This window comes from Antennarius striatus, chromosome 16, assembly GCF_040054535.1.
Source record: "Antennarius striatus isolate MH-2024 chromosome 16, ASM4005453v1, whole genome shotgun sequence".
NCBI lineage: Eukaryota > Metazoa > Chordata > Actinopteri > Lophiiformes > Antennariidae > Antennarius > Antennarius striatus.
Window position 1 is genome coordinate 8689924 of NC_090791.1, and position 72089 is coordinate 8762012.

Sequence of the window (72089 nt, forward strand, 5' to 3'; positions counted from 1 at the left end):
ACTTCCGAAAGAAATAGACAGTTCTGAGAGGTGCCTTTTTGGGACAGAGAGGACTGAGGTCTGGAGCGCTCTGTTTGAATGCTCTTGTGAGAAAGCAGAAAATGCTGTGCAAGAAATTGACTGCCCCAGCTGATGGGTCTTGACGGGAAGACAGGGTAGAACAGAGAAGCAGGGGAATGAAAGGAAAAGCTTCTGTTGATATATTGATGAAGGGTTGTGTCCAAGGGTGCGACTTAAGACTGCTGGGGCAAAGACACACATTACTCAAATATCTATTTTATTGAATGATAAATCTTGTAAATGATGTGTGCTATAAAATGTACAATGTGAACAATTCTAGCTTAGCGTACTTCCTACTACAGTGCTGTTACTGCTTATTCTTACACAATATTGACAACCACTCATATTTTATGCTCCATTTGACCAAAATCAGTAATCTTTGTTGTGTTTTGGTGGTGGTTTTCCAGTCTAATCTGCCAAAATCGCCATGGGATCAGGCAAATCACAATTCACCTAAAAACAAAGACCACACAGCCCTATGACATTTATGCTTATTACTGCTGCATTAAATTGTGCGTGCATATGGAACTAAAAAAAAATTCTTGTTCACACACCTCAAGTGTAGAATTGCTGTGATCTTATTCTGTGGTGTTGATTTTGAAACACTGCTAACTATTGCACTGGCATGCATACTGCATCATTTCCATTGTTTTTTCTGGATCTGTGTGTAGAGCAATTACTTTGAAAATACTGAAAGACAAATGGAGATCCTTGTATGAAAAGGGCTTCATGATTCCTAAAGGGCACATGGGCCAGTAAAATGAGTTTAGTAACAACCTTGAATGTATTCTAAATTTACATCAGCAGCTGAAAAGAATGTTTTATTGTAAACTATAAACTATGATGGAGAGAGACAAACAAGTTGTGCCATTTATAGAGATCCCGGCTTTATCGGCAGTAAATCCTCATCGACCTCAGAGCATTGCTCATCCTGTTTTATGAGGTGGAGAGAAGAAACACTGACAGTGAGAGAGGAGGTAGACAAACTCTGCAGAAGCTGGACAAGTAATACTCTTCATTCAGGATTCTCTCCACTCTCCTTGCCTTCCTTCCTCTTGACTTTTCATGTTTATCTTTTCAATTTCCCTTTTCCTCTCTGTCTTGAGCTCTGCATTCCTCCCTACTTTTCTAATCTGACAGGAGAGTTCTCTACTCGCTCCTTAAGTTTCCTTGGTGACGATTTTTTTTTTCTCCTCAACTTTGTCACCAGTCCTCTCCTATCATTGCCACGCACAAGTGCGTGCGCACACCCACGCACACCTCCTAGTTTATTAAATGGTAACCACACCCAGCTCCAACTCTCGGGCACCTCCTTTGCGCGCTCCCGACAGACGGGCCAGAGAACGTGCGTCTTCCCCTCTTTTTTTGTAGGGACAAACACCAAGACCCGCGGCTGCCGTCTGCTCACGTCTGGAAGTTGTTTTACTGCAATAAATTTTAAGTTTACTAAGTTTTTCTAAACAGTAAAAACGTGCTGTCTTCGTGTCCTTGTAATCCAAAATCGGTGAGTAAAATACGCATTTTTAAAAATTTGCATATTGTTTGAATGCTGCTCGGAGTTTTCTATGAATGATTCACCATTAAAGCCATAAATAATAGAGTACGTTTTTATTCCAATTTGAGTTACTCACTGTCTGCTTTCTACGAAAGCCCGTCGATGGGTATCACATTCTTTAGGTATTTCTTTAGAAATGTCTCTTGTATTATAGTTCATCACAGAGCAGTTTATTCAACCCTTGCCTTTTCCTCCCCGTGGGTATTTTTACACGGATCATAACTGAAGTTTCTCCGGGTTTCAAGTCTGGAATGAAATGGGCGTTGTCAACGGCCTGTAAGCGAGTTAAATATATCCGAGTGCAGTCAATGAAAGTTTAGTCTGTTAATATGAAAGAGAATTATTCTTTTACCACTGAGGAAGAATGTGTAGTGTACAGTATGTGCGTGTTTTCTTGTGCGAGTGGTGTCTGAGTTGCCCAAAAGTAATTGATCCATGAGCACCACCGTATGTCAAATACAGATTCTAATAATATTCTTTTTTTTCTTAAGTATTCTGCACTCCATTAAAAATAGATCATTAACCGGTGTCGCTTATTTGCTTGAAATTTGTTGGTTCTTGTTCAGGACTTAAGACATGAATGTGAGTGTGCTGTTTGAACTGAACACAAATGAGGTTTTTTTAATATTAAAATCCGGTCAGGTGTCATTCCAGCTCCTGGCCCTGGAACACGGAACAACGTTTTGCTCTCATTTGGTTCGTTTATTTGTTTCGCGCTTGATTACGTCATGTGGAGCGCCGTCTTGTGGTGGAAAATAACAAATACAACATTTTGTTCCAAGTTTTCCATAGTTGGATTTTTTTTTAAACGTCATTTGATGTTTAATGAAATAGGCCGATTACAAATTAACAGCATTGTATTAGAAACGAATGTGCTTGTCCCTGTTTACAGTCATAAATCGTTCCACAGAACGCAAATAATGTATACGGTGAGCTGCGTGAAGAATGGACAGGAGGAATTCCTGAGTAATGACATTGTGATCCAACACTGATTTCACTCATGTGCTCCTTGTGTCTGCTGGTGTTGTATATCTACTGGAGAAAATGATTTAAAATAAGAAAGAGAAAACATTGAACTCTAAGAGTGAAAAATATTGGACATTTCATTTCATAAATACTGACTTAATTCTTAATTCTTGTCTGATAACTTCTTTGCACTCATCAGACAAATCATCAGACAAGCAAATGTGTGAAGTAATGTTGTGAGTAACCACAAAGGCAGGCTAAATGAATGCTTAAATGTGCAGAATGTAACATGGTCTCTTCTACCCTCTGGATTTGAGTTGGGAGGAAGCACGGTGGTTGTTAATGGCCTGTAACTGGAGCTCAATCCATTCAGGTAGTCAAATTCCTCTCCAGCAGAAGTCATTTCTGTACCCAGAACATTCTACTAGAAGTTTTTGGACAGTGCAGCACCTTTCGTTCTTTGCCTCCTTGCTCTCCTTGTCTCAGATGTGATGTGAAATAAAGCTTGCAGGTTTTTTTTAAATTTGAAAGCATTTTCAGCCACACTGTGTGCTGCCAAAGGAAAGAGGTGCATGTTATTTGATAGTAGGAGAATTAGTTGTATTTGGTGTGTCTTTTTAAAAGGTGTTGATGGATGAAAACTATCAGGGAACAGGTGTGAAGCAATGAAGCGTAAAACAGAGAAGAATGGCGAGATTAAAGAAGTTGTTTCTCTCCCCTCTCTTGGTGATCTCTAACGTATCTCTGCTATGTGGGTGTCATTACTTAGTGCTATCAGTTAGGGAGGGTGTGCGTTCACCCTCATACAGACACAAAGTGGTTTTCATCGTTGTGCACAACAATGTCATGTGAACATGCCAGACTATCTAATAAGGCTCAGCATAGCTAAAATATTTAATGTCATGAAATTAGGGTTGTGTTGTTAGTAATGAAACAATCTTGTGATTCTTTGAAAATATCAGAATTTTTGTAAAAACAATCTTGTTGCCTATTTGCACTCTGAATGTATCGTTTGTGTGTACTCATAATTCAAAAATTAATCTATAATTGAATACACTACTCTTTTTTTATTATATTTTTGAAGGCTGGCCCAAGCTCCTGTGTGAATGAAGACAAAAATATCATTCCAGTAGATTCAAGGGCTTTTCAAATCCATCCAAATGTTACATGTTAATTGTTAGCATGTAACTGTAAGCACGACAGTGATATACTGTAGAGCCAAATTTGGACAGTTTTCCGTATGATTTACAACTGAAGCTGACAAGACTAATATGATTTTAAAACTGAAGTTTTTGGAAGACAAATCAAAATTTTTGTCCAGATTCAGTTCTTGAACGGTTGCATTATTTGTATTTAAATGAGACAAATGTAAAAGGGCTATACAAGCTTAGACAGTACCTGGTCTGGATCCATAAACTTAATTGGAACATAGTCAATATGGCTTTATTTCACGTGACATCCTCAGGTCAAACTGTCTGATAATTTGCTTGGCTAATGCTAAAAATTTGCAAATATGAAAGCTTGCTCATCATGTGTCTTTCATCTTTGCTTTCTGCTTCTCACTGCTGCCAGCTTTGTTACAGAGTGTGTGCAAAAATAAGTTCTCATTGCATAATGCAAATCTTGGAATTTGGTGGCTTCATGCGGTCATTTGTCCAAATAGCGTGTGTGTGTGTGTGTGTGTTTGTGTGTGTGTGTGTACATTTCAGCTTATGAATGTGTGCATGTGTATCTTTTTCCATGCTCTTCATAAACAAACTTTTGGTCACTGGCGTTGCTCCAGGCAAAACATCAATTTTTTTGTTATGCTGTTTCCTTTGTATGTTCGACCAAAAGGGGATGAGACAGAAAGGTGATGCAGTTAGAACTTTCAGCTACACTTCACGATCATCATAAGTGAGCAATGGTTGGAGGCTTGTCCCGCGATAGACATAGAATCCACAGTTCGTAAATATGTTGAAATGAAATTACTGTAAATCACTAATATAGTATAAATTATGTTGAAAAGCCACAATTGGGACAGTTGAATTAGTGGATGCTGCAAGTATCATCTTTTAATGTTGTTTCCTGTACATGTTATGAACATACTAAGAACTCTAGACTGTAACAGTCTTGATTTTTCTGAATTCAGTTTATGTCATGAGTTAGTAACAATAATCAGATAACATTTTTCCTTTAGAATTTGTTTAACAAATTCTTATTTTGTCATTCTTTTGTTTGTAGGATTGTAAATGTGAGCTACTAATGATATTAAAAAATGAAAACAAAACGAGAAAAGTACATTATTTATTATCTATGTCACATCCTGCCAATCATTGCATTTCATATCAAAAGAAGCTCTATTATCTCAAATTGTCTTATGTATTTGACTTTTGAAAGTGTCTTTTTGTGCTGGCACCTTGGCTAGGCTTTTTTACATTCTTCACATTCTGGTTTGTTCAGAGATTGTGAAGCAAGTCTGGGCTTGCGCTAGCCATTCGCCACTTCGCCGTAGGCAAAGTAAATTCCATATTGGCTACAAGGTTTTTAGACCGTGTAGCCACAGTGGCGTTCTTATTTTTACGGGAAAAAGGCTAAAACTTACAACTTCTTCGCTCACTATTTCCGCTAGGCTATTTCCGCTAGTGAGCGGCGCCAGCGCCGCTACTTCCTCTGGCGAGATCAGCTAGCGCTGCTACTTCCGCTAGCGAATGGCGCTAGCGCCGCTACTTCCGCTAGCGAGCGGCGCTAGCAAAAATAGCGCCGTTATTTCCACATGCCGACGGAAATAGCCGAAGTGACCCTAACGCTCCCGATCATTAAATATGCACTCAGGTCATGACCTCCTTTTGTCCAATGAAAAACAAAAATATTGTTTTTTTACAAGCTGAACCCGCGAATTGGTGTACGACAAGGTGAGGACGCTCGATCAAAAGAATCCAGTGTAATATAGTAGAGTTTGTGTCAAAGTCCTCATTAATAAACAAATGGTGAATGCTGAGAGGGGGAAGGGGTGGTGACAGACCGATCAGAAGGTAAATGAAAGATATTATCAATGTTTTTTTGTAGTCTTAGACTTTTGATCCCCGTGATCAACAGGAATTACCAGCGATGCATGTAAATGTGTATTCACCTCGCTTGCTATTTTTTATGCTTTTTTAAATTGAAATGAAAAATCATGTTATTGAATTTAAAAAATAAAATAAACTAAACTATGGCATACCAATGGTGTTGGTGGTGGTCAAAGTTGAAATGTCTTCTAGTCTAAGTAAAACGTACAAGTAAACATTGAGTAATATTTTGTATGACTGTATCTTCACATAGTGAATGGAAGTTTTCAATTGTTGAATCTCACATTCATACCTGCATAAAGTAGGACAGAAACAAAGATAGTTCAGCTTGAACTGTTGACTTTAGTGTATTTTTGTAGGTAAACTGAACAGAAGATTTGGAAAACAACCCCATTTTCTAAGAAATATCCCAGGGGAGGCCCCCCCAACCCCCACGCCCCCCTGCGACGTGCGTCGGTCATCCACGCGCTATGGAGTGTGGCTTTTTGTGGCTTACTCAGTTATTTTACACTGAGCCACAGTGGCTTAGTCATACTAACTAAGTGCAAGCCCATCAAGTTGATGTGTTGTTAAGGGAGACCAATCTTACGAGCAACATCCACCATCTCCAACTTCAGCCACTTTACAAGTGTGGATGATCTATATCTTGCAACCAAGTTTGACGACATGGAGATATCTGTGCCGAGCGTGTTTCTTCATTTATCTTTTAGTCATGCTAACTTTGGGCTGTAACCCAACTATCTGAATAATAATAATGATATTAATAAAAAGAAAATTCAGGCATACACAGCATCTTTCCACATTCCTCCATATACTTCAAGTGGGACATAAGTGAGGATGAAGAGTTGATGTTGTTACTTCAGTTTCACACTTACACATCTATTGGTTGTACTCACACATTTGCATCTCCATTCAGGACTATTGACCTCTGGGATAAATAAGATGTCTTTTTTATTCGAATATCTAAATTCCTGTATTCAACTGTGTTGACCTAATGAACATATATAAAGCAGGAAGCCACTTTAAGACACATTAGCGGAGCCTTAAGGCAATTAAATGGACTCATGGAAGATAAAGGGATGCACTCCGGTCATAAAGTATGACTCTGGTTTTGGAGGAGCTCAGCTGATGATTCAGACTCGGCTGTGCAGCCTCAGAAGGGCCCACTGGAAGCCTTCTTGCCTTTTTCTCTTCCTCAATCATTTTTTCCACGACCAAAGACGACGAGAGAGACAGAGAGATGCAGAGAACGAGTAAAAGGGAGAAAGAGAGAGCGAGGGAGAAAGAGAGTGAGAGAGAGAGAGAGAGAGAGAGAGAGAGCGAGAGCGAGAGAGAGAGAGAGAGAGAGAGAGAGAGAGAGAGAGAGAGATGGGGGTGTGAGATTCGGAGGCCCTGTTAAGTCTGTGGCTTTGTGTTTTATGAAAGAGTAAAAAAAAGGACATTTGAAGTCAGCATTTTCCACCAGGCTAGGGAATCGGTCAGCATATGCACATACACTGTTTGTACTGTGCCCCCAGCCTCCTATTATAACGCTGAGTGGATAAGAGGAATGGCAGCATTTGTCTGTGAGTGTGTGGGTTGGGTGACGTGGCTACAGTTGGACCTAAAATTACAACCCGTTTGTTAAAACTGCACTTTGTTTTTTAATTTCCACTTATACGCACATCAAATGGTAATCAAACAAAACATGGAATACACACATAAAATAACATGTTTTGTGATGTAAAGGTATTGTTGACCATCATTTGCTTGTGTCAAGTTTATTTCATACCGGATATAAACTTTTTTCTTTCATAGAAGATTCACAGTGATAAAAAAAAAAGCACTTAGAATTTCTGTGTTTACACCAACCGACTGAAACACCACAGCTGAGGGTAATGTCTCTCAGTGTGTGTTTGTGTGTTTGTTTGCTGTGTTGGAAAAAGCACCAGGAAGTGTTATCCATTCTTGACCTGTGCAGCTTATGCACACGTACATAAATGTGGATATATGCGTTCTACGCAAGTATATACAGTATGTGTTTCATGAGTAATGACAACAATAAATCATTATATTTATAGTATTGGAATAATTACTTTAAATTGCCACTACTGTTGGGATTGTTATAATTCAGAAATCACATACACACACAAACAGACACGCTACGTCAGACCACAGTCTACACAGTTTGAATGAACTTCAATGCTTCACGATGTCCTGTGAGTCCCATTTTTGTGATATTTTTGGCACATTATGTCTTTGGGAGTTCGTAAGTCTGTGTACATCTGAGTGGACATATTCACTCCTCCCACCTTCCCACTATTTCTCTCCAATGGAATTTCTTTTCCCTCCTCCCTTTTTCTCCTTCCTGAGAGGACAAGGCAGCTGCAGACTGTGTGTGTGTGTGTGTGTGTGCGTGCGTGCGTGCGTGTGTGCGTGTGTGAGGTTATTTGCTGTTTCAGAGAATGCACAAGGCGGGTTAGGTTAGATTCACATCCCTGTTGTCAGACAAGAAGTTTAATGTTTAATATAATAAACTTTATAAGTGCAAGCTCATTCTGAATTCTACTACTTCAGAACTCAAAGGTAGATGTAGGAGTCTTGGGTGCGAGCATCATCAAGTAAGAGCGTTAAACTTTAGCTGAGACCACAAATTTACCACAAAGAGCAGAGTTTCCAATTCAACCCTACTATTAAAACATACATAAACCACCGACAGTGTAAGGAGTGAATTTGCAGGTTAAAGCTCCAAGGGCAAATCCAACCGCGATACAACTTCCCAATTTCCTTATCTACCTCAAGCAATTTCAGTTTGGGTCAAACATAATGTCTGTTGGAGCACTTACAGCTTTTTGTTAGTATGTGTTGAGAAACGGCTCCAACAGGACAATGTCTAAAATACAACATTGAAACAACATTGTAAAATAATACATACATTGAAATGTACAATACATGCATATTATTGGTGTTTCAGTGTCTAATTTGAGGCGACAGTAAAGATAGGAACAGGGATACTGTTAATAACCCAAACTAAAAGAGAGACAGGGAAGGGGGGGTTTGGCAATTACCCTTTGACCCCACCATGATAGTGTCCTGATTGCGTGTGAAAGAGGCATTCACATTCTTAGGATGGGACAAAGTTTGCTACTTTGAACATCATGATTATGTCATTGATTATTCTAAATTGGCTTGGAAATAATTTGTAAATTATTATTGTGATATTATTAGAGTTTATTTGTGTTCACTGCCTTTTCCCTCATCTGTCACTCCTTTCCTGTCAAAGCATATTTAAAATTAGTGAGTGAAATTCTATAGACCTTATATATTATACCTTTGAGGTTTAGTTTGCCTCACTTTTGAATATCACTGCTCAAACTGTAAGTACTTATTTTTTTGTGAGTGTTGGGGGGGTTGGCTTTGAAGCATTGTTTTCTTGTTATGTTAGGGTTCCTTCAGGGTTTGTGTATGATGGAAATCCATAAACCATAATGACCGCTAAACTCGTGACCAATCCAGCATGATGATGTCTTTATAGGCTGCACATTGTTTAAAGAAAATATTTTTGCAATATCAAAAGCCAAGTCACACAAAACCAGTTGCAGCTACACTAGTGCAATATTTGTACTTTACCATAGATGTTTCATGGGCAGATTAAGTGACTGTTGACAGTGTTTTGTCCTTTGTAGTGTCTTGAAACACTGTGATCAGAGACTTTTGAAACAGGAGAATTGTTACTGCGTACATTCCTGCCCAGACCTCAAACCCTGTCTCAAAATTCAAAGACTTGCTCACGCTTGATGTCAGCCAGTGTCTGTTTTCCTATTTATCCCTTGCTCTCCCTCCCCCTCTGACAGAGGGTCAATCCTCTGGCACACCTCACGGCCACATGCTCACATACTAAATCTGTGGGCTGCTGCATGTTGGTGGGTAGAGGTTGTTTTTACTGTGACTCCATTTTGGTGGTGAAAGCTAATTCCTTGACTGTCTGACTCTTGTGTGTTTGTCTGTGTGTGTGTTTGTGTGTGTGTGTGCTTGCGGTCGTACATGCCTGTATTCACGTGTGATCTTCAGGCAGTTTCTAAAGCAAACGTGTTTGTTGTATGTACTGTATGTGCACATGAAATTTGGAGCGCAGTATCTCCACAGGCCATTTAGGCTGAGTTTGATGTGCACAGTGTACACAGAGATCAGAAAGTAGACACAGTGGTGAGAGATAGCATCTAAAATGCATTTAAATTAAGTTGTATAAGAGTTCAAAGTGATGTAGTCGGGTTGATTGTAAAGAAATATTGTGGATTTGAAACTCATGTCATTATCTTGGGCTTTATCAATGCAAAGCAGAACAGAAGGATTTTACATACTAGAGAAAACATTTGCAGTGTAGGCAAAGAAAACCCTGATGTATTGACTGTTGCCGTTGAGCAAGGGACTTTCACCTTACAAGTCATTGGGTGCACCCAATAGAGCTGCCTGATGCTCCACAGGGTGCTTTATTTGCATGCTTACAGGGCGCCATTAGCATATGTTAATGCTGGACTGGGTGGGGGGTTGCTACCTGTAGCTTATTGTCTGTTAATTCATATACAGGATACTGACCAGAGCACTGATTGTCCATCTGATGATGCAAATAGTAGACTCTTCGTCACGACTGTCTGAACAAGTCAGGCTTCAAGTCTTCAATAATTGCTGAATAACCAGCAGTCAACCACATACTGGCCATGCTCTCAATCACACATGGTTTGATGCGAAAACAAAAATGTTTCAGCTGATGCCAGAGTAGCATTTTGTGTAAATTCATTGCAGGTGTTTTTCATTGAGCTTGAATTTTTCACAGTGGTTTGCAAATGTTGCTTTTTGGTAATGGTTTGTAAAAGTCTGAATTACGCATATCTAAAATATTCAGCATGGTCGGGATTGTACAATAAAAAGACTTATCCTTTGGTAGTTGTGTATTATGTGTAACTTCTTATGACTTGTAGCGTGTTACACAACAGGAAAAAGATGTCTGTGTTACTGTTATATCCTGATACACAGGTGATTTCATTTTTTATGTGTTCTTATTTGGATGTACACACTGTGTTGCTACCACCAGATTCCTTGTGAAGGACCTTCATCCACCCCTGTGTGACAGCCTCCAGACCCACCTGTGTGACACCCAACATAAATACACATCAGCAAACATCCAGCTGGACTGACAGGCATTTGATAAACCCAGTAAGAGGCCCAAACAGCTACTTTAACTGGCCTGACCAAGGAGCAGTAAAAGTGCTAACCGGACATCAGAGCAGCCATGTTGATCATCCTTATCCTCATCATCCTTTTCCATGTGGCTGCAACCATTCTTCTCCTTGTTGCAACTATTCACAATGTGAGTAGAAACCAAAAGAGAACATACAGTACAGAACTGACTCCTTTTAACTCGCTTGTTGTCCGTCCCTGATGTAGGCGTGGTGGGTGGTATCGCCAGCTGGACGTGATGTGATCTACACTGACCTGTGGTACTCCTGTAATGCCACCTGCTATTCTATAGAGAACAGCCACACAACTGATGCATGTAAGGCATTGTGTGACTCTTTAAACTATGCAGAAGTAATATTACTTTATTTGTATGATGAGTTAAGTTGTAATGTTTTATAACAATGTCTATTTCAATCTCTTCTCAGCCTATCTGCAGGCCGTCCAGGCCACCATGATCCTTGCCACCATTTTCTGTTGCATTAGCTTCTTTGTATTCATCCTTCAACTCTTTAGGATACAACAGGGAGACAGATTTGTTTTCACTGCCATCATCCAGCTATTGTCCTGTAAGTAAAATCTGCAGCTTTTCAGTGGAGCCTTTTGTGTTTGTAGTTTTCACACATTGGCAACTTGTTTTCCTGTGTTGTGTGTATAATAGTGAGTGAGTAAATGACAACCTGATTCAATGGCCTGGCAGTGTTTATACCTTATAACCCCTGAAGCTGGGTACAAATTAATGCACTTATTTTAACAACATTTTCAATGTGATCAGAGCAGTTGCAGTTGTTTTGTTTATCAGTTCCTAAATAATTGTCACATTATGTAGTAACTACTATTGTTCATTGTATAGCATTTTGTATTGAGTTAGTTAAAGATTGTCTCTCCACCTACTTAATTAATACTTTTCCAATAAAGAGACCAAACAAAATAAAGCCACGTGATCAACATACAAAATGACCTTAGTTGCTTTTTACCTGGGAGAAAAAGTGTATTTCCTAAAATATGAAACCATTACTTTAAGTGACACCATCTGGCTGCAGAAAACAACAAGCTGACTTATACGACTTGTAAGTTTGAACAATTCCTGCAGCTATTGACTATTGAATGTAATTTCTATCCCTTTTCCCCTCCCCCCAGCTCTATGTGTGATGATTGCAGCATCCATCTACACGGCTCAGAAAAACAGCTTTCATGTTGCCAGTCTTCAGAAAGGCTCCTATGGCTCCTCTTACATTCTTGCCTGGATCAGCTTCCCCATGACACTCATCAGCGGCGTCATGTACTTGGTGCTCAGGAAACGCAAATAGGTTTGATAGGCTTCATCATAGGCAAGATAATAATCAAAAATAAATACAAATACATGGACACCAATGCATAGAGACCAACGCATATGCACACACTCTCCCTCATACTCTTAGATTTTACAACAAAATTCATAGAAAGGAAATGTAGACACCTTAAATCAACAGTATTTCAGATCATAAGTTGAGAACCCAATGGTACATCCTTATTGCTCAGTATGGCAAAGATGTAAAACTCTGCTATTCCAAATTGTCCCTTTTATCCTTATAGAGGACGTGAGTGCCTTCCTACTCCATCTCTTCATATTATTTCATTCTCTCTTGCTTACCACCATTTCTAGGAACCTGTCTAAAACACCACAAAGGAAAAAAGTCGAACACCATCAGGGACATTTGTCTCACTGGGACACAGAACCCTGGACTTTCCAAAAGGTCCATAGCTTTTTCCTGTCAATCATTAGTCAGGAGAATGTATTTTGCATATATTTGTTGTGTATATATAGTTAAGGTAATTGCCAAACGCTTATTTCAAAGACTGAAATACTAAAATCATATAAAAAGAAAACAGAAAAGCAGACTCTAATGTTAACCCTGACTTACAGGAAATGTAGTGAAGTTATAGTTGAGGTATAATATGTAGGAATTTAACCCCATTGTTTAATATCTTGTCTTACTGACTAGGTGAAGCAAGAATGATGTGTTGTGGTGTGTTGGATGACAACACAGAAACATCCAAACTTGAAAGAAGTAAAAAAAAATGTCTTGGTAATTGTTGTACTTTTGTGTTCACAGCTTCAGTTTGTAAAAGACAACAGCTATTTTTTGTTCTTTACAACCACTTTTTGTATATTTTTCCATCATGTTACTGCAGATGTATGAAGTAATGAATTCATGCCATGTCTTTCTCTCTCTGAATGGGCTGCTGTTTATTTGGTAACACCCTAATGCACAATAAATTTGTTACAGTACTCAGATTTGCTTCCATCTACAAAGGTGAAGTTTGATCCTACAGCACTGAGAATTTATTTTTCTTCTTTTTTGGAACAGATAAGGGAGACAAGCTGATGTTAAATTCATAGTTGCTAGAACTTCAAACATTCAAACGTGTATCGTAAAGGAATAGATTTTGTGGTTCAGCTTGGGCTTGTTTGCTCCATCAGAGGTGCATCAGGTAATTAAATGCCATGAAGATTGAGGAAAAAGGCATGGAAGTGAAGATGTTGCTCTGTCATCTCAAGATGATACTTGAAAATGATCAAAACATACAGAAGACTAAGATTGTGGTGTGTTTTTGTGAAGTCATCATCTTAAGAGTGTGTCACTCAGTAGTAAGCCTTATATGTGAATGCACATTTTAGTCTAGCATAAAAGCCTCTATCTTATTTTGTGATGAAGTTATTGCACAATGAAAAGCTGAAAATCTTGATTTTGTAAAACATTGATTTGGAAAATTTGGAATAAACCAATTAGAAGTTAACTCTTGAAGAGAACAGAAACTGCAGTAATTACTTCTAAGACTTTGTGAGTCTAGATTTGAATTGTTGCTGGTTTTTGGTTGTGCTAATCTTCTAGTGTGTTTTATGTTGATATAGATGTCCTGAATCTTAGACAAAGTAGAGCTGTTCAAATAGTTGCAGTCATTGAAGCCAAAACTGTATTTATGGGATTTTTGTTGTTTTGTTTTCATTATTGGCAGTTGAAAGTATTAATTTTACATTGACTGAGTCTCATGTTTCTTGGTGAAGACATGTTGAAATTGTCAATGTGTAAGAACTTATATTTTACAGCAGTTCATTTTTGTGATATTGGATTGATTCAAAATTCACATTTTTCATTTTAGATTGGTTAGTGTGTGTTTCATTATCATATTATTCTATTATTTGTTTCAACCTCTTGCAACATCAGTGGCAGTTTCTGTCATTTTTTAAGATGTCGACAGGTTTCACTGTGTTAGGCTGTGTTCAAATTCAAATTTTTGTCTGTGATTTCACACCACAGAATAGCTAGGGAATACTTTTTAATTCTCCTTAAAAATGAATGGTTTCTGGTTATTTTTCAGACAATTTGCCCAGTGTGTTATTCTCTGAATGAAAATTCAATCTGACGCAGTAACAAAGACTTATGCCCTTATAATTTTATAAGGTGCTTATTTTTTCTATTTCTCCCACAAATATGCAGGTCTCATTAAATCTATTTTATGTATTTCACAATAAATAAAGTTTCCTTGTGTGTACCAAACTTGTCATTGAGTCAAATGTCAATTTGCAGTTTTTCCTCTAACTCCACTTTTCTGTAGAAAAGATTGTAACTTTACCCTCTTCCATGCAATAGTGCAATATTATTTCTTTTCGCAGTTTCAGTTTTCAAAAGCTAAATTAATTTGGTAAATGTAAAAGATTATGGCTGGCATCCATAGAATGAATACTGCAAGTCAAGGATAATTTTATGTTACCTTCTTAGATATATCCAGACGTCTTTCCTGGGGCGCCTTTAAAAAAGCAATATTGCAGTTTTGACCTTCTAAAAATAAGAAACTACTTTGTACCCCCCCCCCCCCCAAAAAAAAAACGACAACAACAACAAAACCCCCACCTTCTCCAGTGAAAAATATGGCTGATTTTTATGGTGTCTCTTTCTTATCTTCTATTTTACACAACTACAAATTTGTATTATTAATTAGATCGTCTTCGTTTTAGCGAACACTCGACGTGTTTTACATGCTTTTAACTTTAATGTTTTACATCATGCTTTTATTTTGAGAGGAAACTTCCGGAAGTGTTCGATATCGCTGACGTGAATCACAGTAAATCTCACTGACAGAAACAACGGAACCCGAGAACGCTCACCTGCATCAAATAAAGTAAATTCTGATTAGCTTTTAGGTACGTGGGCAATTTGTCAACGCTATAAGTCTTATGTGCCAACGTTATCTAATTTAGCTGCTGGTAATGTCGATAGGCAGAAAAATATTTGACTTTGGCTAAAGTTAGCTAGCATGTAGTTGCTTTGCAGATTAACTTGGTCCGCTATCAGATGACATGAATTCAAGACACTAGCCATTAGCATGTAACTGAATTAGATCACGTTTAAGTAACTATCTTGAAATCAACAGCAACAACAGCAATGTTTAGTAACGATAGGTGTGCCTTCATTTGAATAACAGGCATTGATGTTTTTGGAATTATTTTGTAAACGGGTACAGTAGGCCAAAAGTTTACCCAATGAAGGGACTCCTTGTGTTTCCATGTAATCATTCAACTGATGGTCGTCATCCCGTTTTCCAAAGTTTGTGTGTGATGCAGCCTCAGTTGTTTGTTATACAGTACTGTACTATAATGATGTAGGTGTGCATTTCCGGTTCTGGTTGAGATTAGCTGAATTTTACGTTTATTTTTTGTGTCTGCTTCGTGGCAAGATTACTGACGCGTGAAGGATTTCATTACTGCAAATAGCTGTTTTATAAAATGCATTTGTCATTGGCTCCTTTTGTCTGACATTTCCTCTTTTTGGTAACTGTTGAAGAAGAACCTGAAGCAGGTTATCATACAGTTTGATACACAGACTGTCTGATTTACATGTGCCTGGTACAATAGGGAAATCTGTAATGCCATGTAACTTGATGATCACTTTATGAATGGCTATGACTACAGTATACAATTGAGTCTTGATTTTGTGTCTGTCTGTGTGAAGAATGAACAGGTCACTCCCCAGTCCAGGTGACCCTGAAGGCAGCAATAAAAGGAAGTTTTCCCAATATGAAGTAAGACATAGGAAATTGATTGTTAATTGTAGAATTAATTAATTCTTGGCTACATTTGCAAACACTGACATGGTCATGCCTGTATGCATGTTTTATGTTTATTTATGTGTCTGCAGGTGCAGGCTCTGATTGAGCAGGAGGTTTGTGGTGCGGTGAAAAAAAGTGAAGCCATGCTGCAGGGCTTAATGGAAACTATTCAACAGCTGGATCGTGCTATTGACTATGAAAACACCATCCGAAAACTAGAAGTCAGTGGGAGTAGTGATTAAATGTGACTGATGCATCTTTGTCATCATCGCCGTATGAACTATAAACACCTTACAAAATACCCCTTTAAACACAATAAGGCAACACATTTCTTAATGTGATCAATAGTGTCACATATAGCATGTAAAAAATTGATCAGATGAAGCCCAGTTAGATGAAGCCCTAGTGAGCCATTGGCACCCATCAGATTAATTCTGTTGTGTGGTGGCAGTAAGGATGGAAGGTTTGATGGCTTAAGGATGAGAAAATAAGTAATTGGACATTCAGGATTTGCTTGCAAGTTTCATTGCAGTATTTGAAGCAAATTTCTTGTTTTCTTCAATGTTCATGTCTAGTAGTGGTGCACACCTTTGACTTACTGACTTCTGACACACACAAGGCCCCCTTGTGTGTGTTTGTGTCTGATTCAGGGGCCTGTGCACACATATGTATACAGTGCGAATGTATACACTCTTATTGACTGTTTAAAGCACTTTCGTGTCTCACAGAAGTCCTAGACTCATGGCACATAGCGCATGTCCAGATGCCATCCGCCAGTATTCATGAGTCACAAGTGTTGATGCGCGAATGCGCTAGGACGCACTGTAAATGCTTGTTATTAATCAGTAAATTAGTGGAAAAAATAATTTCTCCAAGTGAGATTAATAAAGTACATTTCTTCTTCTTTTAATTTGAATTATTTTGTGTTGTTTCCATAAAAATGCATTGTTTACTTTTGTAACTCTGCAAACGACATTTAAGTATACTGCATATTTTCAAATGACCCTTGTTTCTTTCTTTTTCAGATAAGGATTTTTTATTTTTATTGATACTCAACATTCGCCATACCTCTGCCATTTGTTCATTTTTATTTTCTAAATTAGTCTCTTGGTCCTTTTCTGAGTTTTGACAAAAAACAATTATTCTTTTGCTTCAGCGTTTGTTCTTTATTGTAATCTAATGGAATCTGTCTGTCTTTCCTTAAGGCTCAAATTAACACAGTGACCCAAAGAGCAGAAGCAGCTATGACCGAAATGGCAAGGAAAAAGAAAAAGGTTTGATGCAGACAACACACTCACATGAATACATGTGATATTATTTTGACTTAATGTAATATTCATGTCAAATTTGGTGAAAAAAAAGTGTCTGACTTTCAGAGTCCACATCCATCTCTCACTGATATGGATACCCTCCGGTTAGTACAACCACATTCAATCGTATTGCTCCTCAGTAAAAGTTAAGAAGATCTTGATATGAATTAATTGGCATCGAATTAATGCTTGAATCATGTGATTTGATGTGCAGGTTAGATTCTGATGATGAAGATACAGAAGTCATTTCACAGAGTAAGAGCTCAGTTGGCATATTCTCACAGATTGGTATTTGTATTTGTGGTTCGTATGAATAATTAATTCCATGTCATTTTATTTGTCTCTAGAAAAAAACATCCCAGAAGGCACGGCGAAGAGTGGAAACCTCTTTGAAATCATGGTAAACATCAAGTTTCACTCACCATGAAAAATATGAGCAGAGGTTTACAGAAATAAGTTGTGTCCTGTCAGTAACATCTTTGTCAAGCACAATTCCAAAAGCTGATATTCTTTGATAAAACTTTCTACAGAAAGCAACAAAATAGTGAATGGTGCCTTTTGCTATTTTTGGATCGTGTTTGAGTTCACTTTTTTCTTTTTTGTGTCATCTGAAATAATAAGCATGAAAAAGTCACTTCTTCACATAGATCCTGCAGTTAATGTTTTAAAAATTTATTTAAAAAAATCTTTGAAGTTCTGTGAAGAAATGAAATGTGAAGAAATTGGTTATTTGGAGGTTTAAACTGCTCTGTCTTTTCTGTTCAGGATCTGACAAGGAAGGCATTCGATCAAATGCATCAGGACAACAAAGGTGAGATTTCTAGTAAGAAGGCAGGCTAGAGACCACGAATTACGCCCTATGAAGAGTAGGTTGATGTGAGAAAATTTTACAAAAGGAGATTTTGAGAATAAATGCTTAGAATGGTATTTCTGTTGCACTTTGTCATTTTTTTTCATTATTATCTAAAACAATTGTGAAAAAAATCTGCTTATGATGTTTAGTTAACAGGATCAAGAACATAGTAACATTGATTAGTTGATGTTCATGACAATTGTGTTCATTAGTAAATTGCATGCTTAACTAGTTAAGCTTGCAATTCTCTGGGACTGAAGGTAAATGTTCAAATGTAACAATTAAAAAAAAAAGTCTCAAGAAAGCAACAGTGAGTGTAATCATTGCACTGGTTCTGCTTAGGTGATCAAGGGGATCATAACTGTTGAGTACGAGGGACTGTTGGGCAGCCATGATGTCTCCAGAGCGCTGGTTCTGATATCACGCTGTTAATTACTTACTGTGCACCCATATGTGCAGATACACAGCTAACTCTGTCACTCGTTGTCTGTTGACTAGTCCCTCTACCTTGTAGATCGTATGCCACGATGAGTGAAATGCATTTGATTATCTGATATTTCAGTAGCTGTGGATTTTGGAGGACAGGGTGGAATTGGGGTGACTGTATTTCTGTCACGTTATTAAAATTACATTTTTCATTCATACCACTGCTTTACAAAATTATTTGCATCATATCAAATAAAAGTAGAGCAAATATTGTTTTATAAAATCAATTTGCTGGTCACCGGCGCCATTTCAAATTGCTGCATTGATTCAAACCTGAAGTCTTATTAATGAACCAACTTGCATTATTAATGTTAGTCAGACCACCAATAACTATCATCCTTGTATCTCTCTTCCTTGTCTCTTTTCCTCATCTTTGACCGTTACCTGTGTTAAGCTTTGATGGCTGCCATAGAGGGTCTGACAGAGGAGGGGCTTCCTGCAGTTGGTACTTCTCACAGCTCTCCTCAAGATAATGTAGGTTCACTTGCCTACACGGAAACTCAAAAAACATAATGACTCATTACTCTTTCTTTTGTTATTTGTTATTTATTTCCTTAATCTGCTGTCATTGACTTTTTTATTCTTGTTTATATTGTGCTGTGCTTTTGTTCACTCTTCTATCTTTTACACACTTTATCTTGATGCTTTTTGCAGAAAAAGACAAATCCAGAAAAGAAGAACGGCAGTGCGGCATCACCGCTTAAGGCTGTGAGAGTGAATGAATGTGCCTCTCCTGGCGATAGATCCCATCAGCAACACAACTCGGGTCAGGTAACACACTGTCTCACTAACCCACAGTGGTAATTCACTGGACTGTTTGATACAAACAGTAATCCCCACTGCCTCCTCCTTTTCTTACACCAAGACGAAGGCCTTGTATCCTCCTCTTCCACCTATCACCGTCCCCTTCATTGCCGACACGGAAGCAGCCTCATTCAACATCCCCCAGAAACCAGTAGTGCGTCTGGCTCTCATCAGGAACCCCGCCAACCTCTCTGTGCTCTGGGACGTGGTGGAATCCGATCTCGCTGCACCCCCCATGGAAAGTTACAGGTAAGAAACAGAATGCTGAGATGGGTTGTAGGGTTGCTAGAAATAGAAAGCCTTTATTGTCGCTATACATAGTACAATGAGATTTTATTCACCCAGTGCTATGAGATGAATTCACCTAATGCTACACACTGGGTGAATTCATTTATGTTCAGTGAAAGGCACTTTTCTTTCAATGTATTTGCAGTGCTAGTTAATTTATTTGTCCCTGTCCCAACACAGCTGACAAATGAATGATTCTTGTGTTTTTGAGACAGCCAGTACGCAGCTTGTGGTGACTCAAATCAGTCTTTCTGAATAAATTAACAACAACTGGACTGATTAGACAACAAGTCAACACGTTTTTCTTCAGCTTCTTGCTAATCAATTTATATATTAAATATGAAGACTGAGTATTGCTCAAACGCAAATGTTGGGTCTGTTCTCTGAAACATTGAAAAGACAGAAAAAGGAACAAATCCAATTAGTGTCATATGGGCTATCAGCCTGTTTGTCCTCAAAACCTCAGAAAATGGCAGACTTAAGGTTATTAACTGTTTTGCTTGGGTCCAATAAGTACCCAGTTATGATCTCAAATATGAGAATGAAGCATGTGATTGTGTTCAACACAGAAACATTAGACAAGACAAGCCAATAAAAAAGGTTAAAGCTGAGCATGTGATGAGAAATTTGCTTTTAAATAAGTAGAAGAGTAAATCAAATGTTTTTCATGATCAGCTAATTGATTTACCTTCTACATTTTAGATGGCAGTGCAGTCCAGAATACAAACTCATTATACAAGCCATCTGACATATATGAGTTAGATGTGTAATGCATCATCGTTATCTTCTCGTTTCCATTTCAGAATCTTAATGACCATGGAAAAACCCAGGGGTAGTGGCGTCTTCTCAAAGTGGATCACCGTTGGTGAGGTGGCTGCAATCCCTCTGCCTATTTGTGTGATGGTCACCAAGTACAAGCCTGGGCACAAGGTGTGTGTCGCTGTGGTTGGTAAAGACAAGTTTGGACGATATGGACCCTACAGTGAAGTTGTAACAGCATCCATACCTGACTAGTTTGGCTGAGGATGCTGGAATTGTTGTTGTTGTTGTTTTTTTCAAAGTTTTTAAAAAAAAAATTATTTAATCTGTTCTCTGTATATTTGTTTTAAGAATATAAATAAAGTCTCATCTTAAAATCCAGGTCTCACAGAGTAATTTTCCGTCTTTTTTCTGTTCGATTGACTAAATCTAATTTTTTTCTTGATGGTCAGACAATGTCTATTCACACAATTGACATGTAAGGTCCCATGGGGTTTGCTCTAACGCTGTCTTTTGATTTAGATTCTTTTTTGCAGCATTTTTAGTGATCTGGCTTCAAACAGCTGGGACTTGAAGTAGAGTTTTTGTAATTTCCTTTCTGGTGTTGGATTATCTAGAATGACACATTAGTTTTAATGTAGTTTTTTTTAACCGCCATACATTTAAAATCCTGTCTTTTATGCTCTTTCATGAGGGTCAAGCCATGAGACCATTAATTGCAGTCACAGGCCACCAATTGGCATCAAATTTGAGTTCTGAAGAAAGCAGTAGCTTTTTGATTTCACATGAACACACTAAGCTGTTGTACCCCAGATGCTTCCTCTTCGTGCTGATAGTGCTCTACTCTCTTGCCAGCTGGCAGCAGTCAACAGTCTTCTCCCGTGCTCTGCCTGGAAGTGTTCAGTATGTGTTAGTGAAGAAGAGAGGTCACAGCCCTTATCAGTCACGACAGAGGCTTGGCATACTCAAAGCTGAGGACCACTGTGTCCTGGACTCAGCGGCCCGATTTAACCTTTAAGGAGCATTTTATACAACATAGAGATGGACTCGTGTGTGTGTGTGTTGTTTTCAACCCAATTTAGGATTAAGAACAATTCAGATTTGTGTACATCTATTTCTCAATCTGTTCCTTTCTACAAAAAACCCCCAAAACATCCTTTGAAACATCTGGTCTGATCACGTGATTTTGAACAGCTCGCTTATTAAATCCAAAACAGGATTGTACATGTTTTCAATTTTTAAATATTAGTGAGATCCAGCGTGTTCCTTTGGAAACAGGACTTTAGGCTATGCCAGCCTCATGGAATGGTACCTGAGCCATTTACCTTGATCCGTTATGAATGTTGATGCTATGGTCTAATCAGGGCTGAAATATGACATTAATCTCTCTTTGGGTATCCTGGCTTCACTGAGTCTGGCTTTGTTCTCTGCTTTTTCAGTGCTAGCTCCTGCAAGCATATTTGGAGTTGTCGCATATAAGCATTGTCAGAACAATAAATGAAATTATATGACCTAATAATAAGATCTCCCAACATATAACTGTCAACATGATGAAATGTATGCACAACTGCACAATCAGAATACTACGAGAAGTCTGAGAAATGCAAAATATCACTTCCACATAGCGGGAGTCATTCTCAGGCTATGAGTAAGCTGGGAAACTTTTAAAATGTGAATATGTGATGCGCTCACAGGTACTTGATCTGGTCTATTAACCGGATTTAATCTGATGCTCAGCAACACCAGTGAACTCAGGAATGAGCTGCACTTGTCACACTTGTGTCACCCTGTGGACTACATATGACTGTAGTTATTTTCTCTGCAGGAACTTGACTAACACATTTATAGATGGAATGGCTTATAACGCTTATAACCATAATTTTTGGCTTCTACTTTTGTGCTTCTTGACAGGCTCAGTTTCATTTAATAATTTGTGTGAAGTGCAGATATAAACGGAGTCGTTTGGCCCATGTTGGATGTCTGATCGCACCATCAGCATTAGTGTATGCGTGTGCGTGTCTTTCCTCGACAAGCAGGATCCTGTGGGAAAGCACAGCCGAGTGATCGCCCTCCTAAGACCACTTAGAAAAATAGAGCCACAGTCACACTGGTCCATGCATATGTGTACACACAGTGGTCTGATTAGTGCTGACAGCAGAGGGGTGAAGCTCAGTGTAGAGGAAGAAGAAAGTTGTGATGCAGAGAAGAAGATAAAGAAACAGAAGCTGAGAGAATGATGAGGGAGGAAAAGGCATTCCTAAAGTTTTAAAGTCAAGTGTTAGCAGATTGGTGACCAGCTTCATTAGTCACTTCCATCTTCTAAAATTGATGAATTGTAATATCATCCCATTCATAAATATGCACTTGAAAACTAAGGGATACTTATCGTAAAATTTTGTATGTTTTCTATATTTAACTTTGTATCTTTAAAATGTAATTTATATTTTTTTTATTTCAATAATTTTAGCCGTTACCTGTGAAAATAATTTAAATGAAAAAAGCAGTTGAGCTTGTTTGATTTGTATATGGAATTGTTTGGGGCTGCATTGAACCTACATGAGGAAGATGTGTGGTGTGGTTCCCTGTAACTTGGACATCCTCTGGTCTGACACTCCACAGGTCTTAGTTTTCCATGCGAGGTAGGCAGCCTGACAATATCAAAAGGCTTCATCACTGGATGGGTCCTTAGATGGTTCTCACCAGCAGCAACTACATTCTAGAGTTGCAGTCATCAGCTGGCTGATCTACACTGGTCTGGTATCAGCTGCAGCAAATATGATAAAATAATCCTCCAGAAATTTTAAACACAAAATTTTTCAGCAATTACCATGATTTTTCTGTACCATGTATAATTTAAATTTGTGTGCAGAAAACTTGTTAAATAACGACTATTTATACGACTCCACATAATTACATATGCACCCATACGGTGATACACGGCTACAGGATGTAAAATGAGTCATTTCACAACTTCAAAATGACCCTTACATTGTTCAATTTTAAAAATTGTTTTTACTGTATCCAGTAAAACTGAATTTACTGTAGCTGACATGCATAAGCTATCATGTAATTTCTGACACTAGCAAGTTGATGTTAATGCTGTTTTTACTCTCATAAGTGGATTATTGGCCACTATGAAACTATAAGAAAATTCTTGCGTTATTCTTTAAGTCTAAAAATGCTTTACTTCAGCTTCAAAAATGAATGGCTTGACAAAAAGGTAAGTGAAACCAAATGGGGCCTGTGTCATGTTAACAAGTAAAAAGTGCAGCTGATGAGGGCATGTATGCCACATTTCAAACGCCAGCACTTTGATTTCTGCCGGCTGTTGTTTCTTAAAGTGACAAGCGACGGACGTGTTCCTCTGGGCCCAGCTCTGGGTTCTGACCACAGAATCAGGGAGCTGGACCTGAGCTTTAATCCCCCGAAGAATGAAAGAGTCACAATGCTGACTGAAGCACAGAATTAACGCTGAGAAGGACATTATTTTAAGACTTTATCTTATAAGATTCCTTCTGTATGTCTGCTGAAATAGCCTCTGGCAACCCCCATGACCCACAAAAAAGTGGAGGTAGATAAGAAGAGACTGAATGAATGAAGGAATTAATAATCTTACAAGATTCGAGTCAGTTGTGTCTGCGTGGGATATCTTCGGGTTCTCCGGCTTCCTCCCACCTCCAAAAACATGCGCTTCAGGTTCATTGGCCGGTTCCAAATTGCCTGTAGGAGTGAGTGTGTGTGTGCATGGTTGTATGTCGTTGTGTATGGCTCCGTGGTGCACAGGCGTTGTGCCTGGAGTGTCCCCCGCCTCACGCCCTATGCCAGCTGAGATAGGTTCCAGCTCCCCGTGACCCGCTACGGCGGATAAAGTGGCAGAAAATTAATGAATGAATGTTTGATTTGAGGTCTATATGTGGCAATATTTCTGATTTGCTGTTCTTTTCCCATTTCTGAAAACTAAAGTTAAAAATGCTCTCTTGAGCTAGTTAAATTTGTGATGTTGTAATGTCTGTGATGTTGTGATTTTTAACCTATTTACACACCCACAATATTGCCTGAACAACATCATGTGGATGATGACACACAGACAAAAAAAGGCATCAAAACACTACAGTGACGTCACGGCACTGCATTCTTATGGAGCAACACTAGAGGGCGATGTTTAACAGGATATGGCAGACCGAGCTGGGAGCGTTAGTTTATTGTGTGTGCTTGTTTAAATGACATTTAAAGGCTTATTCTCTGCATATCTGTACCTTCATTACAAAGAAACATGCTCCTACAATGGCCTACTTCCATCCTCATGAAATTTCAAGGTTGCTTGTGCAAGAGAGAATATTCCTGCAGCTTTATGTAGATAATTTCTCATCTTATTCAAATTAAAAACCCTAGCAGGCCCACATATCATTTTTAAATATTAAACAGGAAAAACACATTTGATCATGCACATATAATCCTGCGAATTCCCTTCACATTTGATCCTGCTGAATGTTGTTACCTTTGATTGAATCAACCTCAGGCATAAACCAAGACATTGCTGCCTGACCAGGAAGCCATCAAAAGATCCTGACCTTTGGCTTACGAGCCCTTTGAATGGAGAACAAAGACATGCAGCTGACAGAAACAGTCTTGACCTGGAGGGGGAGGACTGAGTCAAGGTAAAGGGAGAGAGAAAAGCTTCCTTTCAGTGCCCCTATCAAAAGTTAACCTTTCTCTTGTGTGAGCTGCCATGCTCTCAGCATTAATGATGCACTGATACTGCCACAGATTTTGGCATTGTTAGTTGTCAGTGTCACGAGTCAGCTCGTCGTGGATAGGCTTTTTATTTTCATTATAATTTCATATATTCATCAATGTAGCCACAAGAGGGCACAAGCCACTGCCTTATTGTGCCAGTCCCAAGCCCGGATAAATAAAGAGGGTTGTGTCAGGAAGGGCATTCAACGAAAAACTTTTGCCCAATCAAACATGTGAATCAAATCTATGACTTCCATACTGGATCGGTAGAGGCCCGGGTTAACGACTGCCATCGGTGCTGTTGACCTACAGGATGGAAATTGGTCAAAGAAGGCCTAAGAAGGAGAAGAGGAAAGTGTGCTCGTAGGAAGAGAGAGAAGAGGAACGTCAAGAGTATAGGAATGAGAGTAGGGACGTTGAATGTTGGAACTATGACAGGAAAAGGTAGAGAGTTGGTTGACATGATGCAGGAGGAAGGTAGACACACTGTGTGTCCAGGAGACCAGGTGGAAAGGTAGCAAGGTTAGAAGTTTAGGATCAGGGTTAAAGTTGTTCTATCATGGTGTAGATAGGAAGAGAAATGGAGGAATTATCTTGACGAAGGAGTTTGTTAGGAATGTCCTGGAGGCAAAAAGAGTGTCCGATAGAGTGAAGAGTCTGAAGCTAGAAATAGAGGATGTGATGTTCAATGTTATTAGTGGGTATGCTCCACAGATAGGATGTGGGCTAGAGGAGAAGGAGAAATTCTGGTTGGACTTTGATTAAGTGATGCACAGCATACCTAGAAGTGAGAGAGTTGTCATTGGTGCAGACTTCAATGCACATGTTGGTGCAGGAAACAGAGGTGATGAGGAGCTGATGGTCAGGTTTGGTATCCAGGAGAGGAATGCAGAAGGACAGATGGTAGTTGACTTTGCAAAAAGGATGGAAATGGCTATAGTGAAAACTTTCTTCCAGAAGAGGCAGGGACATAGGGTGACCTATAAGAGTGAGCGTAGGAGCACACTGGTAGACTACATCTTGTGTAGACGGTATTATCTGAAGGAGATCAGTTACTAAAAAGTAGTGGTAGGCGAGAGTGTAACCAAACAGCATAGGATGGTGGTGTATAGGATGATTCTGGTGGTGAGGAAGATGAAGAGGGCAAAGGCAGAGCAGAGGATGAAATGGTGGAAGCTGAAAAAGGAAGAGTGTTGCATGACTTTTAGGAAGGAGTTCAGACAGGCTCTGGGTGGTCAGGAGGTGCTTCCAGATGACTGGACAACTACAGCTAATGTGATCAGGGAGACAGGTAGGAGAGTACTGTACTTGGTGTGTCACCTGGAAGGAAAGTAGATAAGGAGAATTGGTGGTGGAATGAGGGGGAATGTATACAGAGAAAGACGTTTCCTGAGAATAAGTGGGACACTGAGAGGACTGAGGAGAGTAGACAAGAGTACAGGGAAATGCAGCGTAAGGTGAAAGTAGCGGTGGCAAAGGCCAAACAAGGGGCTTTTGATGACTTCTATGCTAGGTTGGACAGTAAGAAGACTGATCCATACAGATTGGCAAGACAGAGAGACAGAGATGGGAAGGACGTGCAACAGGTTAGGGTGATTAAGGATAGGGTTTGAAGTGTATTGACAGGTGCCAGGAGTGTGATGGGAAGATGGAAAGAGTACTTTTAAGAGTTGATGAACAAGGAAAATGAGAGAGAACAAACACTAGAAGAGGTGGCTGTTGTGGACCAGGAAGTAGCAAAGATTAGTCAGGATGAAGTGACGAGGGAATTGAAGAGGATGAAGAGTGGAAAGGCAGTCGGTCCTGATGATATACCTGTGGAGGTCTGGAAGTGTGTAACAGAGGCGGCAGAAGAGTTTCTGACTGGGTTGTTCAATAGCATTTTGGATACTGAGAAGTTGCCTGAGGAATGGAGAAGTGTGCTGGTGCCCATTTTTAAGAACAAGGGAGATGTGCGGAGTTGTGGCAACTACAGAGGAATAAAGCTGATAAGTATTTGTTTTAAGGATGTTAATAGAGTAGTACAGAGAAGGCCAGAGGGAGCTGCATTGTGTTTCTGTAGATCTAGAGAAAGCTTATGACAGGGTGCCCATAGATGAACTGTGGTATTACATGAGGAAGTCTGGAGTGGCAGAGAAGTATGTTAGAGTGGTGCGGGACATTTATGAGGACTGTAAGAAAGTGGAGAGGTGTTCTGTAGGTGTGACAGAGGAGTTCAAGGTGGAGGTGGGACTGCATCAGGGATCAACTCTGAGCCCCTTCTTGTTCGCTATGGTGATGAACAGGCAGACGAGGTTAGACAGGAATCTCCATGGACTATGATGTTTTCAGATGACATTGTGATCTGTAGTGAGAGCAGGGAACAGGTGGAGGAGAAGCTAGAGAGGTGGAGGTTTGTCCTGGAAAGGAGAGGAATGAAGGTTAGCCGCAGTAAGACAGAGTACATGTGTGTGAATGAGAGGGACCCAAGTGGAAGAGTGAGGTTACAGGGAGAAGAGATCAAGAAGGTGGAGGATTATAAGTACTTAGGGTCATCAGTCCAGAGCAATGGAGAGTGTGGAAAAGAGGCAGGATGGAACGGATGGAAAAAAGTGTCAGGTGTGATTTGCGATAGAAGAGTTTCAGCTAAAATGAAAGGAAAGGTGTACAAAACTGTGGTGAGACCAGCGATGTTGTTTGGTCTAGAGACAGTGTCACTGAGGAAAAGACAGGAGACAGAGCTGGAGGTAGCAGAGATGAAGATGCTGAGGTTCTCTTTTGGAGTGACTAGGATGGATAGGATCAGGAATGAGTACATCAGAGGGACAGCACATGTTAGATGTTTTGGAGGTAGTCAGAGAGGGCAGACTGAGGTGGTTTGGACATGTCCAGAGGAGAGATAGTGAATATATTGGTAGAAGGATGCTGAGTTTTGAACTGCCAGGCAGGAGGCCAAGAGGAAGACCATAGAGGAGGTTTATGGATGTAGTGAAAGAGGACATGAAGATAGTTGGCGTGAGAGAAGAGGATGCAGTGTTAGATGGAACCAACAAATTTGCTGAAGGGAAAAGCTGAAAGGAGGAGAAGAAGAAGATAATCTCATACATTCATGTCACGATTCATGATGCACTCTTTCGCTTTGACACTAATACTCAGTTGCTTCTGTAGGTTGGACGCTATTGGGCATTTTCATTCATTTCAACAGCAAAATAACATGCAGAGCTTATTGTTTCAAAATTGATCAAATATTTCCAGAACCATGGCAACGCCGAGGCCAAGTGTTAAGCTGCAGCTGTCTTTCAACAGCCTCCGTCAGGCTGACAACTGTAGTTACTTACATCACCAGACAGCGTTGAACATCTGCAGTCGCTCATTTGGAGTCAGGTTATGCTATTTATGCAATTAACGTTTCCTGATCCGCAGTCCTTGACAAACCATTGGTAATGGGTTGTTTACAACTGTTGCATACTGTCTCAATGGAATTCACTTCACTCAGATTGTTATTGTAACAGCAGGTGGTACTTGGTAAAGGAAGAATAGGAAAACAAGCCTCTAGCCTGGAGGTTTCACTGTGATTACTAATTTAAACAGCGGATTGTACAGTACATGCATTGCTAAAAGGTCGGCTTTAGGATGGTTCTTTGCAATCATGGAACTGTGATTACAACATTTCAATGCAGCTAAAGTTTTTTTTTTGTAGCCTGTATAAACCACATAATGCTTATGCTTACAAATATTTGTATGAAAGAAGTATATGACATACTCGCCTGCATTGAAACGCACCATAGGTGACCACAATTAGAGGGATAGGTTTGAATAGTGGTTCTTGATAAGATGAAACTCAGCATTTTAAAAGGGTTCTGAGTGTCACTCACCAACAGAAGTTGGCCATGATGCACAATTTATTTATTTTTTGCTCACAAAAGGAATAGATTAAGTTGTTTTCTTATTGTTTAAAACACTATTGGGAAATGTACATTTTCTTTCTGTCAGAAGGGAACGATCGATACCGCTGTTATGTCTGCAGCAAGAGTACGACTAACTGTCACTCGGCACAAAGAGGCGGGTGAAACAGCTTGTCTGGCACTCCTGTCACGTCTTGTTTTCGCAATTCAGTTTTTATTCAGGTAAAAAGCATACAGTATATCCAATGATGGAACACATCCCTCTCTCCTTCATCCACTTGACGGATAATAGTCGATGGATTTAGACCATTTAATATTCTGTGTTCGTAATGTACAGCATGTGTCAATATTGACAACAGTTTTGCTTGATTATCATGCATTTTCCTTGGGGGTCTCCATTTCATAGCACTATTATTTATTCACACGCTGTGCACTGTTGTAAAAAAATACAAAGCTTAAATTAGTTGTGAGACTTTGACCAGTACATGGGTTCTGGTCTAAAGCTCACCATCACTAACCCTAATTAACTCTGGGGTGGCACATAGAGGCAGATCCAATAGATTAGTGTCTAAAGGGAACCCCCATCATTGTTGTTGTGTTGTTTTAGTAGTATTAATTTGCCATCACTTGACATATTAAATGTTATATGTAAAAGTAATTCTTTTAAGACATACATTTTTAATTATTTAAAGAAAGACGTTTAAAGCCAGAAGATACGCCCGTTTTTCTTTTTTCTCTCTCTAGCTTGCATATTGCCTTGTATTATATTATCTTTGTCATTTTTGTATTTTTATATTGTGCAAAAATGAAATGAATGAACTCCAAACCTTCTGCTGTCACCTAAATCTATGTGCTTCCACCTTGATGCTCAGAAAACCTTTTTCCTTCATCAGGATACAAAGAGATTCTCATCTAATTTTTGTGTTCTGTGTGTCCTGAACATCGTCACCATCATCTACTGAGCTGCTGGAACTGAACAATTTCTGTGATTGTTGCTTTTAAGGTCTCTCTGTCCACACACACATACGCACACACACACGCGCATATGCGCGCGCCCACACACACACACACACACACACACACACACACACACACACACACACACACACACACACACACACACACACACACACACACACTTGTTCCCTCTTTGTTACTATTGTTAACTTTTCACACAGAGGCCCCTGGCCTGGAAATGATTTAGTCCATCTTAAAATAGCCACTGGACTGCTGTGTGTGTGTGTATGTGTGTGTGTGTGTGTGTGTGTGTGCGTGTGTGCGTGTGTGCGTGTATGTAGGCGGCAGTATAAAGGAGTCATTTCAAAGTTGAGACATGTTTTTTTAATGGGCCAAACATTGTGCTTGTATTTATTTCTGTGTTTATGACTTAATCATGTCATCTATAATACAGAGACAGGTGAGTACGTGTCTGAGCGGAGTGTGTTGTCACACAAGTGCAGAGGCAAATAATCTGGAATGACAGGCTGACCACTGACAACACAACATCTCCAGGAACTGGTTAAACAACTCCAGACATCTGCATATTTACATTTCATGTCCCATTTCATCTTTAAAATGCAAATTTACACATGGCACATGCACGCATGCATGGACACACACACACACACACACACACACACACACACACACACACACACACACACACACACACACACACACACACACACACACACACACACACACACACACACACACACACAGTATTCTATCTCTACGCTGACTCTATGCAGCTTTGCATGCAATGAAACACAAAATGATGATATCCTGAATTAAAAAAAATATTGAAACCGTTTGTTGGTTGAAGTAAGTATGTATGTGTATTTGGAGAAACATCAAGTGTGTAGAGGATGTGTACATAGTTAATTATTTTTGTTGATACGACATTTATAAGGATGTGTGTGTGTGCAAATACAGTACAACAGGAAATGGAGATTTTAAGAATGCAGACTTCAGGCTCCAGTAGAAATTTTTACTGCCACCCAGGGAACCATATGAGCCACTGTCCACAACAAATCTGATTACCACTGCTGCATTTAATCAATTGCTGCTGCATTAAGCGCTAATGTTCCACGTATTCATGATTGAAAATGAGGCTAGGCTAATGTCACACATCTATACATATCAATGCAGTGTGTGGGTGAACACTATAAGATGTTTGGTGCTGCATACAACGCTACAAATCTGTGCTGCAAAAGAGAAAAAAAAGGAAGTTTACTGTTGCACCAGATCAGATAATGTAGTACCCGGCGTAACATCCCATCAATCTGTGCATATTGTTTATTTTTTTTATTTTGAAAGATGTTTCAGTTCTTGCCTTTGTATACCTCTCAACCAGACCTGGAATCAATTACCACAGATACAGTAGACACGTGTCCTTGTGCGTTCATCATGTTCCTGCATTGTTTATTTGAGTGGGTCTTGGATTATTTTCTATTCCCTTCCTGGATTTGTTTCATGATGTTGGATTGACCTGTAAATTGCCTCCTAGTTTACTTGAGGATTTTTGTGTCGTTCACAGATGACTCTTAAAATGATATATTAGTTTAGTTCGACGTTCAATCCTCTTTTGTAACATCTTCACAAAACTGCTACCTTAGCTACCGTGTCAAAAAGGGCTGCAATGAATAACTTATTTGTCACAGACATGACAGTTGTTTAAATCTTCTCGCTCTCACACAAATTAAAAGAAGACCCAAAAAATGTTCAGCCGGGCAGATGATTTCTTTTCATATCCAAATTGTAGTTTATGTTTCATCTATATGCCATCTTGGGGGGTGGGGGGATTGTTCTCATTATCTTGCTGCTTTCAAATGATTCTCTGTACCCTCAGCGTGGTACAGTAAAACACATTCCTACCCATTAATTTCTAATCTTAGCAGATTCACTAAGTTTGTTCCATCAGCTTCATCAATCTCAGTGGAATCATTGGCCACAACCTCCATCAATGTGTGGACTCCATGGGGAGTCTGCTGCTGCTGCCGCACAGGGAGCACACCCTTCAATCATAATGGTCCGAGACACATTCTGATAGTAATTATAACAACTATAAAAATGAATCCATACTTCTGACAATAAAGATTTATAACTAGGCTGTTTTTTTATGGCTTTTAAAACAGTCAATAATCAGACTACTGCTACAAAAATACCACTTAACAAATTCAATAAACTGTAAAACTGCATAAAATATTTTCTCCACAAATTACTCACAAAACACTCACAAAAGGCAAAAGGTACTGAAATGTATTTTGTTGTTTTTAATTTTAGAGTATTTCACAGTTTCTCCTGCTGGGATCACAGGTGATGAGTTTTATTTACTTTGCTTTGAAAGAATAAAACACAAGTATGTAAAAAGGGAGGCAGTGGGCTGGGAAAGTGACTCTGTTAAGAATGTTAATGGAACATTCTTGTTTGACAAGCTTTAGCATGAATATTTCAAGAAGCAAGCTTTCAGAAGGGAAGTGTTAAATTTAAAAGCCATTTTCTTCAGGTTGTCAGAGCAAACAGACGTGGAAATCGCAAACCCAAGATGGACTTCTCGACAGATAATACACAGTGGAAAAAGTTGAGTAGTTTTATGAAGAAAACTCCACAGGGAACAGAAAGAAAATGTCAGCAGCAAACTGAAACTATCATCAGAATTTTCGAAGTTTATCATCTACACAGGAAGAAGAATAGTTATTTTCTTGCAGTGAAACAAACAAAAGGATTCATGCATTTTCCCCCTAATTATTTTTTTTGTAAGACTGGCCAGACAGTTTTTGAGTTCAATCCATTTCCACACAACTGTCGTGCCAAATGTGATTTATGGCAGCTCCAGTTGTGGCGGTTGGGGAACATATTTCATCGAGAAAATATTTACTGTTGTTTTTCTTCAGATGCTGTCTTCATCAAATATGGGTTATTATACTTAAGTGCTGATAACAGTCATTAACTAGTTGGATGAGTTAGTTGTGCACCCTGTAATCTTATAAAATGTAATCTCACTTCTGGAGTAGCACGTAGAGACTTGCTAGATTTTGCTGATTCGTCTGGCTGCTGCACAAATGAATGATGCAGGAATCTTCAGACGTACCTTTAATCTTTATGTTGTTTTTATGGGTTATTTTAATCTTATTAGAAATTAGCAGCTATCAAGGTGCTTCATCAAGATGCTCAATCAAGGTGTTTGATCTGATTCTTACTACAGTACTGATAGACACATTCAGTTTCTCATCTGGAAACTGACAAGATTCACATGACCCCCTTTGAAGGTAGCTATCGATCAAGGCAGCACAGATCTGGAAAAAAACCCCAACAACAGCAACAAATACAAAACAAAACAGTAAGAAATAGTCTGTGATTATTTTAGGAAAAAGCTACGCTTTCTCTCAATCACACAGATCACAACATTTTTTGTCTCATTTGTTGTTTGATTTAGAGTAATTCATCAAATAGTTGTCCCATATTGCTATTTTCATGGTCACTAGCAGCTATATTTTGCAAAACTCTCATGAGCATAAAGCATTTTAGAAAGTGATCGATATCTGCTTAGAATACCATGTAGGCTGGCAAAAGGCCCATAGCATTTAGCATTTGAATTAGTGTTAGGTGTTCTGCTTGCCTCAAAAGAGACCACGGCACAACTTAATAGAAGTTATAGGGTGTAAAAACAACCATTTGTTCCCCCCAAAGGAATGAAAGAGGCACATTTTACCCTAAAATGAGTTGGATAAAGCAAAAATGAATTTTGAATTATTATTTATTTTCTTTATGGTTCTTGAATTCAGTTTCTTTTTCTATTTCTGTAAATTCACACAGTTAGCGTGTGTGTGTGTGTGTGTGTGTGTGTGTGTGTGTGTGTGTGTGTGTGTGTGTGTGTGTGTGTGTGTGTGTGTGTGTGTGTGTGTTTGTGTGTGTGGTGCTGGATGAAGGCTCAGAGTTTAGAGTTTGATGTTTCCATTCTTTGCTATCATGAATATTTGATTCGGCTCTTGCCAACCAGCAGGTTCCATCCAAATGAAAGCTAAAATAATGGGAACAAGAAAGCACTCAAAGAATGCATGCCTCCACTATTGCATTAAAGCATGAGCAATGGAAAAAAAAAGTTTCAAGCTTAGGCCAAAACTAAATCACTTAGTAGCTGTTTATTGTTGTCACTTAAAAAAACGAGTTAAGATTTATTTAGACAATGAACACTTACATACATTTACATGCTACAGTTATTTCACATGCTACAGTTATTTTAATTTATTATTAGTTTTAAAGGACAACTTGCTAAAATTCCTTTGGTCATCATGACAAAATTGTTGTATTGTGCAATCGTCTACTGTATATTTTCACAGAGTAGGCTTTTGCTTAAACTTAGTCACTCAGTCAGTGTTCCAGCTTCTGAAAGTAGAACTACGTGACATTTGATCACATGGCCTACTTACCTGTGATCACAGTAAACAACAAATAAAAAAAAAAAGGAAAAACAGAGCTCGACAGAGTTCTCTGCTTCCAAAACGCTCCCGACGGAGTATGAAGCCATGTGGAGGCCAGGAAAAATAAAACAATTAGCAGTTAAATACGTTACCATGGAGCTGTTTAGCTGGTGGAAACAGTTAACACTCCTGTGCATGAATGGAAGTACATCCCTGCAACTAATATCTAAACTTTGGTGAAGATTGGAGACAGAAATGGCAGACATCCTTACAATAAAACTGATCAGGTCACCTTACTCTCTAGGACTCTATGAACAGTGACTCTGTGTGCATCTACAGCTGGTGAAACACTTACGGCATGGGGGGCTAGGGTCCATCCCAGCCGACACTGAACGGGAGGCAGTATATGCACCGGAGAAGTCACCAGTTTATCTTAGGTCTTAGATCAAAAACAAAACACAAAAAAAATCAACCTCCTGGCTGCAGGTCACAACCTTAAAAAGGGAGCACAGTTCCAAAATGTCAGTAGGCTGCATATCAGCTACTGTAAGGCAGTTGGGGAAAGTAAAGTCAGAATTTAAAATGCAAATTAAGTGAATGAAGAGTGTTAAAACCTGAAAAGAACAGAACAGAAAAGATGAGGCTACAGAATGTGCCATATGAGATGCCACGCTAAACCCTGCTAGTAGCAGTGGTAACATTAACTGTCTGCCAGATGAAGAAGAGAAATAAGACAGATGAAGAGCAGGCCGTTTCCAGTGGAGAGCAGGAGTAAGAAAATGAGGGCAGGAGTAAGAAGCTAAGGCTTCCAAGCATAATGACAACAGCCCAGATGGTTGGCAGGACAAGGCCTGTCAGGGAAGCTACTTCCTAACCTTTAATCACTTTTTCTTATAGCTATATAATTGTTATAATTGTGTCTGTTGAGGACATATTGGGCCAGCCGTGGTGAAAAATGTCTTCCCAGTAACCATGTTTTTGAAATTATAAATGTCACTTAACACTCAAGACCAAATTGATTGCTGAGTATGTGTGTGTGTGTGTGTGTGTTTGTCTGAGCTAATGTGTTCTTGCTCTCATGTCCCAGTTTTTTTTCACTCTTTATGGGTCAAATAAGGAGAAAATACTCCACATCATGAAGACCCACAGGCCCACAGGCACAAACACACCTCCTCCCCCACCCCACCCCACCCCACCTCATGCACACACGCACACACACACACACGCACGCATGCACGCACGCACGCACGCACGCACGCACGCACGCACGCACACACACACACACACAAGCACACACACACGCACGCACGCACGCACACACACACACACACACACACACACACAAGCACACACACACACACACACACGCATGCACGCACGCACGCACACACACACACACACACACACACACACACACACACACACACACACACAGAACAAAATTATCCATATTAGCAAGAAAAGAATTGCACATATTTAAAATTTGTAGAGATGATTTAACTTAACTTAATGGCCTCCCTGATCTGAACCCGAGCGGTGTTGGATTTCTGTGCTAGTCACGGATTGTTCATAACTAACACCATGTTCGAACACAAGGATGCTCATAAGTGTACCTGGTACCAGAGCACCCTGGGTCGGAGGTCAATGTTGAATCTTGTGATCATATCATTTGACCTTCGACCGTTTGTTTTGGACACTCGGGTGAAGAGAGGGTGGCAGAGCTGTCAACTGATCACCACCTGATGGTGAGTTGGGTGCCTTGGCGGCGGAAACCTTTGGATAGACCTGGTAAGCCCAAACGAGCAGTGTGGGTGAACCGAGAACGTCTGGAGGAGGACTCGGTCCGCGAGGCCTTCAACTCCCACCTCCGAAGGAGCTTCTCGTGCATCCCTGTGGAGGCTGGGGGCATTGAACCTGAATGGTCGATGTTCAAAGCTTTCATTTCTGAAGCTGCAGCTGAGAGCTGTGGTCTCAAAGTCATGGGTGCCTCAAGGGGCGGTAACCCTCGAACGCCGTGGTGGACCACGGTGGTCAGGGATGCCGTCCGACTGATGAAGGAGGCCTTCAGGGCCATGTTGTCCCTGGGGACTCCTGAAGCAGTTGCAGGGTACCGACGGGCCAAAAGGACTGCAGACTCGGCTGTGATGGAGGCAAAACAGAGGGTGTGGGAGGAGTTCGGAGAGGCCATAGAAACACTGCTTTCCACGAGGGGCTCAGAGTAGAGCCGTTGCTCCTTCACGTGGAAAGGAGTCAGTTGAGGTGGTTTGGGCATCTGGTGCCGATGCCTCCGGGGCCCCTCCCTAGGGAGGTGTTTCCGGCACGTCCAGCTGGGAGGAGATCTCGGGGCAGACCCAGGACCAGGTGGAGGGATTACATCTCAACACTGGCCTGGGAACGACTTGGGATACCCCAGTCAGAGCTGGTGGATGTGGCCGGGGAAAGGGAAGTTTGGGGCTCCCTGTTGAAGCTGCTGCCCCCGCAACCCGATTCCAGATAAGCAGTGGAAGATGGATGGATGGATTTAACTTAAAAGTCTTGAGAAGTTTCACATTGGACAAAGGAATGCATGTATGCGGTGGAGGGAGGGGGTGTCACATACCATCACCAGACACCAGTCAGCATATGACACAGCCAAGATGGACACCACAGCCAGCAGGCATATTTGTTAACCAAAGCACACGCACACCCGCACACACACAAACAATTTATTTCGAGTAGAGTGTGGATATCATGGGATCTGACGTGGGCTGGGGTTTTAATCCGATTGGCCTTCACATCCACTCTGTTCTCTGTGACAATGGCTGTCCCTTCAGGACACTGGCAGCTTGAGCTGGACATGGAGCTGAGCTGAAACACTGGTGGGACAGTTGGAAACTATTTAATCCTCCATGTCTATTTCAGTCCCTGAAATTCATTTGCAGCAGCTGGTTTTTGAAAATGAAATCTCTTGCTGAAGGCCCTGATAGCGCGCGCCATCAAACTCACTGGATATTCATCAGGATGACGATTCAAGATCTCCTAAAATACAGTATGACAAACAATTCTGAAAAATTTAATTTTGAAATTTCATGCATGGATCTTTAAATGGCAATAATACCTTATTTTACATTTTTCAGTACCTCCCCTTTAAAGTGTTCTTGGTATATATCAGTAGAAAAAGATTCCCCATATTATTTATCAATACATTAACTTTTTACACTGTTGTTAGATCATCAAATGTTCTGTAAACCCTATGCAGCTGAGTCGTAATGATAATTTCCTCGTGTGAGTGTGTGGGTGTGTCATCTCCCTAACGCTACAGTACGTGTAGCTGCATCAGATACACAAGCTGATTGATACTTATAGCAGCTTCAAGTTTGGTGAACAGACTTACATTCCCTCGGACAAATGAAAACACTCCTGAATGCTCCTGTGAATAATAGCTTGTGTATTGCAGATTGTAAATGTCTTATTTTTAACTCTGTGTATGTGTGTATTGCCTTGTCTCATTCTTTCCCATTTGGCTGAAAAGAGTCCCATTAAAAGGTGATTCTGCTGCCTCAGTGTGTTGTTCTCCAGCCTGGATAATGAAGCCGCAGGAGACACACATTCAGAGTGGAGTTAAATCATTTCATGCTCCCCCCCCACTCTCTTACTTTCTCTCTCTCTTTCTCTACCTCTCTCTGTATAGGTGACGCATAGTCTGCAGTTGAAGCTAAATCACTTGACTTCTGACCTCTTGTTGGACCAATGAAAGCATCCTCGACATCTGGGTCAAGCCCCGACGACAGCCTATAAATAGCAGGCAATTTAGACGAGAGGGAGGGGATTTCAAAGATTAATGACTCTACACTGCATCCATTTTACTACTTTTTTCTATCAGTCTTATCATATCTCTCTTTCTTCTCATCCGCTCCTCTTTTCTATCTTACATTTTTGTGTTCTCCCAGCCAGACTCCCATTGTCTAAATGCCTTTGCGTGCTTTCACCACTTTGTGTGTGTGTGTGTGTGTGTGTGTGTGTGTGTGTGTGTGTGTGTGTGTGTGTGTGTGTGTGTGTGTGTGTGTGTGTGTGTGTGTGTGTGTGTGTGTGTGTGTGTGATGGTCTCAAGGTAAATGCATTTGGTGCAATGCACGACTTTTCCATGATTCAAGAGTTATTCTCCGTACAGTCTCTTGCTGATTCGGAATGTAAATGCAAATGAGACGTTGACTTTCAACTATTTTCTTTGACACGTTTCTTCACTGGCAGTAGCTCAGTCCATTAAATCTTGGCTTGGGGACCAGCATGGACCAAAAAAGTATGGAGTGTGAACTGGCAGCTGGAGAGGTGTTCAGTTCCTCAGCACTGCTGAGCTTCCCTTGAGCAAGGCACCAATTCCCAAAAGTTGCTTGTTGGGCGTTATGTGGCTGCCGGCCACTCGACCAACTTTCTCCAAATTTGCATGCTGACAGGCCCCCTGTGTGTGTGTCTGTTTGTGAGTGAGCGTGTATCTGTGTGTTTGTGTGTGTGTGTGTTATGGCCTCTATAGGTGTGTGGAATATATGAGTGTAAAAATAATTTCCCCACAGGAATCATTACAGTAGAAAAAACAAATATTTTTAAAGTAATATATATATATATATAGGAAAAAATATACATTCAAAACATAACAATACACAATGGTTACAAACCATTTAACGCAATATGTATGAAAAATAAACAGACACCAATGGAAATAATATAGGACACTGGGCTTGAATTGTCACTATATGTCTGCTCATAATTAAGACAATCACAGAATTTCTGAATATATCGGTGAGACATTTCACCTACTCAGTATAATAAAACACTGGAATTTTTTAAGGGGTCCAAGATGTAAAAACATTTAAGAATGATTAGGAAATACAAACAAGTATTTTAATACAAGATGGTAAAAAAGTGGTGGGAAATCAGCAAAATTGTCATTGGATTGGGTGAATTAGTTACAAACCCCAGTGTCACATAACAAACTGTGCAACTTTGAAAATCAGAATAACACACATTAACAGAAGACAAAAAGTCCTACACCCAGCATGACGACATGGGTAATTAGCCTTGATGCATTTTTTTGATTAATGTATCCCTTTTTCCCCCTAATCTAAAACTCTAAGACCACAAAAACAAGATACAATCTCTGTTTATGAACCAGATATCCTGCAGCCATCAGTGTTCATACATGAACTAACGCTGTCCAAAGTTCTTTAAGTCAATCCACTGGATTTTAAGAACGTTCCTTGTAGAGGTTTCCCTTCTCATCCAAGAGATCCCCTTCAGTTCTGGTGGAACTCCCATCAACTGAGGAGCCAGATGGGTCTTTACAATGGCCATTGAAAAATGAATAGGTTAAAAGCTGAGACAACATCAACCACTACCAGAACTGAAGAAGCCTCTTGGATTAGAGGTGAAACCTCTTCAACAAACTTTCATAACGTCCAGTGGATTGACTTAAAGAACTTTGGATAACCATGACCTGGATGAATGAGAGCCTACACAGATAAGTGCAATGCTGTCTCTTTCTTCTCCGTGAGATGGATAATTATATTTATCAGTTGTCCGTGTTTTATCAGTGTCACAATCCGCTCCTGGTTTTCCCCTCATCCGCCCAGCTCTACCTGCCTTCCACTCCAAACTCATCAGTGCAACTGCCTTCACCTGTGTTTCCTCACCTGATTAGCACCTGCCTGCTCAGTACATATACCCTCCCATTCCTCTGAGTCTCTGCCAGATTGTCTTTGTGTCATGCATAGCTCTCTCGTGTTGATCTCCGGACTGCCTCCTCGGTTACGACCCTGCCTGTCTTCGACCCGTCTTCCTCGTCTCTGCCCCGGTAAACTGACCAGCCTTCTGTCCTTGACTACTCTGCCTGCTCGTTCCTTGTCTGATACCTGTCACCTGGGATCCCTGTTTACGGAGACTGTCTGGAATATTGCTGCCATTCTGTGCGAACTCCAGAATAAACTGTTGGACTATTACTGCTCTGGTCTCAGTCTGTGCTGTACGTGGGTCCTACCTCTGACCCGTTACAGTACAATCTGGCCATAAATGGATCCAGCACAGGTTGATCACCGGATCTCCCGGATGGAGGACATGCTTGACCAGCTGGTTGCGAATTCCGTTGCGGCTGCAGCAGAAAACCAGCAGGGTCTGGCACAAGTTCGGTGTGATGTAGCAAGTCTCCACGCCCGCACCCAGGCCCTGGGGCTCACACCGTCTGTCTCACCGGGAGCCACGTTCTCGTCACCTGCCTCGGCGGGCGCTGCTGCTCCGCCGTCTGCCTCAGCGGGTGTCGCCGGCATTCCACCTTCGATCCGGGAGCCTAACGTGGGAGCACCGGAGCGTTATGACGGCGATCCTGCCACCTGCAACGCCTTTCTCTGCAACTGTTCCATCCTTTTCTCCCTCCAGCCGCTCACCTTCTCCTCGGAGGAGGCTAAGGTGGCTTACACCGTCAATCACCTCACCGGGCGGGCACGTCTGTGGGGCACTGCGGAGTGGCAGAGAGGGACTCCCGCCTGTCGATCTTTCCGGTCCTTCGCCAACGAGCTCCGGAAGGTTTTTGGTACTGGACCTCTGGGGGCCGACGCCGGACGAGAACTGCTGGATCTGGTCCAGGGCAGCCGTTCAGTCACGGATTACGCTATAGACTTTCGTACTACGGCCCCTCTGTGTGACTGGAACCCGGTCGCCCTCCGTGATGTTTTTTTGCGGGGCCTGGCTGGATACATCAAGGACGAGCTGGTCGCTTATGAGCTGCCGTCAACACTGGAGCGCCTCATTGAACTCGCCACCCGCATTGATCTGCGCATCCAGGCACGCCGGAGAGAAAGACGCTCTGAGCTCCAGCCACGCCCTGCCCGTCCCCGCAGTCCTCCTCGCTCCAAGCCTACGGCGGCGCCGACCTCTCTCCTGTCTGCCTCAGTCACCCCTGTGTGTGAGGGGGATCCGGAGCCGATGCAGCTTGGCCGCACCCGCCTCTCACCTGAGGAGAGGGAGAGAAGACAGCGCTTGAACCTCTGTATCTACTGCGGTCAGCCAGGACACTTCGTCAGCCGGTGCCCAGTAAAAGCCAGAGCTCACCAGTGAACGGAGGCATACTGGTGAGCTCCATCGCTGATCCCGCCTCCTCTGAAAGGCCAAGCATCACCGCCAAGTTCCTGCTGCCTTCTGGTTCCCACTCCATCGCCGCCCTCCTGGATTCTGGGGCTGATGGGAGCATCATGGACGAGAACCTCGCTCTTCAGCTGGGACTACGCCCGGAGCCGCTGCCGTCGCCCATTGCAGCCAGAGCCCTGGACGGACATGTGCTGGGGAGGGTAACATCTCAAACCAACCCGGTGCGCATGCTCCTGCCAGGGGGGCACGGTGAGAGCATCCAGTTTCTGCTTCTGTCCACACCTAACCAGCCCGTCATTCTGGGGTACCCCTGGCTCCGCCTGCACAATCCTAACATCGACTGGACAACCTGCTCCGTTCGGGAGTGGGGCGCGACCTGCCAGCGGACCTGTCTCGAGGCGTCGTCAGCTTCTTCTGCTCCTGCTTCTACTCCTGCTCCTGACCTCACTGGGGTTCCAGCTGTGTACCACTGCCTAAAAGAGGTATTTAACAAAGCTAAAGCCACCTCCCTGCCGCCACACCGCCCTTATGACTGTGCGATTGACTTACTACCGGGCACATCACCTCCCAAGGGACGCTTGTACTCTCTCTCTGCCCCTGAGAGAAAAGCCATGGAGGTATACATTAAAGACTCCTTGGCGGCAGGGATCATCCGCCCCTCTTCTTCACCTGCTGGCGCAGGATTTTTTTTTGTAGAAAAGAAGGATAAAACACTGCGTCCCTGCATAGACTATCGTGGACTTAATAATATCACGGTTAAGAACCGCTACCCCCTCCCGCTCCTCTCCACGGCTTTTGAACTGCTCCAGGGGGCGACGGTGTTCTCAAAACTCGATCTGAGGAATGCGTATCATCTGGTTCGCATCCGGGAGGGAGATGAGTGGATGACTGCCTTCAACACCCCGACAGGGCATTACGAGTATCGTGTGATGCCCTTCGGTTTGACAAATGCCCCTGCAGTTTTCCAAGCCCTGGTGAACGATGTGCTCCGAGACATGTTGAATAAGTACGTCTTTGTGTATCTGGATGACATCCTGATCTTTTCCCGCAGCCAGGAGGAGCACGTCGTCCACGTCAGATCCGTCCTCCGCCGCCTCCTGGACAACGCCCTCTTCGTCAAGGCGGAGAAGTGTGAGTTCCATGTACCCTCGGTCTCCTTCCTGGGGTACATTATTGCCAAAGACTGCATAAAGATGGACCCTGCTAAGGTTTCGGCTGTAACCTCCTGGCCGGTCCCGGAGACACGCAAGCAACTGCAACGTTTCTTGGGTTTTGCCAATTTCTACCGGCGATTCATCAGAGGTTTCAGCTCCATTGCATCTCCCCTCTCGGCCCTCACCTCATCCAAGACCTCCTTCCGTTGGACCGATGCAGCTCAAGGAGCCTTCGACACCCTCAAGACTCGTTTCTCCACTGCCCCCATCCTCCAGATTCCCGATCCAGAGCGCCAGTTCACTGTGGAGGTGGATGCATCCAGCGTGGGGGTGGGGGCGATCCTGTCCCAGCGCGCCGCCAAAGACCAGAAGCTCCATCCCTGCGCCTTTTTCTCTCGCCGTCTCACTCCCACAGAGAGGAATTATGACATTGGTAACAGGGAGCTTCTGGCGGTAAAGGCAGCCTTGGAGGAGTGGCGCCATTGGCTAGAGGGGGCCAATGTGCCATTCATTGTGTGGACTGATCACCGCAACCTGGAATATATTCGCTCGGCCAAGAGACTGAACTCAAGGCAAGCCCGCTGGTCACTGTTCTTTGACAGATTTAATTTCACGCTGTCCTATCGGCCAGGCTCCCGTAATACCAAGCCAGATGCACTGTCCCGCCGATTTCCTGAGAGCCCGGATGAAAGACCTGAACCCTCCACCATTATTCCAGCCTCCTGCCTCGTCGCTTGCGTCACCTGGGAGATCGAGGAGAGGGTGCGAGCAGCCGCTGAGGATCAGCCCGGTCCTAGTTCCTGTCCTCCTGACCGCCTGTTTGTTCCGGCTAGGCTCCGTTCCGATGTGCTCCAGTGGGGGCACGCCTCCCGGCTCACCTGTCATCCAGGCATTCAGCGCACTTGTGATGTCCTGCAGCAGCGCTTTTGGTGGCCTTCGCTGGAGGAGGATGTCCGTGGCTACGTCAACGCGTGTCCTGTTTGTAACCAGAATAAGACTCCTCGTCACCCACCAGCCGGCCTCCTGCACCCCCTGCCTGTCCCTCATTGCCCTTGGTCACACATTTCCCTGGACTTTGTTACCGGTCTACCCCCCTCCAGGGGTCACACTGCCATCCTCACAGTGGTAGACCGGTTCAGCAAAATGGCACACTTCATTCCCCTTCCCAAGCTTCCTTCTGCCAAAGAGACTGCCAGTCTGGTCCTCCAACACATCTTTCGGCTCCATGGTCTGCCCACCGACATCGTCTCTGACCGGGGCCCCCAGTTCACGTCCATCTTCTGGAAGGAGTTTTGCAGTCTGCTGGGGTCCTCGGTCAGCCTCACCTCTGGTTTTCACCCCCAGTCCAACGGGCAGACTGAGAGAGCTAACCAGGATCTGGAAACCACGCTTTGCTGTCTCACGGCTGACAATCCTGCTTCCTGGTCGGAGCAACTCATCTGGGTGGAATATGCCCACAACACCCTCACCTGCTCCTCCACGGGCCTTTCCCCCTTCCAGTGTGCCTATGGGTATCGGCCGCCACTCTTTGCTCACCAAGAGAGGGAGGCTGCCTGCCCGTCGGCTCAAGCCTTTGTCCATCGTTGCCGGCGCACCTGGGAACGAGCACGCACCGCCCTCCTGAAGTCTGCTGACCGCTACGCTGCCGCCGCCAACAAGCGCCGCAAGCCTGCTCCCGCCTACCAGGTCGGCCAGAGGGTCTGGCTCTCCACCCGTGACCTGCCCCTCAAGGTGGAGAGTCGCAAGCTGGCTCCCAGGTTTGTGGGGCCCTTCCCCATCACTCGCATCATTAACCCGGAAGCGGTCCGCCTGCAGCTTCCAGGGTCCATGAGGATCCACCCAACTTTCCACGTCTCCAAAATCAAGCCTGTCCGGGTGAGTCCTCTTGTTCCCCCTACACCACCCCCTCCTCCTCCTCAGCTTGTCGATGGTGGTCCTGTGTATGCTGTCAAGCGCCTCTTGCGCTCTCGCCGCCGTGGACGTGGTATGCAGTATCTGGTGGACTGGGAAGGTTACGGTCCGGTGGATCGTTCCTGGATTCCGGCCCGGTTCATCGTGGATCCTCGGCTCATCGCAGACTTTCACCGCCTGCATCCGGACCAGCCTGCTCCATCCTTCATCCCGTCCCCTGGGGGACCTGCTGCTGATGGGCCTGCCGACCCACCGGAACATGGTGGCTCGGATGTGGACGCTTCCTCCGGCTCGTCTTCCTTTTCTGCAGACGACGATGTGGCCTCCGCTGTCTCGGAGGAGTTTTAGCCCCCCTCCGGCCTCCCCCCTCCCTCCCCGCTCAGTCTGGGACGTCTGGAGCCGTCCCTTGAAGGCGGGGGGTCCTGTCACAATCCGCTCCTGGTTTTCCCCTCATCCGCCCAGCTCTACCTGCCTTCCACTCCAAACTCATCAGTGCAACTGCCTTCACCTGTGTTTCCTCACCTGATTAGCACCTGCCTGCTCAGTACATATACCCTCCCATTCCTCTGAGTCTCTGCCAGATTGTCTTTGTGTCATGCATAGCTCTCTCGTGTTGATCTCCGGACTGCCTCCTCGGTTACGACCCTGCCTGTCTTCGACCCGTCTTCCTCGTCTCTGCCCCGGTAAACTGACCAGCCTTCTGTCCTTGACTACTCTGCCTGCTCGTTCCTTGTCTGATACCTGTCACCTGGGATCCCTGTTTACGGAGACTGTCTGGAATATTGCTGCCATTCTGTGCGAACTCCAGAATAAACTGTTGGACTATTACTGCTCTGGTCTCAGTCTGTGCTGTACGTGGGTCCTACCTCTGACCCGTTACAATCAGGCTTGGATGTAACAGCGTAAATAAAAGCAACTTAGTGCTGTGGCCTTGAGACCCGATCTGAGGATCTGTGTTATGGACAAACCCAAGGTGATGCACCTAAAGCGCCTCTGGCTGCTTTCCAGACACTCAGGTCTCAGCAAATCACACAACTATGACCCTGAAAGCCTCATCAGTGAAATGTTAAGAATGGTGCTAAATACATTCACAAGCTAACAGAATATATTTAAATGGGAGAGGCTCAAAGCATAAATTGGCCTGCTCCTCACTTTAAAGCATCAGTTCATGAGGAGCATAAAAAGTTGCTATACAGACAGACTTCTCCCATGACCCCAGAGTTTAAGGGATATTTTAATTTCTTGTGCTAAAAAACTGAAAATTCCTGGAAATAAGGAAAACAAAAAAAAAACAACTCAAAACAAAACTAAATAAATCCTTGTTCTGGAGCGATGGTGTAATGGAGGTCAGGTTTGCCAGTGTTAAAACGTATACAAATATGAGGTTTGTGCGCATGTACAAATCTGCGTACTAGTGTGCAAGCCTGCAGGTGTGTGGAAGTTTGTATGCATGTATGTGTGCTTTTTGTGTGCGTGCAGCTCTTTCTGCCCTCTGGCCACGGGTTTGTTAAACATTTTATTAACGTCAAACATCGTTTGCACCGTCAGATTAAATTAGCTGCCACACACATATACTCTCAGACAGAGACTCGCCCACACATGCAAACAGTATCGGGAGAAACGGAGGTGACACATTTGAAATCAGAAGACAAAATCAGAGATATGTGCTGCAAATTACTATATCACACACATCTGCACAAAGACATGAACTCACACCGACAGCCATTTGGATACACATACTCATTCAACATATAAGTTTCAGTCATCATGTCTTCAGTTGAGTCTCCATGTGTATGAATGTTTAAATGTTTATCTGTGTATGTGTATGATTCATCTTTTTTATCTAAATGAAAAAGAGAGGAGAAAGACAGAGGGAGCGGATTATGGTACTACTGAGTTCACGATGACACACACCCCTGCGTTGTTCTGCCACCTTGCACACTCGATACTTTTATCCACGTGTGTACTGGGTGCTGACGTCATCTCCGCTGCAAGTTCAGACCAAAGAAAGACAGAAAGAAAGAAAACTCTAACTTGTCTGGCCAGGAATCTGTGACACAGTTACTGACTTGGTTTAATTAGTTAGCACAAAGGAGAATTTAGCAGCTAAGTAGATAGGCCAGTGGTTAAGATCGCACTTTCAATAATATTTATATCGAACTCTAATTCATCTGCTGGTCATAAAGAAAAAAATATTAAAATGTTTTCAATATCTGCTGAATGTCTAAGTAGGGAAAACATTTTTATACATCAATCATATAAAACGTATAATATATTAGCGGTTCTTTCGAGCTGGCTTCTGATTATTTCAGTTGTAAAGAGTAGCACTGGGCTGAAATTCAGACTTCTCCTGCCATCTCTCATTAACAGAACTTTAAACTGAATCACTGCGGTGCTCTTTTGACATAATTGTTTGCTTACATGCAAAAAAAGACTCATTAAAATGATTCTGGGATCAGTCCTCTTGTAATGTATTGATTATTTATTGAGAAAATATCTCAGCTTAATAGATTTATGAACTTGTCGCTTGGCTGTTTCTCTATTCATGTGGAAGTTTCCATATTGCAAGCAGAGATGGAAAGGCCTGATTCATTAAATATGACAAAAATGGAAAACTTCACCCATAAATGATTCAAATCTACAAGCAAGTCATTTAAATTGGCACTGCTAAAACCAGACAGAATACAAAGTGCAAATGTGGCAGGAAGCCTTAATGAGGATGCTAGTGGCAAGCTTGTGTCTATGTGTGTGTGTGTGTGTGTGTGTGTGTGTGTGTGTGTGTGTGTGTGTGTGTGTGTGTGTGTGTGTGTGCCTGTGCGTGTGTGCGTGTGTGTGTTACGCCCTGTATATGGAATATATAAGGGTGGAAAAACAATTTCCCCACTGGGATCATTACAATGTTACTATTAAAATGATCACCTGTCCAATCAATCCCTTGGATACAAACACATGACAGAAGTTGTTCACATTAAATCCTAGAATAGTGTGCTATTAGTACCGTTGTGCTAATGGTATTAAGTTGCCAATGACAGCAATGCGCTAACAACAGCCATCTGTTAATGCTAAACTAACACAAGTAACAATTGTTTAAAATTGTTTTGGCATATTTCATAAATATATTCCAAATTTTTCTTCTTAAATATATGTCATGGGTGACTATATTAATTAGTGTATGATTTATTATTACAGAAATGGCAATTTTCTACTGATCAGTGGATTTCTACCGATGTTAAACCATTCAGCTTATTGAAGAGGAGACAATTGTAATCATCTTCAGGATGAGATGATTACAATCATGTCAGTTTAAATTGACTGAATGGAAACAAAGATGAACACTGAAGTTTCCACAAACCAAGAATTAATAAAAAAATAAAATAAAATAAAATAAAATCAGCCCATAACTGAGAAAACCCTCATTAAAATCCTTATTGACCTTTGGTGCTTGATCAACTGCAATACAAATTTCAGGGCAAGAAAAGATCACAAACAGCTGTAGTTACAATCTGGAATATTATGAATGGTCATGCAGAGCTCGAAATTGCAACCATTTTAGTCGCATATGCGACAGGGCTTCCACCAACAGGGCTTCCACCTTCTCTATCTTCTCCTCAGAGTTCAGGTTGGTGGTGGGTTTCTGGCGCTTCAGTGCTTCTGAGAAAGTTGACCTTTTGGGCTTATCCACTTGCACTGTCAGGCTATGGATTTCATAATCCGTTTGCTCCTTCTCCTGGAGGCAGGAGGTGCCACCTTTCTGCTCTTCAACCTTTTCAAGAAACGCTGCCGGCATATCTACCTTGAGCTCTACATGGATTCTCCCTTCAAGTTTTCCTTTGGAGAACTGGACCAAGCTTCCCGTCAGCTTGGCCGTTAGCTGCTCCAGCATGGATTCACATCTGAGCTCTTACTTGTCGGGCACATTTTTGTCCTTCCTCTTTTTCATGTTGATTGTTTAGTCTCGCTCTCTGTAGCTGTCAGTGTGACTTTTGGGTCTGAATTAAATGGGCGTTTTTACGTGTTTCAATGTGCTTTGAGGTACATCATGACATGATCAGTGCCTTTAATTTGTTATTGCTAGGATAACACTTTGTACCAGAATTATCGTTCCACATAACTGATCATTTTAATGATTGATTTTAGTATCACAGAATCAATAATTTTGAATAGCTAGCAGTATGAAAAAGGTATCACTGGTCACTACAACATGTAATGCTTCCTTCTCCCTTAGCAGTTATTAATGTCAGCCCTGCTGTGCTCATTCATCTTTTGTGTTTGTAACAATTGTCATTTATTTGTTTATGCACTTATTTATTGATTAATATTGTGTGTGTGTGTGTGTGTGTGTGTGTGTGTGCGTGTGTGTGCGCGCGCGTTGGTGTGTGTGTGTGTGTGTGTATGTCCTGCTGCAGAGGGTCAATTGCAATCATCAATTTTAAGACTTAAGACACGTCATTTCTGTAGAGATCCTGTCACGCATGCAAAACCTTTGGGAAGAAAAGGTCCTCTAGCTATGGAAACAAAATGTGTGCAGATGGAACAAGATGTCGGCTAATCAAAAATCCTTTTTAATGGGGTAAGGTTGAGTTGTTTGTATAAGCCGCTTAATAGGGAAAAAAACGAGCTTATGTAAAATGCACAAATACTTGATTTTAAAATAGAGCTGGTGCTGCAATGCATACAAATGACAGGATGTGCTTCTTGGGCTTGATGTCTATATGGCTCTGCTTCACCACATCTCTGTGTCAGGTGTCTATGAAGAGGTTAATTTTCCACTCCAGTAACAAGCTCACCTCATGACAGACCCTCTCTTGGGGATTTTCTCGCCCTCTCATGCCTTCCAGGCTTTATTTAGTATTTAGCGTTACAGAAAAGTGCTGTGATTAAAGGCAAGTTGGGTGGATTTCATTAAGGGGATGTGTAGTGGACCTGACTCAAGGGTTTATTTTTTTCCTCTGTTTTTTCCACTATACTGATTAATTGGGATATTTCTCATCCCACCCCCGAGGCTATGGGGAAATGCAGCGTCAGAGGTTTTTTTCCTTTAAGAACCACAACCCACAGAAATAAGCGTTATCAACCGTTTAGGTGCTTTAAGTGTGGCATAAATGCAATGTTGAGCAGATGAAATACGATCAATAATGGAAAAGAGGTGGTGGGAGTCAAATTGGATGAGGTCCAGATTCATTAGGTGAAATGGGAGTTTTAAAAAGTATCAAACAATGAATACAGAGACCATCTTTATCTAGTTAGAGCAACAGATAAATTGGTTTTTTCTTGTGTGGGTCATTGTGCTCAAAATAATTCCGGATTAAATCATTAGTTTCTGAGCAAAACTAGAATAATCAAAAAAGAGATTTCCTGGAGCAGTTGATAATTGTGTCATTATGAGATCAAAGAGAAGAAATCTGCTATTTTGCGATGCTAGTGGATTCCAAAAACAGGATTTTAAAACTCCACTGGCCTGAACAACAATGTGACTAATCTACCTCCACACCCTACCAGCCTGCCCCACCACATTCAGTAGTGTTAGCGCAGTCCTTAGTGAAAAAAAACAAAAAACAATTTCCCCATTGAGGAATTAAGTTCTTGTTACTTCTGATAAATAGAAAGCTTGCTACTGGATAGTTGAGATCCTAATAAACTCTCAATACTCAAACATTTTGAGGTGTAGCAATGGGGCGGCACGGTGGTGCAGTGGGTAGCGCCATTGCCTCAGAGCAAGAATGTCTTGTGTTCAATGCCATCTGAGACCCAGGTTCTCGGACCTCTTCCTGACCACAAAAAAAAATGAAGATTAGGTGAACTCATCACTCCAAAATGTCTTTAAGATGCTCACAGTTGCCTTCTGTTCATGAAGATGAATGAAAACATCAAATAACAATATAAAACACTAACAGTGTGTATTATGACGTGAGCTCTAACTGCATTTTACTAGTAAATTTTGTGAGCAATACCATACAACACCACAAGTGTGTTCTTTCATTGCATACTTTCAAAATTCTTGCACTTATCCCTCTCCACATATATCTATGTTTGTAATGATTGTGAGAGGAGTTAAAAGGTCAAGCACAGCAGAAGAAGTTTATCCCAACCATTTCTGAGTCGAACAGTCTATTAGAATCCTAAATATCAGGAGGGCTAAGCTAACATTTAGAGGCCCATATTTATGCATGAGTATGAATGAAATGACCTTCAACAGGCATAACAAATCAGTGAGTGTCAATACTTGCCACAGAAAATGCAGCCTATTCAGGTTTTGAAAAATAGTTCAAAATGACTAATGTCAAGTCTGTTGAGGTGTTACGTTGATATTTGTCTACAGTACATGGTTTATATTTATATACAGTGCATATACAGAATGTGGCAGCTTAATTACTCCCCGTTCAATCAATATTTTGGCTATTTGGTGAAATCAAAACCATATTCACACAAGAAACAAAATTTATCTAGCCTTGAAACATTCTCATTTAAGATGAGTGTTTAGGACAAAAAAAACAACACTCTGGATGAGTCATTAATGTCAGATGGTGCTTAATGTTCAAGCCCTCAAGGTCTGACAACACACAAAGTATATTAGCAATAAAAGCGGAAGACTGAACATTAGAAGGTAAAAGTAAATAGCAGATTTTCACAGAACTGCTGAAGACCCCAAGGTAAGGATTGAATTGAAACGCTAGAGAGGAAGAGAAAGCAGGAAATAAGCAACCCAAAGGAGCAGAAAGAAGGTGTGTGTGTGTGTGTGTGTGTGTGTGTGTGTGTGTGTGTGTGTGTGTGTGTGTGTGTGTGTGTGTGTGTGTGTGTGTGTGTGTGTGTGTGTGTGTATCAGCTTGTATACACAACAGTAAGGCCGATTAATTCGTTCTGAGAAACCCCCTCATTATAAAAGACTCTTGCAGCTGTTGTTAACTACAAGACGTGATCTTTCACAAAGTGCCACAGAATCCACACCAGCTCTCATGGTGCAGGATCCCCGATCTATCCAACAATGCCTTTGAATATTACTGTAATCTAAAACATGCGTTAAGTGCTACCAGCACTTGTTACAAATGACACTCAGAATATGAATATTAACATTTTTGTAACTAAAAATATAGCTTGCTTATCTTTTGACCAAATGTTACTGACTTGTAAAACAATCATGACTTACTGGGTTGCTTTGATTGACTCATCATTAATGCTATTACAGACACATGTTTTCTACTACAGGTATAACAAGGATAACAGTCTATAACATGCCATTACATTTTCAGAATATATCATAGTTGTTACCTTTTTAGTCCCAGAGTGTGTAAGGTTGTTCTCATAAATATTTTTACACTAACACAGCTAAATCAGAATCAGCTTTATTGACCAAGCTTGCACTCACAAACAAGGAATTTTATGCCAGTTTAACTTGCTCTTAAATATAAGTTGTGGTGAATCATAATTAAACAAAATATGGAGTAAATAACAAAAGAAGATTGTGTATTGAGACTATTTCTTCTCATGCCGACGGTGTCCATTCTTGGACTTGACCAGATTGGCTCCAGCCACTAGCCTGGTGTGCTGGTCTGAATGATAACTGGGAGGTTTAATGGTAGGAACACAATGAGCAAAGGAAGGAGGTACAGTAGAGAAGAGTGTGATTGTATTGAATGAGTGAACAATGAATTATGGACCATTTGGCTTGCTGCCAGGGATTGATTGACGATCACTCTTCAGGACAGACCAGCCCTTCTCCAATGAGGAGTAACATTAGATACAGTATGTACAGTTTCTGAATTTATTAATAATATGGGGACCAATCGGTGGGGTGGATGAGAGGTGAAACATCTTCAACCAACCTTAAGCAAGTCCAATTGATTCTTTTTCGTTGCTGTTCTTGATTTACATATGACATGACACACTCATGCTATGAACGTATACAGGTAGTCCTCAAGATACAAACACCAGACTTACAAACATGCGTAGATACGAACACCGTGCGCCGCCATGTCCGACTATTGTAGTTCCCCCTTTTGTTGCAACCAACGCCGAGCAGCGTAACATTAACACCCCATAGTTGAAGGTTTCAAGTCATGTCAAAATGGAACTTTTGAATTTAGAGTAGTAATGGCATTTAAATGACCTCAAATATTGATTATAGATTGAAATTTAATAAATAAAACTAAAGAGGCTTACGAACAGCCTCTTAGAACCAATGTGTTAAGTCTACCTGAGAGCTAGCTGTACATTTACTAATATGTAACATCTTATGTGATACTAATGTTGACAAACACTTCTGTTGTTTTCAATCTCAAGAAAAATGCTTGTTGTCATCAAAACGAACATATTTGAGGCAGATATGATGACATGAAAATTTTCTACACCTGTGCCACGGTCTGCAAATGCATGTATTAAGAGCACTTTAACAGTAAATACTGTATATAGGGTTTTATTTATAGATTTCAGTTCCTATCCATTGGACACTAAGTGCTGCAATTCCTGTATGATATGCCACTAATGTCACTGTGACTTGTCAATTAGTTCCTGCAGCAATGTCACCAGTACATATTCCTGTGTCGTATACCTGGCAGATGGTAAGGTCCTGGTCTAAAAATTGCAACAGCAGCTCTTACCATATATAGATATACAGTATTTTGAAATCCCCTGAAGCAATGTAAAACCCAGAGCCTTTGGGAGTGCTGTTAAAATCACACCACTGGGATGTTGATGCAGATTTGTATTTTTACAAATATTGCACAAAAGACCTTGTCGGCACCTTAACCAGACTGACTTGTTGAGATGATGTTTAGAATACACCCCCTCTCCCCCAAAAAATGCAATCATATTTTGTTTAAAAAAAGTGAGACTTTAAAAAAAAAAAAAAATTACATCTGTCAGCTTTCTTTCTTTTGTGCTACTTCTGAGGCTGTGGTTGCACATCAAGCTTTGAATGCCATGTCGACTCCAGTTTCATTAAACAGGCATCACATTTCATTGTCCACTGACCCACTTAAACTCTGTTTTTCTATTTTCCTACGTTTGCAAAGACCAAAACTTTATAGCCTTTGTGAAACAGCATGTATTAGGTATGCAGGTTGAGGAAAGGCCAAATAAATAAATAATTAACCAGTTCTTTTATGCAACGAATGCTTTTAACTGATTTAGTGAAGACTTATAATGAAGGAAAGAAAAGAGTCAAAGAATTCAGAGCTGCAGGAATGATAAGGAAGGACAAGGAAAAGTAGAGCACAAAAGGAGAAATAACCAATAATAACCTCAGCGATTACACACAGTGACATGAAATAAATTGTATAAAGGGATGTAAGATGACATGTGTGATGGATCGATGGAGGGAGATAAGGGCCAGTGAAAATGAAAGTGAGAAGTATAGGAAAGGAAATAAAAAGGGCAGGATGATGGAAGAGCAGCTGTAATTACAACACTGTTTATGTGTTGCAGTACCTGAAAGAACAACGACACACACTCACACACAACAGTGACCGGCTCCAAGGTGTTACATATCCACCTCTAACAGCCCCTCATAAACCACTAGATGATTCATCAGAGTACAGCTGACCCTGAGAGTAATCTTCAGGTCACAAGGGTGTGGTTAACATAAGATGAGTAGAAGGTTATGTCAACATTCTGTTTATTGATTTCTTTTCAAGCTCTGCCACTCACATTTCACTTACAGCCTTTTGAACCTTAACACTCCATTTGCCTCTCCTCTCCTCTAACCCCCCCTCCCCAAATCCAGAGATTTATGAATACTATATAAAATGCCCATAAGAAATTTTAAGGACTTCATTTATTTAAGACATTTCAATCATGTGGATCTTCTTTTGAGCTGCTTGTATGATTAATCCTTTCTATTTCCAACCTTCTATCCCCAATTTGATCAGTATTAGCTCATGAGACCATTAGGGAGATGGTAAACATCGTCTGGATTTATATATCCCTCTAATTAGATAAACTTTTATGTTTTCCCATCCAGGCAGTGATAATCGTTCACTGAAGCAAAAGAGGGAACAACTGGCCATAGTGTGTGTGTGCGTGCGTGCGTGCGTGCATGCGTGCGTGTGTGTGTGTTTGTAAGATGATCCTAGCTATCTATTGTCCACATCCAAATCCATGCAGGAACAATAGGTATACTGAGTTTTCCCTTTGTGAATACTGTATATAACTTGGACTCTTAGTAACCACTTCAAGATTTGCTGAGGGTTGTATGAAATTGTTTTAAACAGAGAAATGTAATAATGAATGTACAAAGAATTTTGCATCACAGCTCATCAGTGGGTCTTTGAGAGATTCATGATTTAATGATGTAAATGTCACTGAAACAATAGGAAACTGGATCAGTTATGAGGGTCATTTTTACATCTGTTGCAAAGTCACAGTTGTTTAAGGCTGGAACAGAGGACAGTATGTGAAGAATATTTATGCACCAGAATAAGAATTGATTCTGTGTGATTATGTTTGTCAGTGATGTGGATGTACACTTGGTGTACAAGTGAATCTTTTGCTCTGAAGGCTTAGATGGAAACTGATGGACAGGATGGTTGGAGTGATAGGAGAATGAGAACCAGGCATCAGGGTGTCAATGTTAATGGTCTCTTAGATTAGACATCTTCAGCATCTTATCTGTCTCTTATCCTTGTCTGACTTTTTTTCCTTTCCCCCATCTGCTCCTTCTTCCATTCCCTTTCTCTCCCTTTAAATCACCACCTTCTCAACCCCATCTCACCTGTCCTGCCTCAACATCTTATTTCTCCTCCTGTTCCTCCTTTCAAAATCCCCACTTTTCCTCTTAACCTTCCCCATGTCTTCTCTACTCACATTCCTCTTTAAGTATCTCAAATCAAACTGGGGGTGGCAGTGGCTCAGCGGTAGAGCAGATGTCTCGTAGACGGATCGCCCCAGCCATCGGCGGATCGAGTCTCGCTCCCGCCATGATGTCACCAGGAGTGTGAGCTGACAGTGGGAGGTGTCAGCTCACCTCCCAGCCACTGCCAAGGCGCCCTTGAGCAAGGCGCCGTCCCCCCTACAAGCTGCTCAAATTGGGGCACGTTCCGAAGCCGCTGCCCATCACTCTGCCTCCCTGATGTATGTGCAGTTTGATGTGATTATACTAACTGCATGCTTACAGGCCCCCTTGTGTGCTGTGTTCAGGGGCCCTTTATACTAACCGAGTGACTTTGTATAATCCCCTTGTGGGGATCAATAAAGTATAGTTCTTCTTCTTCTTCTTCAAAAACATTACAGCAACGAGTGAATGACATCATCTTCAAGGCCGGCAACTCCTCTACTGCCAAGGAACTCCATGGCACAATAGTCGTTTGTGCCTTTTTGTGTCAACACATGATTAAACATGTTCATGTTTATCCATGCCAAAAAATGCAGGAGTTACAAATGAAAGCATGTGGACTGTATTCATTTCTGCACTGTGTGCCTGGAGAGGAAGCTGTACAGCACTCTCCCATGCTGCAGGCACTGAACAGAGTGGAGTAATGTGCTGCCACTGCAGTAAATGAGAAAAAAAGGGAAGAGGGGGAAAAGAAGTGCTGTGAAAGTTGCTGAGCCACACAAAAGAGAGGAGAGACAGAGTCTCTAATCCTTAATTAGAGTTTCCGCCTCTCCCTCCTCTTTCAGAGAACCAAAGCATGAAACCACTTTTCCTTTTTTCACTTCTTTGTCTTTTTGAAATGTTTTCTCTGCACGCGTGCACACTGAACCTCTTAGGTTCATTTTTACTCCAATTACAAATGCAACCTCTCCTTTCTTGTCATTCTCTGCCTTCCGTCTGTTGCCATTTGTCTCTCAAATGAGCTGAGTAGAAAAGCAGCTCACTGTTATTTTTCATTTAGTTTTAGATAAAATAAACTTAAAATGAAGTTTTTTTTCTAAGTGAAATCAGGTGTGGAAATCCAACACTCACACGCACTCAAACATGTGTCATGGCTCTGACAGCGGATCTACGCCCCAGCTCTTGTCTGTGCGTGGCAGCTGATGTCTCATTATGTTGGAGGTATACTGTATATGGGATCCTACACCTCATCTAGATTAACCTTGACAGAGTTGAGCTTTATTACGTTTTATTCTTAAATTTTCCATGCAGTACTGCACCTGTCAAACATGTATAATCCCTCATGCAAACCAGATACAGACACACATGTGGATATGTTAATGGGGGGAGGCTTTTTTAACACATGAATGCACACATACACACTGAACATGGATACATATGCAGATGGATGACTTCAAACAACAATTTCCACTTTGTAGCTTGATGTCCTTTCAGAGAGAAAAATCTCCTTCTCCCTGGAGAAATGTAGAGGCTCCTTATTGGAACACTCATTTAAAAATGCATCCTTTGAATATCGAATATGCTCCTGCTATGGAGAAGAGAAGGGGCTCTGAAAAGTACTTAGCATTCCCTGAGGGCAACCTAAAATCACAACAGGTAAGTAGCATGGACTCTTATAGCAGGGATAGGTATGAGTCTATCCCAACTGACTTTGGACCTGTGGCAGGGTTCACCCTGACAAGCCAACAGTTTTTTGCAGGGGAGCATAAAGAAAGATAGACAACAACTCCCACCAACATTCTTGTCTTCTGTTACACTAACTATTGCATGTTTTTGTTGGCAGAAGAATCCAGCGAGAAGACCTACAAATTCTACACAGAAAGATGCCAGGCTGTTAGAGAGATTTGGACCCACGACGTGCCGCTAACCATGCCTTTATGAAATATAATCTTTGTTGTTTAGACCTTGGCAGAAAGTAGATGACTTTCAACAGCTTTTTGATTAATAAGGCTCTTCAGATATTTATATGGAGGCTTCCCCTAGAGCCTAGAATCTTATGGTTGTAAGGGGTAGAGCTCAATATTAGGACAACTTCATGAAAACCTCACAGGGGTTAAAAAATTGAGGCAACACCAACTACCAGTAGAACTGAAGAAGGTTCTTGGATGAGAGATGAAACGTAGTCAAGGAACTTTCTTAATGTCCAATGGACTGATTTAAACAACCATGACCTGGATGAATGCGACTTCATGAAAGGAGGTCCTGATGGGAGGAATCACTTGGAGGTGGTCAGTGGTAAGGTACCACTAGCTGAGGTGGTGAAGGAGTGGAAGTGTTTGCGGATGTTGCTGTACTAAAAACAAAACTGAATAACATCAAATAGAGGGAGCATGTTTTAAGTTTGACACCTTGCAAATGATTGGCTAACAGGCGAATGTGACAGGTTATAACTGTGGTGGGCAGCTGTCACATAGTGCACACCATGAACTATTTGTAAGGGGACGTGTCTTACTCAAGAGCAACTCAGCAGTGCTTGAGAGGTGAACTGGTACCTCCCACTGCCAGTTCACAATCCAAATATTTTGGCCCACACGTATCTTGAACCGGCAACCCTCCGGTTCCCAGCCCAAGACTTAGTGGACTGAGCTCTTGCCGCCATGTCCATTTTTGGTCACTGAGTTATCTTTGAGTATGAGGAGCTTCATTTTCAAATTTTAATGTTCTACAAGAATGTGCAGACAGAAGTTATGAAGATTTTGTGAATCTCCCACCGTCCAGCATTGGTTTCGTAGCTTACATATTGACATACGAAACATTGTCATCAGAACATTGTGTCCTGGTACAAAGTTTGCTGAGTTCCCATAAATCCTTAAATGTGACACTGACCCCTCAGTGTGGCTGCCTGCTCGATTGATGACCTGATCCCTTGTTTGTCTGAGATGAGATACCGTCAGACTGCTTCAGGTCACCTTTTCATTCCTTGTCTGTAACAGTGTGTTTGACAGGTTTAATCTTCTCTTATCACAGCTTTTGGGCCTCACTGTGAATTTAAGTTCTCCATTAATCTCCATAACAACTAAGGGAGACAGGGTGAATATGGCGGGACGAGGACAGAGACAGACAGGGGGCCTGGCTCCTTGTTTACTTCTGTCTGAACCATTGTTAGCCAAGGTTAAAGTCATTGGCTAACAATGGGCAATCTTTTACTTGCAACTCATTGGCCTGTCTTCCAATTAATTACTCACTGAGTGTTAATTTTAAAATGGCAAGGCAACCAACCATTATTAATGCATGTTTTTTTTGCCATTAGCTAAGTATGCTTACTTAACATTTTAGGAATCTAATGGTATAATGGCAGGTCTGGAACAAAAATGAAACAGGGCATGGCATGGCAGATGAAAAATAAGGGGGAGGCACAGATGCAGACAGAGCCAAATGAGAGACAGCAAGGGACAAAGACAAACTTAGACGGAAAGGACAGATGTTAACAAGATGTCAAGTGCAATACACCCGCTAGTGTTGAAGACCTTTGTCAAAACCTCATATTCTACAGGCTGCAATTGAACTCTTCCCAGCAATTACATTTATCAGCAATGTGTGTATCACTCTCTTGTGTGTGAGTGGTTTCATTAAATCCCTATTTTCACTGTGCAAAATGTGTCACTATACTGTAGACTGAGTGCTTATTGAGTAGACGTGCCAGGTGCTCTGTCTCGGCAGAAATTACTCATAGTGAACTACTTCTGGACCATTATGCAAAACAGGCTCAACTGTCAGCGGCTACAGTAAACTGATTTAATTTTTAAACCAATCCTTCATTTATTCTAGTCTACCACATGCACAAACATTAGGATGATTCATCACCTCAAAAAATATATATGTGCTTCTAAAATCTGGTGTTGCTGTACACTGAACCCATTAATTGTGGAACAAAAATTAAGATTCCTTCACAATTTTGCAGCTCAACAATACATTTTAATGTAGATGCTATTAACAAATGTTTACTGTAACTTTACCAACTTCCAGCCTGTAAAAAAACGTGTTTTGGTTGTCTAATTCTTACATGGCTGGGAGTTAATTTGCTGTAACAACAATTTAATCTTGAATTTAACAACAGACCTTATTCCAGGCAACTATTTTGTCAGAAGATAGCAAGGAAACATGTTTAATTCTTAAAGTTAGTTATGTTTTCATTTTCGCAGAACTCATTCACAGAGCTGACATCAAATAGCAGCACTATGACTTTATTCGACCTGAATCGAGCTCAACTTAATGAGTATGACTAGTAAAAACTTGTGTTTATCCTGCTACTTCTTGTCAAAATGCCCACGGTGACAAAAAAAAAGAAAAGTCTATACATGAGCTGCCAGATTTAAAGAAAGAAATGGAATGAATATGGGTGTTTTGCAGAATCATCCACTACAAATATTGTTATGCTATGGTATAATTTGTGACAAACCAGTTGTTATTTTTAAGTTGATTCTTCAGTTGTATCTAATGAAAATGTTTGTCCTTTATGATTTCTCTGAATTTACAGCTTGTTGTTGCTTGAGTGATAACTGTATGACGTACCTTTAATATCAGAGCCTCACACATGGCAGTACTTACTACCTCAGGATGTGGTATATTCCATACTACATGTTGTTGCCCTAAAACGTCAGGAAAGTCGGCTGTATCTCATATATCATTTCAACAAGAACAGATCAGGGAACACATATTTTATGAGAATTTCTACCAGATGATGTGTGATCCTACTGTCCAGTATACCATTTATTTTAAAATTGCAATAGCCAAACTTCCTCCAATAAAAGAAGAATCCAAGCGCAGTAAAACTTCACAGTCCGATTTTTAATCTTGTTTTCGTGTCATGAAACTGTATTTAAACAATGACAAAAATATTTCAGTTGCACTGCACAAGATTACCTTAGATTTGCTACGAACATTTTTTTCTTACGTCAGGGGCCTGTGCGAGATGCAGTCCCTTCCTGTGTTTCAGTTCTTTTTCAAATTTAAATTTTGTAAAAATACTCAAAAATAATTTATGGGATTCGTCAAGCTTTATTTTAAGGACTACTGTTCAAAAAATATGAAAGCTGGCACCACTGGAATGTTTCCCATCAATGAAATAACGAAAGTAGATGAACGATAGCATTCTTTTTAACCTCTACAAAGTTGTTTTGTTGACTGTCACTTCCCAAGGCATCCTTAATAAATGATTCATCATATTATTCGACCATCAATATTTATGAATTATCAAGAGGTCGCAACAATGCTCCAATGGAAAGGATAATAAATATTTAATCTCCCAAATCAAAAACTGTTCAGTCTAATGTCATGTTTTGAAAGAGAAAAAGGTCAGTTATCAAATTTTCTTAATTGAAACGTTGATTGAGACCACCAACACAAAGACATTCTAACTCTAAAATGACAAATTTGCCTAAATTAGACAATTTATCTGAATCGAAAACTGCATCATTTAAGAACTTCACAAACCACACATTTACATGTATTTAGTAATCGCTGGCTTTTTATAAATATAATTATTAATTTAGCCTTGCAAAGCTTTGTACCTTCCTGGTTGACTGTTTATGAAGCACACAGGGAAATTAATTTTAAATTCCGAGACAAAGCAAGACACACTTGATGCTACTGTACTCTACAATTGTGCTCACCAGATTTTGTCGATCTAAATATTTTCCCAAACAAACACTTGGTGTTTTTTAAATTCCTCATAAATCGACTTGTTGTGACTTGTACAGTCACCTGACTATAAAATTAAAAGGTCAACAAAGTGTTCTAAAAGTGACTCATTACGTTGCGATCCATCAACCACAGTAATGTGCATGATGCTTCAGTCACTCGGAGTTCGTTATATGGAAATAACACATTGATACAGAAATGAAGGATCACAGAACACATCTAGCCATAACAGCAGCATTTTGGATTGAATTTGACTATGCCCTTGACACTGCCTCCTCGCCCTGTTAATATTTTCTTCACCATTAAGAGCCTTATTGCATTCACAATTTTTTTCTCTCCCTTCATTCCTTTCTTCATCCTTCCACTTCTCTTCTCCATGTTTAAATAGTCTCTCAGTTAATAAAGTCTTAGTTCTGCATGGACCAGCTCTTTATGTTCTCAGGGAGTAATCACTTGTATTCAGGTGTGAGCATATTTCTCTCTCTCTCTCTCTCTCTCTCTCTCTCTCTCTCTCTCTCTCTCTCTCTCTCTCTCTCTCTCTCTCTCTCTCTCTCTCTTTGTCCCCCTCTCTCTCTCCGTCCGCATCTCATTTTATACATACATTAGACATGTGAACATTTATTATTCCCATCTCTAATTACTTCTTTCTGCTGTCATGGTAGCCTTGTTCGGGATAGTGCCCAGCCTGATTATTTCGAACGCAGTCAGCTATCCTGAAACCTCAGGCTGCTGTCAACTCCCACACTTACTTATTAGTCCAGCAGGGTTAAGTGTCTGACAGATGCAGCAAACCAGACATAGGAGGTAATAACGAGGGCAAGGGCGGAGGAGGTGGTCATAATTGAGCGACCTCTGCTTCTGTGAGCACTGGGCAAATTTGTTCTCTGTCCTCATGCTCCTTTTGCACTTCCTCAGTATTCCCTTTCTTCAAAACAGCCAAGCCAGCACTTTGAGAGCAACTCTAAAAGGAGGGCACAAGTTTACCACACAAACAAGCACTCTCTCCCCTTATCTATCTCCTTTTCCCACCAAGTTTGACCTCTGGGAACCAATGGAACAAGACTAGATTCAAAATCTTGGTGGGAAGTGCACATTCAGTTGATGTAGGAGCTCTAGTGTTGTGTCAAACATCGAATTACCCATTTGAAATGTACTCCCCTCAAAACCAGGACTCGAGAAGATAACATACAAAAACAATTCGTTCCAGGAGGTTGTTCGTAAGTTGAATTGTTCAAAAGTTGTTATTTATTACATTTCAAATTATGAACACCATTTGAGGTCATTTAAATACCATTACTGCTCAAAATACGAAAGTACTATTCCCCAAGACTCAGAAACAATAACGGGACATAAAAAACAACATCCTTGGGGAGACAGAGAAGAAAACACTTCAAGGAACTGTCGACCAGTTTTTTTAAGCACATCCAACAACATCTAGAATCAGTTGTTGATTTGGACATCCACTGTACAGTCATGTATCATGTAACCTCTGATTTAAAGGAGGAGAAGGGGGAATTATTGCTGGTGAAAGGCAGAGTTGTCATCACAGAGATGGTTACCACTACCATGGTCTTCAGTAGCCTTTACTTTATCATCCATGATAAACAATAAAGTATTCAAGGTATGAAGCCTGACGTGCTGACATACTCATTGAGACAACAACAAAGAAGAACAAGATGGGAAGATGAGTTTTGGAGATTGCTCATCAGGGTTTGTGGCAGAAAGGGGAACTGCAGTATAATAGGTGAATATTTGTTGTTATCTCTGAATATTCGGAAGTTGTATGTTCCTATGTTGAGGACTACCTGTATAATCTGGCACTTATCTGTATTCATCATCCTACTAAGATCCAAGTTCCAAGATAAAATTGATAATATTTTGGTTTTATACTCAAAAAATAAACTCACATGACAGCGTTTGTACTCTGAATCGCTGAGTGATCAGTGATGCTAAAACGGAATATACTGGAATAGTTGATTGAAGGAGTCTCAATGGAAATGTCGATTTGTTTTTAATTTATTTTAACTCAACTAAACAATTGCTCCTGTAAAAAGCTGGCATTTCAAGTTGTGAAAAGTTTACATCTTCAAAAAAAGATGATTATGACAGGACTGCAAGCCAATCAGAGCACAAAATAGATATCATCTACAAACTACACATTCAGATTTGTAAAAAGCAAAACTAAAAACATGTCAGATTTGATGCTGTAATGATTTATAAAATAAAAATACCTGCACTTTTAATTTCGAAACATGTGAGTGTTTTGTGAAGCTCTGTCTTTCAGGATTAGTTTACTCTGTAAGCTAAAACAGCACTCAGCATGCCAGTGGCCCTTATAACATCACCATAGCAACACAATAGCAACACAAATGGATTGATTAATTAGAAATAAATGCTTTTTGCAATCTGTAGAATGATTTTATTTATTATTTGTGACATAATAATATGAATATGTTAGTAAATGTTAATTTGACTTAATTATGTCATTGTTTTGTAGTGTTTGCTCACAAATGTTATAAAAAATGTCAGCTTGATATTTACTGTTGATCAGACCTGTAGATTAATCACAAATAAAGAATGCTTTCACAAACAATCCATGGTGGCAGGGTTAGAAGGTTGCCAGGGATTTTCTTGAGGAAACAACCAACCAACCGACCAACCAACCAACCAATCTGAATGGTCAAAATACAAAAAAAACCACTAAAAAGAACGTTATAATCACTAAAAAAGTGATTATAACAAGCTGTTTTCCTCTTCTACCTCAGTTAAAACATTGTGGCTGTTTTATTATTTTTAGCGAACTGTTTGGTATCATGGATAGGGCTTGGACCCATGTGTAGAACACCAGGGGAGAAGTCTGCATTCGTAGTTGAACAGAAAAAATCCAGGAGCACAAAGAAATGCGAGAAGTCAAAAAAAGTTGAGTTGTGGGCAAGGCACCAAAGGAGAAGCCTATATTTTATTATTTTATTTTGTTATCACATTAGAAAATAGATGGGACAGTTTTACAAGTTGACTCACAGTCTTAAAACTTAACATTTAAAAATAGCAATAGTTGTATACTTGATTGAGAATTAATGGCAATTAGATTGACTAAAACAAGGTCATTTGGTAGCTATTTCTTACCTGAATATAATTCCAGTTGCTGTGCTGTTCCTTTAGTAGCACACTAGCAGGGTGGTTTGTTAAAACTTAAACTAAGATCATCAGAAAGTAAAATCTGGCCAACCATTTCAGCAGTAAAGTTGACTGAGCACTCCATATCATCCATTCATTTTGTCATGTGCTTTCTCATGCACATTAGTGTACTGGAGAATTTAACTGCAGCAAGGAGGAGGAAAAGAGTATTTTTGTACTGTATTTTCTACCAGATGGAAAGAGACACACACAAATACAGTAATCAGAGTAGGGGTTTCTGCTCCAGTGAGTTGTTTCAGTGAGCAGAGACATGATGTGTACATAATGTGTTTGTTCTGTAAAGCATAAATAAATTTGGGGCAGTTTTGTGAATGTATTTTATATGTGCTTATCTCAGAGTGAGAGAGGGAGATTGTCATAGTGAGAGTGAGTTCTGAAAATGCAACACCTTCTTTATCTGTCCTCTGGTGTCCAGACCTTTATTTGATCTATTTCTTTTCCATTTCTGTCTGGTTACTGCACTCTGTGTCATATCACGGCTCAAGTAGACACCAAGGCTGAGCCCTCCTGGTCTTACCTGTAAAAAACCACTTGCAGCCATAAAGTCCAGCCAAAAACCTAGAGGTAATCGGGTCTTTGCCTGCTGTTCCCACAGGCATCGCAGTTTGCAGTCTACAGAGAGGAAGTTGTCTTTTAGTATAAATCATTTATGTTTAAAAATAAGAGCTTTTTTCCTGTATATACATGCTTTATCACATCTAATGCTGGTTTATTTTTTTTTTAAAGAATTGCTTTTAGATGTTCTGCAGCAATTTTGTGTCCTTCTAAGCTATTACCATTTGGTTTATTGAATTCTCTCCTTTGAATTGTCAGCTGTTCTTCTTTTCCTTTTTCTGCATAGATTATGGTATTACTGCTCCATCACATTGTCATTGTGGGGCATAAACACATTAGGAAACAGCAGGGTTTACTTTGCATCCTTTTTTTTGGTTTTGAGATGACAATGCGTGGGGATTCATGCTTTTTCTTTCCCTGCATATGTAAACCTCACAAGACAAGGGCTTATGCAAAACCCCTGATATAAAAATGTAGAATAAATACAAACAGAAATCAGGCAGTGCTATGAAATAAAGGAGACCTTATTTCATTTCCGAAATTTGGCTTAATGGAATGTTTTCTTCTGAACTGTTTTATCACTAAGTAAAGTGTTGTTGTTTTTTTGGTTTTTTTTTATCCACAATGCTTTTATGAAATCCAGTTTTGTTGTGCTTGCGCACTAAGGAAAAACAAATGTAGCCTCAGAAACATATTTGTCATGGTTTAAGTGGGTAAACAGATGTACTGTAGGGATGTGCAATTCAATGAAAAATGGGAAATTCTGATGTACATCTGAAGTAACTTCAGCCATCCAAGTAAGTTTCAGTAAATGGCTGTACACGCACTGCTTTGACGGGAACACTTATCTTTATTTATTTATTTTCATTTTATTAATGTTTTTATTTGGGGAGGCCGCAGCTCAGTCCACCAAAACCCACGGCTGGGGACCAGAAGGTAGCCGCTAGGGCTGAGTGAGTACACCACTACCTATATCTATTCAACCATCTAAATTATCTGTATCCGTATCTGTACTTGGAATGGGCGGGGCTTAAACCGAAAGTGGGGGTGGTTTGACTGGAAATGGGTGGGGCTTAAATCACTACATTATTATATGTCTGAAATTGATATGGTTTGATAAGAAGTTGCTATATTTATTGTTAATTTAAAAACAATTTACAAAACAGCCTTAAAATTTATAATCAAATCAATGTTTTTGATCCCAAAAGTAACAGAACTATTTAGAGAACAAGTTTTTTATGTTTTTTAGTTTTTTACTTAGAACATGAATATTCTTAAGTGTATAAAGGAATATTTACAGAACAGCCTCAGAATTGAGATTCAATGCTTTTGATCAAAATAGTAAAGGAACTATTTACGTAAGTTTTTTATAAACTCAGAACATTAAGTGCATTAATGAATAAAACGCATGCAATAGGAAATTTTGAACTACAAAGTATGCATGAGCAAGAATTTTCATACTCAACACAACTTTCTAATTTTTTTTCCTTTTAATTTTTTTAAAAGGAAATTTTTAAAAAAGTTTTTTCTTCATTTATAATTTTTACCACCTGATGTTTTTGCCATTTTTTCCACACAAAGTTAAATAAAGTTTATTAAGGTGTGTGTGCGTGTGTTCTTGTGTGTGTCTGTTTGTGCATACTGTATGTGTGTCTGAGTGACTGTGTGAGAGGGAGAAAGAGAGATAGAGAGAGCACGTGTGTTTGTGTGTGTGTGTGTGTGTGTGTGTGTGTGTGTGTGTGTGTGTGTGTGTGTGTGTGCGTGTGTGTGTGTGTGCGCACGCTATGTAACAGTAAAACATCTATACAGCATATAAATTTAATTTGAACTGAAGTGAGAATGTGTCAAAGTAGCAGGTATATATACAAAAAAAAAGACTGGAGAGGAGGCAGTGACCGATGTGACACGAGCAGTTTTCAGGTCTGTCTGGTTAAAATGCGCCGTGTACATGCAAACACACAAAACAAGAAAAAAGGTTCACCAAGTAACCTTAAATAGACCAAAATAGAGGCAAGCTGAAGAAAACCTAAGGAAAGCAACACGAGCTACAGTGAAGCCACGCACAGAAAAATCAGTCAATGTCTGTGTGTGTGAGAGTGGGGCAGAGTGTCCCTGTAGTGTCTCTGTAGAGACGTAACTGGACAATCACAGAGGAGGAATTTCATTCAACTATGCCAGCTGGGATAGTCTCCAGCTACCCGTGACCCGCGCAAGCCAATGAAGCGGTCAGGAAAATGAATGAACGGGCACAAGTATTGTCGAGTTTTACTCAAAGAATGCTTGTACTCGTCCAAATTGCGTTGTCTGTACCGGATACTTGTCTGAAACCAGTAATCGGCCGCTTTAAGACTCATGTCGGGCAAAATATTTCTGAGTGTGAGCTGGCAGTGGAGAGGTGTCAGTTCATCTGAGCACTACAGAGGTGCCCTTGAGCAAGGCACCATCCCTTTATAAACTGCTCATTACGGGCCCACCACGACGGAACTGCCCGCCGTTCTACCTCTTATCTGCATGCTTACAGGGCCCCTGTGTGTGTGTGTGTGTGTGTGTGTGTGTGTGTGTGTGTGTGTGTGTGTGTGTGTGTGTGTGTGTGTGTGTGTGTGTGTGTGTGTGTGTGTGTGTGTGTGTGTGTGTGTGTGTGTATGAGATTGGCCTGTACACATACAGAATATACTGTATAGACTATGCTTGTGAATGTAGCCGCAAGAGGACACAAGCCAGTGTCTTATCGTGCCGGTCCCAAGCCCGGATAAATACAGAGGGTTGTGTCAGGAAGGGCATCCGACGTAAAACTTTTGCCAAATCAAACATGCGAATCAAACCTACAACTTCCATACCAGATCGGTCAAAGCCCGGGTTAACAACGACCGCCATTGGTGCTGTTGACCTACAGGGTGCCGATGGAAATTGGACTACTGTTGGTCGAAGGAGAGGAGGAAAATGGGCCCGTAGGAAGAGAGAGAAGAGGAACGCCAAGAGCATAGGATTGAGAGTAGGGACGTTGAATGTTGGAACTATGACAGGAAAAGGTAGAGAGTTGGTTGACATAATGCAAAAGAGGAAGGTAGACATACTTTGTGTCCAGGAGACCAGGTGGAAAGGTAGCAAGGTTAGAAGTTTAGGAGCAGGGTTCAAGTTGTTCTATCATGGTGTAGATAGGAAGAGAAATGGAGTAGGAGTTATCTTGAAGGAGCAGTTTGTTAGGAATGTCCTGGAGGTAAAAAGAGTGTCAGATAGAGTGATGAGTCTGAAGCTAGAAATTGAAGGTGTGATGTTCAGTGTTGTTAGTGGGTATGCTCCACAGGTAGGATGTGAGCTGGAGGAGAAGGAGAAATTCTGGCTGGATTTTGATGAAGTCATGCAGAGCATACCTAGAAGTGAGAGAGTTGTCATTGGTGTGGACTTCAATGGACAGCAGTACGGTTTCATGCCAAAAAAGAGTACTACAGATGCAGTATTTGCTTTGAGGATGTTGATAGAGAAATACAGAGAAGGCCAGACGGAGCTGCATTTTGTTTTTGTAGATCTGGAGAAAGCTTATGACAGGGCGCCCAGAGAGGAACTGTGGTATTGTATGAGGAAGTCTGGAGTGGCAGAGAAGTAGGTTAGAGCGGTACAGGACATGTATGAGGACTGTAAGACAGTGGTGAGGTGTGCTGTTGGTGTGACAGAGGAGTTCAAGGTGGAGGTGGGACTGCATCAGGGATCAGCTCTGAGCCCCTTCTTGTTCGCTATGGTGATGGACAGGCTGACAGACGAGGTTAGACAGGAATCTCCATGGACTATGATGTTTGCAGATGTGCAAACATGTGTAGTGAGAGCAGGGAACAGGTGGAGGAGAAGATAGAGAGGTGGAGGTTTGTCCTGGAAAGGAGAGGAATGAAGGTTAGCCGCAGTAAGACAGAGTACATGTGTGTGAATGAGAGGGACCCGAGTGGAAGAATGAGGTTACAGGGAGAAGAGATCTAGAAGGTGGAGGATTTTAAGTACTTAGGGTCATCAGTCCAGAGCAATGGAGAGTGTGGAAAAGAGGTGAAGAAGCGTGTACAGGCGGGATGGAACGGGTGGAGGAAAGTGTCAGGTGTGATGTGTGATAGAAGAGTTTCAGCTAAAATGAAAGGAAGGGTGTACAAAACTGTGGTGCGACCAGCGATGTTGTTTGGTCTAGAGACAGTGTCACTGAGGAAAAGACAGGAGACAGAGCTGGAGGTAGCAGAGATGAAGATGCTGAGGTTCTCTCTGGGAGTGACCAGGAAGGATAGGATCAGGAATGAGTACATCAGAGGGACAGCACATGTTAGAGGTTTTGGAGATAAAGTCAGAGAGGCCAGACTGAGATGGTTTGGACATGTCCAGAGGATAGATAGTGAATATATTGGTAGAGGGATGCTGAGTTTTGAAGTGCCAGGCAGGAGGCCTAGAGGAAGACCATAGAGGAGGTTTATGGATGTAGTGAAAGAGGACATGAAGGTAGTTGGTGTGAGAGAGGAGGATGCAGAAGACAGGGTTAGATGGAGGCAATTGATTCGCTGTGGCGACCCCTGAAGGGAAAAGCCGAAAGGAAAAGAAGAAGAAGAAGAACAAGACTATGCTTGTGAATTAACAACATAGACTAACACTTGAATGGAAAAATAATTTCCTTTTGGGGATTAATAAAAGTTGATTTAATCTTTAATTATTTAATTCACTGATATAAAAGAAAAAAAAATCTGTACCTTTTTGCAATTGTTTCAATGCAATCCATGTCTTCAATAAAATGTGAGTTCATGCTACAGCTCGTTATGCTAAAATCCAGTGTGAGCAGCATTCACGGTCAAAAGGGTGAACTTCTAACCCACGGGTAGTCACTTTTAAAGAGCACATCAAATCTATGCAACTGGTATATTCATCCTCTGCACAATGTTATATGGTTGAATCTGTGTGTTGACGTATGACACTGGGGTTATCCTTCCATCGCAGATGTTTCATTTAATTGGGCTTGCACCACCTCCAGAAGCCTGCAGTACTTTCTGCTGTCCCCAGAGTCAGTCCCATCCACACCCACGCAGTGAAAAATACAGCTGTAGTCACATCTACTGTTCCTATGCTTACACATAATCCAGCTTTTTCTACGTATGCTATTACATAACTTGTCTGAGTGTGACGACTGAATATGACAAAGTTTTTAAACCAACATATTTATGTGTCAGGAAGATGCAATCTGTAATATATTCATTTGATTCTGTGCCACATAACACAAGGATATCAGTAGATGGCATACATGAAGAACAGCTCTTGCTAAAAGACACATTTTTGAAGCAAAATGTTTAAAAGCTCAGCCAAAATATATTGAAAGAAAATCTAATTTTTTTTGCAGGAGGCATATTGCAAGGGGGTTTTAAGTGCTCGTACTTCCAGGACAGTTTAAAAATTGCTCCATGCACTTTGTTTTGCCTTATGTTTTTAAGTGAACAGGTAATACTTAATCATCCTGTCTCCTTTCTGTAAAAGCTACGCTGCTCTGACAGTGCTAATAGCTGCACTTTCATTTTATGCTAATCCATCAGCTGGCTCATGAATTAGAGAAAAGGACAGATGTGTTTAAAATAAGATTGAGTTTGGCAAAAAAACTAGACTCCTGAACCTTTGAAGCCAACTGAACCCCAAACTGAACAGCTGTATTATTTCCCTCTTGCCAGAGGCAACAATCCACTTCTCCTTATCAGGGTGGAATGTTTTCAACCAATGGGTATTTTTGCAAGTCAGCCCCATGCAAACATCTGCACAGATGAAGTGTCCTTGGGCAAGATGCTGCCTCCCTCCCAACTTCATGGATGGATGCAGTTGTGCAGCTTCACGGGGATCAAAACTGTATCTTAAAATTCATGACTATTCATGAAGGTTCATTAAGGCTCACGATCCTGCTGTGTCTTGTCAGAAAATGACATAGGATGTGCATTTGTTACCACAGGTCAATTTTCCCTTTAATAAATCTGTTTTCTGCAGACACCGACTCAGCAGCCCTCCTCCCTCATCACGTCTGTATGACTGTGTGTTATCTATTTCTACAACCAAATGCTTACAACAAAAAACAGACATGGAAGTTCGATTTCAAGCAAGCTTTTGTTGGTCAATCAGTCATCTTCAGATTACCACCGCTACATCCGCCGCAGCGGGTCACGAGGAGCCGGAGCCTATCTCGGCGGAATAGGGCGTGAGGCAGGGTATACACCGGGCATGACGCCAGTGCACCGCGGGCTTTTGTTGGTATTAAATGTTATTTTTGGTGAATATTAAAACTTTACATGAAAAGAAACAGCTGTTAATCAATACTGAGCACTTGGGAGACCATTCTTATGCCTTAGTGTGAATAGTATATGAGGGATGTGTGACTTTGCTATGCAGGTTGTCCTCAACCTATGAACACAATTGGGTCAGAGAGAGTTTTCTTACAGTGAATTGTTCGTGAGTCATTATTTATTACATTTTAATGTATAATAGGGGCGGCAGTAGCTCAGTGGTAGAGCATATGTCTTGCAGACAGTTTGCCCCAGTCATCGGTGGATCGAATCACGCTCCTGCCATGATATCACCGGAGTGTGAGCTGACGGTGGGAGGTGTCAGCTCACCTCCCAGCCACTGCAGAGGCACCCTTGAGCAAGGCGCCGTTCCACCTACAAGCTGCTCACTTTGGGGCACGTTCCCGAAGCCGCTGCCCGTCACTCTGCCTCCCAACGGGTGTAGTTTGTTGTGTGTGTATTAACTGCATGCTTACAGGCTCCCTTGTGTGCTGTGTTCTGTTAAAAAGCTAACACAGAATGTATACCTGAGTGACAATGTAATTTCCCCTTGTGGGATTAATAAAGTGTACTACTTCTTCTTCTAATTGCTTTTTGAGGTCATTTAAATGCAGTTACTACTCTAAATATGAAAGTACTGCTCTCTAAGATGACATAGCAGAAACAATTAACAAAAACTACAAAATAAAATTCTGTAGTACCATAACAACTTGTCATAACGTTTACATCTCTAGCTTCTAATCAAAAGTCTGACACTCCACTTAACTTTAAACCTGACCTGAATTGTCCGTAGTCTTGATGTTCATAATCATTCCCACGCAAATATACACACTGTATGTTTGTTTCCCCCTCAGAAGTTCACAGAGATGTGAATAAAAGAAATGCTACAGATGATGCGCCAACAAGAAAGCCAAAAATACCACATGAAGTCCGAC

The 72089-nt window shown here is 41.1% G+C and overlaps 2 protein-coding genes across 3 annotated transcripts; both read left to right on the top strand.

The window, feature by feature from the left end:
• The first annotated feature begins 1366 nt into the window (after positions 1–1366).
• On the top strand, positions 1367–14387 carry emp2 (epithelial membrane protein 2). The gene is made up of 5 exons (XM_068337704.1): positions 1367–1564; positions 10703–10978; positions 11056–11164; positions 11274–11414; positions 11986–14387. The coding sequence occupies exons 2-5, from the start codon at positions 10901–10903 to the stop codon at positions 12153–12155; spliced, it is 498 nt and encodes a 165-aa protein (XP_068193805.1). The 5' UTR covers positions 1367–1564; positions 10703–10900; the 3' UTR covers positions 12156–14387.
• A 539-nt stretch (positions 14388–14926) lies between these two features.
• On the top strand, positions 14927–20811 carry atf7ip2 (activating transcription factor 7 interacting protein 2). Of its 2 annotated transcripts, none has more exons than XM_068336565.1 (12): positions 14927–15009; positions 15840–15909; positions 16026–16157; positions 17142–17210; positions 17313–17350; positions 17461–17501; positions 17594–17646; positions 18012–18057; positions 18980–19059; positions 19240–19356; positions 19451–19638; positions 20481–20811. In XM_068336565.1, the coding sequence occupies exons 2-12, from the start codon at positions 15841–15843 to the stop codon at positions 20689–20691; spliced, it is 1044 nt and encodes a 347-aa protein (XP_068192666.1). In that variant the 5' UTR covers positions 14927–15009; position 15840; the 3' UTR covers positions 20692–20811. The 2 variants fall into 2 exon arrangements, with proteins under 2 accessions (XP_068192666.1, XP_068192665.1); XM_068336564.1 differs by having other exon boundaries at positions 14937–15031.
• The last annotated feature ends 51278 nt before the right edge of the window (positions 20812–72089 follow it).

Bases quoted from the DNA above. Each gene is read 5' to 3' on its own strand.
- emp2 (XM_068337704.1), top strand. From the start codon at position 10,901: ATGTTGATCATCCTTATCCTCATCATCCTTTTCCATGTGGCTGCAACC. The intron at 10,979-11,055 runs GTGAGTAGAAAC...TCCCTGATGTAG, and splicing joins TTGTTGCAACTATTCACAAT to GCGTGGTGGGTGGTATCGCC. The intron at 11,415-11,985 runs GTAAGTAAAATC...CCCTCCCCCCAG, and splicing joins CATCATCCAGCTATTGTCCT to CTCTATGTGTGATGATTGCA.
- atf7ip2 (XM_068336565.1), top strand. From the start codon at position 15,841: ATGAACAGGTCACTCCCCAGTCCAGGTGACCCTGAAGGCAGCAATAAA. The intron at 17,351-17,460 runs GTTAGTACAACC...TTTGATGTGCAG, and splicing joins ACTGATATGGATACCCTCCG to GTTAGATTCTGATGATGAAG. The intron at 19,060-19,239 runs GTAGGTTCACTT...TGCTTTTTGCAG, and splicing joins ACAGCTCTCCTCAAGATAAT to AAAAAGACAAATCCAGAAAA.